General features: G+C 42.6%; 2 long non-coding RNA genes across 2 annotated transcripts; both read left to right on the top strand.

Moving 5' to 3' along the window:
* Nucleotides 1–32,053: 32,053 nt before the first annotated feature.
* On the top strand, nucleotides 32,054–35,911 carry LOC138756065 (uncharacterized). The gene is made up of 2 exons (XR_011352713.1): nucleotides 32,054–32,168; nucleotides 35,462–35,911. It is a non-coding gene; the product is annotated as an uncharacterized lncRNA (long non-coding RNA).
* Nucleotides 35,912–40,339: 4,428 nt separating this feature from the next.
* LOC138756064 (uncharacterized) lies at nucleotides 40,340–66,547 on the top strand. Its single transcript, XR_011352712.1, has 3 exons — nucleotides 40,340–40,709; nucleotides 63,887–64,056; nucleotides 66,252–66,547. It is a non-coding gene; the product is annotated as an uncharacterized lncRNA (long non-coding RNA).
* The last annotated feature ends 5,542 nt before the right edge of the window (nucleotides 66,548–72,089 follow it).

Below are 72,089 nucleotides of genomic sequence, written 5' to 3'. Positions count from 1 at the left end.
AGGAGCATAAGGTGGAGGAAGGGAATGTAACACATCCCATCCTTGTGTTTCAGGGACAAAATGTTCCTCATCCTTCTTGTCCTTACATTCCTTTTCATTCAAAACCAGTTGATCAACCGATCCACTGAGCCAGCAGGCTGCATATTCTCTGCTCTCAATATTATCTCTTTGATTTTGATAGAGCCAGATGTTCAATGCCTGACACATCCAGTCCTCATCAGATCCGAACTTTGGCCAATATACCAAATTCCCTTTTATCTGGTTTTTTAACCCATTCCAGACAGCAATACCTGACCATGGTCTGTTTGTCTTTCCCACGGGTTTTCCCCGCACCCCAATCAGATAGCATTAATCCTAATGGACTTTGCTTAGTTATATGATTGTCCCATCCTTCCTTAGGACTATTTCCCTTGCTACTCACACCTCCCATACTAACAGGTAAGTAAAATTCCTCTTACCGGGATCCAGTAGCTATTCCTAGTGCGCTTCCTTAACGTCCTCCCGTCGTTTGTTCTCAATGCCTCTTCTCGAATATCACCTGCTTCATCCACTGACAAGTCATCCGCTGTCCGTGAGTCCAGCTGAATCAGCCGGGATGCACCTACCCTCGTCGTCGGGCACTCTGTCAGTGGAGGGAGTGGGATCCCGGACGAGCCCCCATTTGTGAGAAACAGAAGTGCCTTCACAGAATTTGCTCGAGACAAAAATTGAGAACAAAGAACATTTATTATACAACAATGCAAAGTTGGGTGCTTCCCCTTACCCTGGGAATACACACACACACTGGGGCTCACCCAACTTTTATACAGTTTATTTCAGTATAGAAGTACCCTCCCCCTTACATTCTTCTGCCTCCTGGATGAGTTTGGCATTAGGCAATCCTGTCTGCCTACGTGCTGTTTCTGTGAACTTGGAGGACCAGGGGGTATCCTGTCGGTGTCCCATCATGTCATTGTCCTTATTCACACCTTCCCGACTCTCAGGGCTTACTAACTTCTTATATGCAGAACTTGCTAATTCTGTCTAAGGCTAGAAGACCCTTATCTTATTCAGACTAACTTTACTTCCTACATTCTATTATCTATCCTTATCCTATTCATACTGGCTTTATTCATTACACATATATCCATACTATTTTTCTTCATCTTTCATATTTTCATATTAGTTTTACTCATCTCTCACACTTAAATATAGATAAGGAACTAACTTCAACTACTTCCTGTGGCAAAGAATTCCACAGATTAACCCCCCCCAAATCTTCTAAATTCCAGCGAGTATAAGTCTAGTCGATCCATCCTTTTAGTCCGGCCATCCCTTCTTTTCACTCTCTCCATGGCAAGGATGTCTTCCCTCAGATAAGGAGACCAAAACTGTACACAGTACTCCAGCTGCAGTAGAACCTCTCTGCTCATGTTCTCGAATCCTCTTGCTATGAATGCCAATATACCATTCACTTTCCTCACTGCCTGCTCTACCTGCATGCCCACTTTCAATGACTGATGCACAGTGGCACCCAAGTTTCATTGCATCTCTCCTTTTCCTAAACGGATACCATTTGGGTAATAATCTTCTCTCTTGTTCTTGCCTCCAAATTGGATAACCTCACATTTATCCACATTATACTGCACCTGCCATGCCTTGGCCCGCTCACCTAACTTTTTAAAATCACCCTGCATCCTCCTAGCATCCTCTACACAGCTAACCCTGTCACCCAGCTTCATGTTGTCTGCAAATATGGAGATTCTGCTTTCTATTCCCACACTGATATATATTGTAAATAACTGTGGTCCCAGCACTGAGGCTTGCACTAATCACTGCCTTTCCATTCTGAAAAGAACCCATTTATTCCTACACTTTGCTTCCTGTCTCTCAAACAATTCTCTATCCACCTCAATATCATCCCTCCTATACAGTGTGCCTTAGGTTTGTACGCTAATCTCCTATGCGGGACCTTATCAAAAGCCTTCTGAAGATCCAGATATACCACACCCACTGGTTCTCCCTTATCCACTCTACTAGTTACATCCTCAAAAAATTCTATTCGATTCATCAGACGTGATTTTCCCTTCATAAAACCATGCTGAATCTGTCCAATGAGATCGCTACTTTCCAAAGGTGCTGCAATTGCATCTTTAATAACTGACTCTAGCATTTACCCCACTACCAATGTCAGGCTAACTGGTCTATAGCTTGCCATATTCTCTCTCCCTCCCTTCTTTAAAATGTGGGGTTACATTAGCCACTCTCCAATCCTCAGGAACTAATCAAGAATATAAAGAATTTTGAAAAAATATTGTTTATGCATCCACTATTTCTTAGTCTACTTCCTTAAGCACTCTGGGATGCAGACTATCCGGCCCTGGGGATTTAGCTGACTTTAATCTCTTCTATTTCCCTAACATAACCGCTCGACTTACATTTATTTCCTTCAGACCATCCCTCTCATTAGATCCTCGGTCCCCTACTATTTCCTCAAGATTAGTTATGTTTTCCTTAGTGAAGACAGAACTAAAGTAGCTATTCAATTGGTTTGCCATGTCCTTGTTCCCCATGACCAATTCACCTGTTTCTGTCTGTAATGGACCCACATTTGTCTTAACTAATCTTTCTCTTTATATATCCATAAAAGCTTTGACATTCTTTTTTTATGTTCCCTGCCTGGGTTTATTCTCATAGTGGATCCCCAACTATATGGATAAAGCCTACTCCCTGGTGAAAACAACTGGTAAAGTTGTGAACTCGGCCTGCAACATCACTGGCATCAGTCTCCCATCCATCAAGGACATCTACAAGAGACTGTATCTGAAGAAAGCTTCCTTTATTCTCAAAGAGCCTCACCAATGAGGCCATGTCCACTTCACACTGCTCATGTCATGAATGAGGTAGAGGAGATTGAAGGCTAACTCTCAGCGACACAGGGACAGCTTCTTCCCCTCTGCCATCAGATTTATGAATGGACAATGAACCACAGATACTACCTCACTTTCTTTTCTTTTGCACTAATTTATTTTTCTAAATCAAAGCAATATTTTCACCTGTGATGCTGCCACAAAACAACAAATTTTGTGACATCTTCATGACAATAAATTCTGATTCTGAATCTGATTCTGATTCTCTTACTGCACAGATTAGGACATGGAAGAAATGTTATGGTTTTTCATTCCCTGACACTCTGTGTCTTTATTGATGTTCACTGCACCTTTGAGAAGGATTCACACTTTGCTGTTTCAAGTTCGGCTTGTGATTTATTTTCAGTTTTCTTTCCGTCAGCCTTGGCTTAGGGAAAGATTCTCAGTGGTGTCTGAGGAGATTCAGTATGCCACTGGAAACTCTGAAACTCCTACAGGTGTACCCTGGAGAGAATTCTGACTGGTTACATCACTGCTTGGTAAGGAGTCGCCAACTCGCAGGACGAGAATGAACTTCAGAGGGTTGTTAACCCATCCTGCGACATCACAGGCACCAGACTTCACTCCATCGAGGATACCTTTGTAAAGCAGTGTCTTATAAAAGCAGCCTCCATCCTCAAAGACCCCCCCACCACCCAGGCCACGCCCTCTTCACTCTGCTATCATTGGGAAAAAGGTACAGGAGCCTGAAGACGAGCACCCAGCGGCACAAGGACAGCTTCTTCCCCGCTGCCATCAGATTCCTGAATGAACAATGAACCAAAGACACTGTCGTATTTTTGTGGATTGTTATTATTATTATTTTTTTATTTATAGTAATGTTGTAAGATGGTTATGATATGAATGTTGACAATATGATGCTGCCACCAAAGCCTGAATTTCAAAGCTTTTACAGGACAATAAACTGTGACTCAGGAGCTGTATGAAATTGCCCAATAAATAACACAACCACAATCTTATTCTGTTGCCTGGTTACCTTTTGGATAATTAAAATAGACACACATAGATCTGAAAGAGATGGATTATTTTTTGTTATCCTAAATCTATCATAGCATAATGGATTTATTATCCCCCAAGGGTGTTTCCACTCCTGTATATTTGGTGAAAAAACAGTTCCATCTCAGAGTGAAATCAGTTCCACATTTGTCATCGAAAATGTTACATTTGGAACAAGACCTTTTTTAAAAACCTGCATATTTTTATTCTTGTCCAAGTATGAGTGTCAGTGTTGAAATAAAGCACGTCTCCATTTCCTTTATTTTCAGTGTTTAGTATTTTAGTTTTGTGGTGACACTAGGTTTCTCTTACCAATGAATCAGAGCCAATTCCATCTGGCCCATGGATGAAGGGTCACCTCATTATAGGAAGGATGTAGAAGCTTTGAAAAGGGTGCAGAGGAGATTTAACAGGAGGCTGCCTGGATTGGAAAACAAGTCTTATGAGGAAAGAGGAGAAGACCTGAGAATTTTTGGTGAGAAGGATGAAAGGAAATGTAATAAATGTTTACAAGATTCTTAGGGGCATACACAAGGTAAGGCAGACAGCCAGTGTCTTTTTTTTCCAGGGTGAGAACAGCAAACACCAGGGAACATCTCTACAGGGTGAAGAGAGGAAAGTTTAGGGGAGATATCAGGGGTACATTTTTATACATTGAGAGTTGTGGGTGCTTGGAATGCCTTGCCAGGGAGTGTGGTGGAAGCTGAAACATTAGGGGCATTTATGAGAATCTAAGACAGGCACATGGATGAAAGAAAACTGGAGGGTTATAAGGAAGGAAGTGTTTATATTTATTTTGGTATGTCAGCACAGCATTGAGGGCCAAAGGGCCTCTATTGTGCTTTAATATTCTATGTTCTTTGAATAATCTTAATGTAAAGAAACTGATTAAGCTCGGGCTCTGTTTCTTTGGGAAAGACAATTGAGTTGTGAAAAAAGATGGTTGAAAACTGGTAGAACAACACGGAAATGTTTAAGTTACTCATTGTGAGACCACATTGTTTTCTCAATGTGTGATGATAAATGTTTGGGGTGTCTATCTGCTGCAGTACTGAGGAATATCTGGTATACCAAAGTCAACTTTTGGATAAAATGTTCTTCATTTGCCATGTTTGCTAATTCTTGCAGAAAAGAACAATTTTTCTCAATCTGTAGACCATGGATAAATTGTGGAGTACAAGTTTGATTCACAAGATCACAAGATCACAAGACAAAGGAACAGAAGTAAGCCATTTGGCCCATTGAGTCTGCTCCATGAAACCTCCCTGAGCTAAACTTTTGTCTCATCTAGTTCCAAGTTCCAGCCTTGTCCTCTTATCCCATGATACCCTGACCAATTAGATACCTATCAATTTCTCCTTTAAATTCCCCCAATGATCTTGCCTCCACAGCTGCATGTGTCAACAAATTCCACAAATCCAGTACCCTATGGCTAAAGATATTTCTCCTCATCTCTTTTGTAAATTGGTACTTTTTAATTCTAAGACTGTTCTGGAATAACCCAAGAGGTGAAACATCTTATTTACATATACTCTGTCCAATCAATTCAATATTCAATGAGATCCGCTCTCATTCTTCTATATTCTAATGAATAGAGTCCAAGAGCCGCTAAGTATTCTTCATATGTTATTATTCTCATTCCTGGAATAATTCTGGTAAACCTCCTCCGTACCCTCTCCAACCTTGCTATATCCTTTATAAGATATGGGGCCCAAAACTGCACACAGTCCTGTTACTGTTGTTCAATATTCCATGGCCAACTTCCGGCTGTCCTGATCTCAGTAGCTTCTCTTTTTTTTGGCTTTGTCTATATGCAGGTAGAACAAGCATAGCCAAGTGATCTAGATTGCCAAAAAGCCATCTCTGGTAAGAATGATAGGCTTTCCTTATGTTAGTCTCACAGTGATCGAGAGTGCCTGGACCTCTGGTGCATCAGGTTATGTGCTTGAGATTGTTGGGTATTATTTTCTTGAGATAGGCCTGATTAACATCTCTGATTATGATTTGCAGTGTGTCAGATGAGCCATCTCTTGCTTACTGACCACATAGTGTAGCTCCACAAGTTTATAATTGGCATTGGGAGGGACATAAACTCCAGTGAAAATCTTTGATAGGGGAACCTGAAGTAGATAGAAGGGCCTGCAATGAACATATATTTGCTCTAAAGCAGTGGGGCTGGAGGTTGACATCACTCCAACATCTGTGCACCAGCTGGTATTAAATAAACACCACATACCACCCCCTCTCTCTTTGCCAGAACCCAAATTCATATAGAATTTGAGCAAGTGTTGACCCAGACTATCCAGTCTATCCTCGTAGGCTAACCCCCACATCTCAGAAATCCACCCATTTATGGAAGTATTAAATCAAGCATTGGAAACACATTCTCTCCTGGATTATTGTTTTAACAGCAATTATTACAGTAATACCTAAGATAGACAGAGATTTATTGAAACCAGCTTCATATAGACTGATTTCATTATTAAATGCTGATTATAAGATATTAACTAAAGTATTGGCAAATAGATTGATAAAATATCTGCTGAAGTTAAAATATATGGATCAAACTGCATTTGTTAAAAATAGGAAATCTGCAGATAATGTGGCAAAGTTGATTAGTTTAATACATTTAGTTCACAAAAGAAGTGATTTAAGTGTTGCAGTGGTTTTAGATGCAGAAAAAGCATTTGATAGATTAGAATGGGATTTTCCTTTTAAATTTTGGAAAAATTTGGGATGAAGTCAATATTTATTGATAGGATTAAAATAATATATAAAAACCATACGGCGAAAGTAGTGACTTATCGTCAAATTTCAACAACTATTCAATTGACTAGCTCAAGTAGACAAGGTTGTCCGCTGTCACTGATTTTGTTTTAGCAATTGAACCCTTTGCTGAATTAATAAGAAATGATTTAAAAATAAAGGGTTTTAAAGTGAATCAGGGAGAATGTAAAATAAGTTTGTTTGTGGATGTTAAATTTGTTGTGCCAATTTAAATTTAGCTGAAAAGAAAATGGAGAAATATCTGGTCATAAGATTAATTGGGAACAAAGTGAAATATGCCTTTAATAAAAGGGGATTATACAAATTGTAAGGAGATAATTGATTTTTAAATGGCCAGATGTGGGAATTAAATATTTAGGTGTTTGGGTGAAAGCTGAATAAGAAAATTTATTAAAAACAATAAAGGTAGATTTTTAAAGATGGAATATGTTATCTATTACGTTAATAGGTTGAGTAAATTGTGTTAAGATTAATGTTTTTTCTAGAATACATGCACACTGAAGTTCAGAGTTGTATACGACTTGAGAGAATTACTTATAATTTAAGAAAAATATATTATATATTTTGGAAGATATTGAGCCCTTATCTACAAATATGGGTGTTAATATTTAAATGAGGCTCTGACATTCCCTTCCCCTTAAGGTCTCACGATATTATAAAAGGCTTTAAAGTAATAGGCATCCCTGCTGAGGGTCTCATCCTGTTCTTTCTCTTTTTAATTTTTTAAATTTCTTATAGGGGGACAGAGGGGATATTATTCTTTCATTTTTATTGTTTTGATTTAACTTTAATTATGTGATTTATTGTGTGGTTTTAAGCTCATAAATAAGCTTTTTTTTTAAAATGCATCCCATGTTTCAGCCTCCACCACCAGGCATTCCAGGCACCTACAACTGTCTATGGAAAAAAAACTTATCACTTATTATCTCCCCTAAACTGTCCTCCCTTCACTTTGAACATATGTCCTCTGGTGTTTGCTCATCCTGACTGGGAAACAGGCGCTGGTTGTTCACCCTTTCTATGCCTCTCATAATCTTGTAGACGTCTATCAAGACTCCTCTCAGCCTTCTATGATCCAAAGAGAAAAGTCCCAGCTCTGCTAACCTTGCCTCATAATATTTGTTTTCCAATCCAGGAAACATCCTGGTAAATCTCCTCTGCACCCTCTCCATAGCTTCTACATCCTTCCTATAATGAGGTGATCAAAACTGAACACAATCTCTGGTCTTACCAGAGATTTGTAGAGTTGCAACTTGACCTCTGTACTCCTGAATGCAATCCCCTTATTAATGAAGTCCAGCATCCCATAGGCCTTCTTAACTGTCCTATCAACCTGTGCAGCAACCTTGAGGGAAATATGGATTTGCACAGAACACTCTTAAGTAACCAACCATTAACCCTGGTTTGTCGTTTCAAAATGCATCACCTCACACTTAACTGGATTGAAAACCATCTGCCACTTTTCTACCCAATTCTGCATCTTTCCTATATCCTTTTGTAACCTTCGACAACCTTCAGCTCCATTCACAACTCTTCCGACCTTCGTGCCATCCGCAAAGTTACTGACTTGTCCTTGCAGCACTCCATTAGTCACTGACCTCCAGACAGAATACTTTCCTTCCACTACTACTCTCTGGCTGTTGCAGGTACTGGGATTTAGGGGTTTTGAAAACAATAGGATGGGAGGTAAAAAGTGAGAGGGGAGAGTAGCAATACTGGTCATGGCTATGTCCACTGATTCGGTGTGGGTGTAAAGAGGAAATAGGAAATAGGAAATATTCCATTGTACTTGGAATAGCTTATAGGCCCCCAAATAGCCCTCAGGATACTAAGGAGCAGATAAGTTGGCAAATTTTAGAATGATGCAAGAAATACAGGGTAATAATTATGGGTGATTTCACCTTCCATAATATTGAATGGCAGCTCCTGTCTGCAAGAGGAATAGATGGGGCTGAATTTTCAAGAAGGATTCCTGACACAGTATGTGGACTGGCCAACAAGAGATGAGGCCATACTAGATCTGGTTCTGAATGGACCTAGTCAGGATAAGGACCTCTCGGTAGGGGAGAATTTTGGTGAGAATGACCACAACTCCCTTAGCTTCAACATAGCTATGGAAAAAGATTTAAAAAACTGTCAAAATAGGAAAGTACTTAACTAGAGAAGGGATAATTATGAAGGGATGAGGAAGTAACTAGCAAAAGTAAATTGGAAACAGATGTTTAATGGTAAAAGCATAGAAGTCATGTGGACAAAGTTTAGGAACCACTTGTTCAGGGTTCAAGATAAGTTTGTCCCACTGGGGCAAGAAAAAGATGTTAGGAAGAGGGAGCCGCGATGATGAAACAAGTCAGGGAACTAGTCCAGAGGAAGATATAGGAAGCAGGAGAGGCTCATGATAAGTTTGTGGCAGTGTGGAAGGAGCTTAAGAAAGGACTTAGGAGAGCTAAAAGGGTGCATGAGAAAGCATTGGCATGTAGAATTAAGGAAAACCCCAAGTTCTATGAATATGTGAAGTACAGAAGGATGAGAAAAATGATAAAGGGTAAACTAGGCAACATTTGCCTAGAGGCAGAGAAAGTTGAGGAGGTCCTAAATGAATGCTTTGTGTGGGTATTCACAAGAAAAAAAGATCTTGATCATGGTGAGGTCAAAGTTGAACAGGCCTGTGTGTGGATTATGTGGAGATTAAGATTGTGGAAGTGCTGGATTTTCTTAAAAACATCAAGATAATTAAGTCTGTGGGGCCAAACACAATATTCCCCAGGTTACTATGGGAAGTGAGAGAAGAGATAGCTGGGGCAGCAGTTATGATCTTTGAATCCTCTTTGGCTGCAGGGGAGGTGCCGAAGGATTGAAGAATGGCAAATGTAGTACCCTTGTTTCAAAAAAAATAATAGGGAGAATCTGGGAATTATTAACCAAATAACTCTTATGTCAGTCGAGCGTAAACAAATGAAGAGGATGCTTAAGGATAGGATTTATGGGCATTTGGAGAAGTACAGTCGACTCAAGGATAGTCAGCATGGTTTTGTGAAGGGAAGGTCGTGCCTCATGAGTCTAACTGAGTTTTTTGAGGAGGTAACAAAAGAAATTGATGCGGGTAGGGTGGTTGATGTGGTCTACATGGATTTTAGCAGGGCATTTGACAAGGATTCCACCAGAGACCCATCCAGAAAGTCATGAGACACAGGATCAATGGAACCTTGGCTGTGTGGATAAAAAAATTAGCTTGCAGGAAGAAAGCAGAGAGTAGTAGTGGAAGGAAAGTGTCCTGCCTGGAAGTCGGTGACTAGTGGAGTGCTGTTTTGGGACCCCTGCTCTTTCTGATTTTTATAAATGACCTGGATGAAGGGGTAGAAGGATGGTACGGAGGTTGGAGGAGTTGTGGATGGAGCTGAAGGTTACAAGAGGATATAGTTAGAATGCAGAGTTGGCCAGAACAATGGCAAATGGATTTCAATCTGGATATGACTGAGGTGATGCATTTTGGAAGGATAAACCAGAAGGCTGAGTGCATGTTAATGTTCAGTTACTTAAGAGTGTGGATGAACAGAGGGACCTTGGGGTTCAAATCCGCATATCCCTCAAGTTCGCTGCACAGGTTAATAAGATAATTAAGAAGGCCTTTGGGATGCTGGGCATCATTTTAGGAGTAGAGAAGTCATGTTGCAAATCTACAAATCTCTGGTGAGGCCACATTTAGAGCATTGTGTTCAGTTCTGATCAACTCGTTATAGGAGGGATGTGGAAGGTATGGAGAGGGTGCAGAGGAGATTTACCAGGATGTTGCCTGGATTCGAAAACAAATCTTATGAGGCAAGGTAGCAGAGCTGGTCTTTTTCTCTTTGGAGTGTAGTAGGATAGGTGGAGACTTGATAAATATCTACAAGATTATGAGAGGCATAGGTAGGGTGGACATCCAGCACCTGTTTCCCAGCGCAGGATCAGCAAGCATCAGAGGACATATGTACAAAGTTTCGGGGAGATAAATTTAGGGGAGATATCAGCGGTAAGTATTTTTATACAGAGATTTGTGGGTACCTGGAATGCCTTGTTGGGGATGGTGGTGGAGGCTAAAACATTGGGGACATTTAAGAGACCATTAGACTAGTACATGGATAAAAGAAAAATAGAGAGTTATGGGATAGGGAGGGTTTAGTACACTACATCACTGATTATCTGAAATGGTCAGGACCGGGCCTATTTCAGATAAATGTTTTTTTTTCAGAGAACCGGTCATTTTTTAAAAACAGAACAGTAGAAACAGCAAATCACTCGTAACAAAGTTTAAACAACAAGAAAGAACAAGGTAAGGCTTTTTAAGCATTAAAATTCTCATCAAAAAATTGCTGGTCATTGCCAATGACCGAGGCCCTGCTTGTGCCAGGAGCACGAGGATCCCACTCCTGCCTGGTGGCCCAAGGTTACACTGCTACCGATGCCCGGTCAGTTCGACTCTGAAAAAAATTTGGATAAATAAGGATTTGAGATATCCTTGTTTATCCAAAATTTTTAAAAAAAATTAGGGTAACTGAGGATTTTGGAGAATCAGATTTCGGATAATTGGAGTTGTACTGTACTTATTTTATGAAGGAATATATGGTTAGCACAGCATCGAGGGCTGAAGGGTCTGTACTCTTCTGTAGAGTTCTATGTTCTATAGTTCACATAGCAGATAGCATAATGCTAGTACAGTGGCTGGAATATTAAGCAGCTTTGAGGGGGGAAATTAAGATGGTGATATCTGCATGGCTTGCTGCTTTTATCAACGTGGATAAGATGAAGAAGGTGATCATCGACTTCAGGAGGACCAGGAATGACCACTCTTCACTACACATCAACAAACCCTGTAGTACAGAGAATGGAGAGCATCAGGTTCCTTGGAGTTCATTAACCAGTGACCTTTCATGGACACACATCTCCTCACTTGTCAGGAAGGTGCAACAGGGACTGGACTTCCTGAGAAGACTGAAGTGGGCAAGGCTACCAATCACCATTATGTTAACCTTCTATAGGTGTTCTATCAGGAGTATCACAGCCGGCTGCATCTCTGTGTGGTATGGTTGCTGCAGTGAAATGGATCAGGGGTCAATCCACGGGACCACAAGAGTGGCAGAGAGCCTCCTTCTTCTCCATCAGTGTAATTTATTGGGATCATTGTCTGAAGAAGGCATGCTAAATCTTCCCTCCACCCCTGACCTGCACACAGTATCTTTCAAGAGAGAGATACAGGAGTATTAGAGCCAGCACCACCAGGCTAAGGAACACTTTCTTCCTACAGGCAATGAAAAAGCTGAACGACCAAAGGAACTACTCTGAATTTCTCATATTTATTTATTTGTATATATGAATACTTAAACATAAAAACATAGAAGATAGGTACAGGAGTAGGTCATTCGACCCTTCGAGCCTGCTCCGCCATTCAACGAGATCATGGCTGATCTTAAAGTTCAGTACCCCGTCCCCGCCTTCTCTCCTGCATGTGAATTGTTTGTATGTGTGTTATGTCTGGTTGTGTGTCTGTGGGTTTTGTATCAAGGACCAAAGAACACTGTTTCATCAGCTTGTACTTATGCATAAGATGAAAATAAACTTAACTTGACTTTTTCCCATCTTGGTGATGAAGGTATGTATTAAAAACACCAAAATGCTGGAGGAACTCATGCAGACTTTCAGCATCTTTTGGAGAGAGAGATATATCGCTGACATTTCGGGCCTGAGTCCTTCTTCAAGTAGAAATCAGAAAAGGTGGAAGCAGGATATGTCAGAAATCTTAAAATTCAAACAAGAGAGGAGGAATCCAGACCAACAAAAGGTATTAATTGGGTATTTTAAGGGTCTAGGTAGAATTTATCACACCTGTGGAAAAGGAGACCAAAGGAGAGATGATGCAGGAAGCAGGGGGTGGGGTTAACAAAAGCCAGAGGAGTCAATATTAATGCCATCTGGTTGGAGGGTGCCCAGTTGGATGTTGACGTGTTGCTCCTCCAATTTACGGGTGGTCTCAATCTGCCAGTAATTGAGACCGTGGAAGACATGTTGGCAAGTGAATGGGATGGAAAATTGAAATGGTGGCCACTGGGAGATCCAAGCTATTGTAGTGGACAAAGCTGAGATGCTCAACAAAGGAAACTCCCAGTTTGCATCTAATCTCTCTGATGTAGAGGAGATCACAGTGGTAGCATTGGATGCAGTAGATGACCCCTGAAGATTCACTTGCAAAGGACTGTTTGGGGAGGTGTGGCCTGAATATGGCTGGGATTGTCTGATTACAGAAGCTAAGCAGGCACAGGAATGGTCAGTACTTGGAGGGGAGACTGCCCAGGAACACCAGGTGCTGTAGGTTTCTGTGAGGGGCTCTGGACAAAGTGGAAACTCTCTGTCTGTCTTACAGTAGACAAAAGTTAAAGAATTTCATGCATGTTACATTCTAAATGTAGTATTATATGACGATAATGGAACATACCTTAACCTTAGCATCTCCTGCAGTCCAGGGGTAGGTCCCAAGGGGACAATTGGTGGAGAGGGAGGAATGGGCAACAGAGTCATGGGGAGTAGGTGGTGGAAATGGTGGAGGACAATGTGTTGGGTGCAGAGACTGGTGGGGTGGTAGATGAAGACAAGAGTAATCCTGTCCTTGTTGTGCATGGGGGCAGAGGGGGACAGGGTAGATGTGCGAGTAACAAAGGATATGTGGTGAGGATATGATGGTAGAAGGAAAGCACTTTGTTTGAAGAAGGATAGCATCTCTGATGATCTGGCATGGAAGTCCTCACCCTGGGTGGAGATGCGACGGAGACAGAGGAATTGTGAGAATGGAATCGTTGTAGGGAGCAGGGTGAGAAGAGGTGTAGACGAGGTAGCTATGGGAGTTGGTGGGTTTATAGAAGAGGTCTGTTGAGACTTTGTCTCCTGAGATGGAGACAGAGAGATCAAATAAATGGAGAGTGTTGTTAAAGATGGAACAAGTGAATTTGAGGTCAGGATGGAAGTTGGTAGTAAAGTGAATTGTCAACAAGCTCATCATAGGGACATGAGGCAGAACCAAAGCAGTCATCGATGTAGTGGAAGAAGTGTTGAGGGGCCTTGCCTATGTCAGCTTGTAGCATAGATTGCTCCATGTAGCCAAGAAAAAGGCAGGCATAGCTGGGCCCCATGCAGGTACCCATGGCTACCCCCTTAACCTGGAGAAGGTGGGATGTCAAAGGAAAAATTATTGAAGGTGAGGATAAGTTCTCCAAGCTGGAGAAGGGCAGTGGTGGAGGGGGACTGGTTGGTTCTATTGGCCAGAAAGAAATGAAGGGCTTTGAGACCTTCAGTCTGGGGAATTGAGGCATCCATGGTAAATATGAGATGATTGAGTTCAGGGAACTGGAAGCTGTTGAAGTGATGGAGTTCATGTGAAGTGTCATGGATGTAGGTTGGGAGGGACTGGACCAGATTCGAAGGAAGGGAATACTAATTTGGTGGGGCAGGAGTACGTGGACATGATGGGTCTGCAGGGAGAATTCAGTTTGTGGATCTTGCATAGGAGATAGAAAAGAGTGGTAAAGGGTTGGGAAACAATAAGATTGGAGGCCATGCCAGCGAGGTGACTAGAAGTGATGAGTTTAGAGATGGTGCATGATATTGTGGTTTGATTAATTTTGGTGGGGTTGGAGGGGTAAGTAAGAGGAGGTGACTGAGAGTTATCACCTGGATTCAGACAGATAGAGGTCAGTATGCCAGATCATAACAGCACCACTCTTATCTGCAGATTTGATGGTGAGTTTTGGATTGGTGCAGAGGGAATGCTGGACCAGGCATTCAAAGCGGGTGAGATTGGAATGAGTGAGGGGAGTAGTGGCATCAGTATGGTTGATATCATGGTGGCAGTTGGAAATATAAAGGTCCAGAGCAGGTAGAAGACCAAAACAAGGTGTCTCGGAGGAGGAACACATTTTAAAGTGGAGAAGGGATCTGTAGTAAGGGGTGGAGAATTGTATTTGTGGAAGCAAACATGAAGATGGAGCCGATGGAAGAAGAGTTCAACATCATGGCGTGCGCAAAAGTTGTTAAGGTGTAGGCAAAGCGGAACGAAGGTGAAGCTGCTACTGAGCCAAAAACATGCAATTTCTGAGTTGATGGTGAAGACCAAGCAGAGGTTACTGGGAGGTTCAATGGGGTGGATAGTGTCGTGGAGGGGAGGAGGATGGGGTGGATCAGGAGGTGGAGTGTAGGAAAGGTCCCACAGAGGATGGGGAGGGTTTGGAAAGTCAGAGGGTGGAGAGAAAGAGAGGCCCAGCTCTCCCAGAGCCAAGGTGCAAAGCCACGACTGAAGCTCAGATCTGTCGGTCGCCGAGTTCAGGGTGAAAGTTCATGTCGGAGGCTCGATCCTGTAGGTCACTGAAATATGGAGATATGTGTTCGGGAAATGCACAGCAGACCTACAGTCACTGGAATCTAGAGGTTCTGGAGGAATAGGAAGGCCATCGTTCCAAGCATCAACTGGAATGCAGAGTCTAGATGAAGGGTTACAGTCTGAAACATTGACCATTCTTTTTTGTTTCCTCCGCTGATGCTGCTTGACCTCCAGCAGGACGAGTTTGGGGAGAGGGTTGCTGCTCAAGTAGCCCAGATGGGAAACGGTTATGCAAACCAGTCATGATGTGCCCAATGATGGAGGAATTGACCGTTTAAGGGCAGTGCCCATTCAAGTGGTTTTACATTTCTTGTGTACTATTGAAGGTCATTAGGTTCAGCAGGTTCATGACCTGCATGTTGCAGATGGAGGAAAGACACTGGGGAACCAGGAACTCTGTCACTTGCTGGAGGATATCCAACCACTGACCTGTCACCATAGTATTTAGGTGATTGGCCCATTTCTAATCAATGGGACTTCCCCCCCTCCCTCCCCTTATTTGCTGGTGTGCCCTCCCTCCCTTTTACCTCCTGCCTGTGGGTCTTCCCCTCCCCCCACCATTTTATTCAGATGCCTGCCCTTATTTTGCTCATTCTTTGATGAAGTGCTCAAGCCCGAAACATCTGTATCTTTGCTTCATTAAGTGCGCTGTTTGACCTGCTGAGTTTCTCCAGAATTGGGTTTTTCCTCCCAAGATGACACTGCTGGGGGACTTGTCAAGGGTTAGTAGTTAGAATCTCTATCACTGTACACAATCGATGGCTGGAACCTCTGTGACACAATTGTACTTAATCACTTCTTAATCCAAACCTGGATGACGTTTGTGTCTCGGGGAGGGACTGCTTCAATTTCGGTCAACTACACAGGACAAGTTCATAAACGTGACCTTACTTCACAGAAGTGCCTCTGCAAACTATTCAATATTTAGTTCTGAGCAGTGTAATTAATCAGTAATAAATATGCAAAGACATCTGTGTTGTACTTCATTATTCTCTCGTACTGAAATTGGATGGTTGACTTTGAAATCCTGTTCATATTTTCATATTTACAATCCCAACGAGTCATAGAGATTGAAGTACCTTTAATGCAGAATGAGTGATTAAAACGGGAGATTTGCCGATTCATGAGAAAAGTAATTGGAATGAATGAGTGATGGGGAAGTCGTCTCAATTCCTGGCCTGAATAAATTATGCTGATTAGAAACTGGTTGATTCCCAGCAGTGTTTACCTGTAGCATGCACTTTAATCCCATTGAAGTGCAATTATATGCTTCAAGGGGAGAGCTAATGTAGTTGGGGGCTAAGTTTTGATCAGCTGACACTCTCAAATGCTTGGACATGCACAAAACTGCAAACAATAAATAGTCACTAATAACAGAGGACAACAAAGATTTTGCTTCCTGAACACTTTTAGGTATATTTTATGGATTTTGGGCTGATGATCCCAAATAAAATCACTTTAAAATGATCCTATCATGTACTGTTTGTTGGATATAATCTATTTTTTTGTGATTCCTTGTGCTATTTTTAACTTGCTTCAAGCAAACGAAACCAAAAGTGCAACATTGAAAATTCATTTTCTTCATCTGCACTTGGACTTCTTCCCTGCTGATCTTGAAGCAATCAGTGAACAACACAGTGAAAGAATATTACGACAATGGAGAACCGGTATCAGGGCATCGGGAATCCATCAATGCTGGCCGATTACTGTTGGTCCCTGACATGAGAGGCATCAGATGCTGAGTACAAATGAAAATCAGCGTCAAAACCTTTTTAGGTCAGTTGAACTAACACAATGTGTCAGGCTCATTTTGCGATTAAATTTAATAAAAGTTAATTGAGTATTTCTCCAACTTCCTAGATTATACAGCAAATCCGGAACTATTTTTGTGTTAAGCTTGAAGTTGTCTATCAAAATTCCTAATTTATTTTCAGGAAGCAAACCTTTTGAAAATAATTGTTGTCCAGTGTAATTTGTGAGAAAGTTTTACATTTAACTTAGAGTGATTTTTCTGTTTGTGGAAGAAAAGTACATTTTGTCTGTGCAGCGTCGCATTTTGTTTAAGAAAAGCAAAACTAAGCTATCAGTGCTTGATATCTGTACTGAAAGCTGGTAAATTTCAGAAGGTCAGAGAGCATCTATCTAAAAGGATAGGAAAATGAGTTGATGCATCTGGTTGATGATCCTTTCTTGGAACTGACACAGAATACTGGAGAGATATAGCAACAGGCGCTTCAGCCCACCAAATACTGACTATAAAGCCCCATTTTCACATTAGACCAACCCTAGCTCATTTTATTTTCCACAGATTCTCATCATCTTCCCCCCCCCCCCCCCCCTCAGATGCCACCACACATCGACAAATTCAGAGATGGCCCAAGTCGTGAACCAACCTGCACATTTTCGGGATGCAGGAGGAAACCAGAGCAGCCAGGAAAAATGGAGGGAGCTTGCAAACTCCACACAGGCAGGAAGTTAGGACTGAAGCCACATCGATGCCGTTCTGAGGAAGTTACTCTTTGATGTAGCCTGTCAGGTGTTTATAGCATTTTCTGTGTTAGTTTTGTCAAAGTTTGAAATTGGTGCTTTAACACCGATTGTCATTTTTAATTGCATGAAAGGAAAGCTCGGAATCAAGATCAAAACTGTGGGAATCCCATCTCCGCATCATTCCACCTCTCCTGTCACCAGCTCATCAGGCTTAACATGTTGCTATATCATAGAAATTCCAAGGTGCTATGATAGAGCAGAATTTAGTTTGATTAAAATTAATTTTGATTAAAATTAAATATTTTAAGTACAGTGACTAATTAGTCATTATTATGAGACCACCCATGTTGTCATTTATCGAGGCTCATCCTATATTTGGATTTAAAACGTTTCTCAATCTCTTATTTCCATCTGTATCCCACTGGATATTTTAATATTAGGATAACCAGGCAGCTGAAGCACTAGGAACCCTGCAGTAAGAACCCGTTAGATTGTAGCGACTGTAAAATACTTGCTGCATAAACAATAAAGTGGACACACCCAATAGTCTTTAGCAAAGAACTTGTGCGAATGTTTTATTTCTACCAACCAACTCTTTCTTCTTCCCTGCAAGCTTCACTCGACGTGCCCTGCACTTTCTGATACACTCTTGCCCAGCATGTGACAACGACAATCTTCCTGCTCCCAATTCCGGCTCATGCATGTGCATTAACATTTCCCAAGCATCACCACTGATGCATCACCAGAAGTGACTGGGCCTAGGCAAGGCCCTTGCAAGTGGGGGGACATGACTAGATCATCCAGACCACAGGAACACTTACATTAGGCTGTTGTTCTTTAACTATAGCTCCACGTTGAACACTACCATGCCAGCAAAACATATGACCAAGTTGAAGGATCTGAGACTCTGCCCACCACTCTGCAACTGGATCCTTATCAGGTGACCCCCATCACTGTGGATCAGCAACATCACCTCCTCCTTGCTAACCATCAACACAGGGGCACCCCAAGTCTGTGTGCTTAGTCTTCCTGCTCCAACTCAGTATATAAATTTGCTGATGACACCACAGTTATTGGCCGAATAGCTGGAAATGAGGAAACAGAATCCAGGATGGAGATGGAGAATCTGGTTGGGAGGTACCAGAACAACTCAGTTGCTCTCAGTGTCATTAATACCAAGGAGCTAGTTGTTGATTTTAGGAAGGTGAGGCTGAGAGACCAACCACCTGCCTGCATTGGTGGGACAGAAGTGGAAAGAGTCAGAACCTTCAAGTTTCTGGGAGGCCACATTTCAGAAGACCTCTCCTAGAGCTATGACATCAAGGCAACTGTGAAGAAGGCACAGCAGTGTCCCTTCTTTCTAAGGAGATTGACTTGGCATGTTGTTGAATACTCAATCAGGTGCACTCTGGAAAGTATATTGGCTGGTTGCATCACAATCTAATTTGGCAATTCAAGTAGCCTTGAATGCAGAAGCATAAAGAAAGAAGTACAGGTAGTCCTCGACTTCCAACCTACACGAGTTATGTCCACCTGCACATACATGGAAAATGGTTTATTAAAATAATCTTTATTAGAATACTGTACATATCCATATTTTGCATTAAAAGCACTGTATACTGTGGTCTGCCCTCCCAGCAGCAGCCCAAAGTCCCCACTCCCCGTTGGCAGCCCAAGGTCCCCGTTCCCCATGGCAGCCCGAGGTCCCCATCCCCCGCAGCAGCCCAAGGTCCCTGTTAAAGCTTCATTTATTGAATGTTGCATGACCTCGGGCACACGTGGTGGAGGAAATCCGACTTACCAACCAACCCGAGTTTCGATCAATCCTTTAGTCCCAATTACGGTCGTAAGTCAGGGATGACCTGTAAACATAGCGAGGCTCTTCACAGATGCTGATCTCCCATCTATTGAAGGCACCTACAGTATATGAGGCAGTGCCTCAAGGAGGCAGCCCACATCGTAAAGGACCTCAACCATGCTGGTCACGACCTCTTCTCATTGCTCTCTACAGGAAGAAGGTACAGACACCTAAAAACCTGCACTTCTAGGTTCCCTTGAAGCATTGTTCATCAGCTTCTCTGACAGCACAAAAAGAATGTTTTACAATATATTGCAAGTCGCAATTTTTGCAAATGAATGACAGTGAATTTTTATTGTCTATCTTATACATTTATCATCTCCTTCAATTTAAATGAATAAATTTACACGTACCTGATTTGCAGCATAAAGAAGAATTTTGTCCACATATCATCGTTGTAATCTTCTTCTTCTCACCATCACCATCACCATCACTGCTCTCACCATCACCATCACTGCCCTCACCACCACCATCACCGCCCTCACCATCACCATCTCCGCCCTCACCACCACCATCAATGCCCTTACCACCACCACCACTACCTCCTGAGACCCAAAGCAATCTACAAGGCAAAACACAGCAGCATGGTATCATACTCTTCGCATGAGTGCAGATCCAACAGAAATCAAGAAGGTAATCTATCAGGAAGAATTTCAGTGCCTATGGGCATCCTACAATATATATAACAACAAAATCAAATTAACCATGACCTTTTTGAATAACAGATCAAGCACATCAAACTGAGTAACCAACTTCTACTCTGAATTTGTATCTAATTAATCCTTTAATGAGAATGTCCTCCACCTGTTTAACAAATTGTGGTAAACCACTGTATATATGTTTGGAGGTATTAGGACACGAACCTTGCTGACTGGGCCTGAGGATCCTTCCATTGACTCCTGAATAAAGGCAACAATGCCACAGCCCCTACTCAGTCCCAGACAGTCAACCAGCGTAGACGGACCTCTATTCTGTTCTGAATAAAGGCCTATCAGTTTCTCTACAACTTCCAGTCTTTGAAGTTATTGATGATGCATCACAAGTGAAATACATTCTTCATTTTAAATAGTTTAATAGTTTGGCTAAACTGCAACAGCAACTGTGTTTTTTTTTTAGCTTACTTAATTTAATGAATGTGTCAGCTCATTCACTGTGATATCTGAGGATCCGTAGCTCATGATTATAGAGATTAGTTTTGATTGATTAAATGTATTCAAGATTGGAATCAAAAGATATTTGGAGTTTAGTGGAATCAAGGGCTGTGGGGATCAGGCGGGGAAATTGGAATGCAGGCCAATAATCTAAATGGCCATCATCTTACAGATTTATGGAATAACTTTAACAGTACATGTGACTCTTCCTCCAGCTCCCTGTCATGTCCATGACTGAAGTTGGCAGTGAGAATATTTTAGATTTCAGATTTATTGGTCATACTGCATACATCTCCATCAGCCCACACCTCAGGAAGGGTACCACCCTCCCCGCATTACCATCAGCAAGACTGATCTGAAGACAGTTCACCAGTTCAGCTACCTGGGGTGCACCATCTCATCAGACACCAAGATTGATAAGGAGGTTGACAACAGACGAGCAAAGGCAAACAACGCATTCGGCAGGCTGGACAAAAGATTCTGGAACAACAAGCATCTGAAGAATGGCACAAAGATCACTGTGTACAGAACCGTTGTACTGACCACCACTATCCTGTATGGCTCCGAGTTGTGGGTCATCTACCATCACCACCTACAAATCCTTGATTGCTTTCACTAGCGCTGCCTCAGCACCATCCTCAACATCCACTGGAGTGACTTCGTCACCAATATTGAAGTCCTCGAACAGGCAGAGATTACAAGCATTGAGACCGTGCTATTGAAGATGCAGCTACAATGGGCAGAGCATGTCTTTTGGATGGAGGATCATCGACTGTCCAAGATTGTGCTGTATGGCAAACTCTCCATTGGCCACCGTGACAGAGGGGTTCCGAAAAAGAGGCACTAGAACTCTCTGAAGAAATCCTTTGGTGCCTGTCACATTGATTATTGTCAGTGGTCTGCTCTAGCCTCCGATCGCATGGCCTGGAGACACACCATTCACCAGTCTGTCTCCTCCATCGAGAACACACAGAGGACTGGTCTTGAGGACAAAAGGAGATGGAGGACGAACCATGATAGAGCAGCACTAAACCTAGAACAGAATTTCCCTTGCAGCCGCTGCAGCTGGGCATGCCTGTCCCACATTGGCCTTGTTAGTCACCAGCAAGCCTGCAGCAGATATGAACATCCCCCTTTCTAAAGGTTCCTCCAGACCGGTGTAAAACATTGTATGGCCCCTCGTACGGTTGCTGTAGCGGTATACCTTGTGGTCCCCTCCTCACGAAAATGAACTGGGCCGAGTCGAGCTGTTTGGGAAGATGAAACGGCCGGGTGCCGTGGCGTGCCATGGGTGTGGGAGCTAGGGAGGCCAGTCGCCTGCGTAGGTCCGCCAGCAGGCTTTTGTCAGTGGCCGTGGTGTCAGGGTCTAGGCCAAAAAACTTACCTAGCAGGGAAAGCAGTACACCATTGACCATCTCCGCTGCTGAAGCCTGCAGGTCCTCCTTGGGTGCCGTCCTAATACCGAGGAGGACCCAGGGTAGTTTGTCCACCCAGTCTAGTCCAGAGTGACTGGCCATAAGTGATGCCTTCAGTTGCCTGTGGAACCTCTCCACCAACCTGTTGGACTGCGAGTAGTATGCTGTGGTGTGGTGGGGCTTGACCCCCCAGGAGCTTCACCATCTGAGACCACAGGGCAGACGTGAACTGCACCCCTCTGTCGCTACTGATGTGTGCCGGGGCTCCAAAACGGGCAATCCATTGGCTGACCAGAGTCCTGGCGCACATCTCTGCGGAGGCCTCCTTAATCAGGATGGCCTCCAGCCACCTTGTGGCCCAATCCACCACAGTGAGGAGGTAATGAGCTTCCTTGGACACTGGCAAGGGCCCAACGACATCAATGTAGATGTGTTGGAATCTGTGAACCGACGGGTCGAACTTCTGGATGGGGGCTCATGTATGTCACTGGACCATGGAGGTCTGGCACCTGGTACAGTTCCTGGCCAGTTCCGCCACCTCCTTCTTCAGCTCATGCCACACAAACTGCTCCGCAAGCATCTGCACAGTTGACTTTACAGCTGGGTGAGAGAGGTCATGGATCAGACTGAAGACCTTCGCCCTCCAGGGCGGTGGCAACACCGGGCGTGGCATGCCTGTTGAGACATCACAGAACAATGTGTCCGGGCTGCTGGGCACCTGGACATCCTTGAGTTTGAGGCCCAAGATGGTGATCCGCAAGGCTTGGATCTCTGCATCGTTCCTCTGTGCCTGAGCCAGTTGCTCGTAATCCAAGCCAGGCACGAGAGTGTTGATGGCTGGACAGGAGAGTGCATCTGCCACCTCATTGTCCTTGCCAGCCCTGTGTCAGATATTGGTCATGAAGGCTGTGAATGGCCTGCCCTTGAGGAAGTAGCAGAAATGGCAGCACCAGGAGCTCCCAGTCGAAGCCGCTGTATTTGAGCTCCGGCGGGTGCAGCTGCTTGCAGAAAAAGGCCAGTGGGCACCATTGTCCATCAAGCCACTGTTCCAGAACCCCCCCCCCCCCCACTGCCTTAGCTGAGGCGTCCACAGAGAGTGCCATGTGCACCTCCGGCCATAGGTGCACCAGCATCGTGGCACTGGCTAGAGCCTCCTTTGTGAAAGCCCTGTCCGCCTCCACTGACCATGATAATGTCTTTTCTTTGGAGGCCATGAGCACGAACCATGGGCGTATGGTGCGCGTGGCTCTGGGGATGAAACGATGGTAAAAGTTCACCATCCTCGCGAACTCTTGGAGGCCTTTCAAGGTGGAGTGTTTGGAGAATCGTTGAACAGCCGCTACTTTCTCTGGCGCTGGTGCAGCCCAAGCCGCCGATATGATGTACCCCAGGAACTGGAGGGACTCCTTGCCGAACTGGCTTATGGCCGCATTTTTTAAAAATATTTTTTTATTTTTCACACTGTGAACCATATCAACCAAAATATGTACAAAAGTATCTCAGTAAATTTACACAGTGATCTTTTCTCCCCTTTCCCCCCCCCCACCTTTCCCTCACTCCCTCCCCTCTACCCACCGCTTCCAAAACCCATAAATATTCAACATCTACAATACAATAAAACCATGAAACAATATTTTCACACAAAGAAAATGAACAAGAAAAATGCATCATCTATTTATTACACACTGAATCTAGTCGTTTTGTCTTCTTATCATTTTCATTCTCATTTTAGGGGATGGAGGTCGTAGGCAAGTTCTCTCTGTTATGTTCCATGTATGGTTCCCAAATTTGTTCAAACATTGTGACTTTATTTTTTAAATTATATGTTATTTTTTTCCAATGGAATACATTTATTCATTTCCATGCACCATTGCTGTATTCTCAGGCTCTCTTCCATTTTCCAAGTTGACATTATACATTTTTTTTACTACCGCTAAGGCTATCATAATGATTTTTTTTTTGTACTTTATCCAAGTTGAGGCCCAATTCTCTACTTCTTGTGTTACTTAAAAGAAATATCTCTTTTATGGTATGTTATTTTTTGTAATTTTATTTAGTATCTGATTTAATTCTTTCCAAAACATATTTACTTTCGGACGTGCCCAAGTTGCATGTAATGTTGTTCCCATTTCCTCCTTACAGCGAAAACATCCATCTGATAATGTTGAATCCCATTCTTTTAATTTTTGAGGAGTAACATATACCGTGTGTAACCAATTATACTGTATCATACATAACCTTGTGTTTATTGTATTCTTCATAGTTCCAGAACATAACTTTTCCCATACTTCATTTTTTTATCTTTATGTTTAGATCCTTTTCCCACTTCTGTTTAGGTTTATAGTTTATTTCATTTTCCTTATCTTACAGCTTAATGTACATGTTCGTTATAAATCTTTTAATTATCATTGTGTCTGTAATCACGTATTCAAAGCTGCTTCCTTCAGGTAATCTCAAGCTGTTTCCCAATTTATCCTTTAAATAAGCTTTCAATTGATAATATACAAACATTGTACCATTACTTATTCCATATTTGTACTTCAACTGTTCAAATGTTAATAAATTATTTCCCAAAAAAGAGTTTTCTATTCTTTTGATTCCTTTTCTCTCCCATTCTCTAAAGGAAAGGTTATCTATTGTAAAAGGGATTAGTGGATTTTCCGTCAATAGTAATTTTGGTATTTGATAATTCATTTTTTCCTTTCTAAGTGGACCTTCTTCCATGTAAATGATGCAGTACTGGTGAGTTTTTATATTGCACCAGTTTTTCATCCCACTTATAAAGTATATGTTCCCTTTTCCTCTATTTTATCTAGTTCTATCTTAGTCTAGTCTGGTTTTCCCTTTGTCTGGTAAAAATCTGATAAATACCTTAATTGTGTAGCTCTATAATAATTTCTAAAATTTTGTATCTGCAAACCACCTTGATTATACCTCTCTGCTAATTTATCGAACACTACCCTTGGATTCCTCCCTTTCCACAAGAATCTCCTTATTATTCTCTTTAGTTCCTTAAAGAATTTTTCTGTTAAGGGAATTAGTAATGTTTGAAATAAGTATTGTATCCTTGGGAACATGTTCATTTTAATGCAGTTTACCCTCCCTATTAACGTTTGCGGTAATTCTTTCCAATGTTCTAAATCTTCCTGCAATTTCTTTATTAGTGGCTGATAATTTAGTTTGTAAAAGTGGCTTAAGTTATTACCTAACCTGATCCCTAGGTATTGGATTGCTTGTGTTTGCCATTTAAATGGTGATTCTTTTTTTAAATTTCTGTATAGTCTGCGTTACTCATTGGCATCACTTCACTTTTATTTGTGTTGATCTTGTACCCCGATATTTCTCTATATTCCTTCAATTTCTTATGTAATTCTTTTACGATACCTCTGGTTCTGTTAGGTATACTGTGATGTCATCTGCAAATAAGCTGATTTTATACTCCTTCTTTATTTTTATCCCTTTATTTTATTTTCTATTCATATCAGTTCTGCCAAAGGGTCTATTGCTAAGGCAAACAATGAGGGGGATAGTGGACTCCCTGTCTAGTTGACCTACTTAATTTAAAGTGATTTAATTTAACGGTCCATTATATAAAACTTTAAATCCAATTTATATATCTTTCTGGTAGATTGAACTTCTTTTTTCTTTTCAAACTTTATTTATTGAAAAATTACTGTTAAACATATAAAATACACTTCACAACAAAATTTATATATATATATGAAAAAAAATTTAAAAAATAAACACCCCTCCCCCCACACCCCTTCAGTCAGCTCTCTTAAGGAGAGCCAAAGAAATATATATAAAAAAACTAAAAAAAAATAAAATAAATCAAAGTACCTCAAAATGCATATATTCCAAATATAATGAGACATTAACAAAAAAAGAATAATTATCAAGCAAAACATAAGTAATTTTATCCATAACCATACAAGCTTTCATTTCATTATGCCATCACATTATACTAATCACTGTCTTATCCTACCATGTACTCGCTATACATTTTTGAGCTATGGACAATGCTAAATATATAAATGCGATTTGAAATTTATCCAACCCCAATCCCTTTAAAGGAATCTCATTACCCAGTTAAAAAAAAAACAGATGGATCTAATGGTAACTTAATCTTATACAATTTTTCAAAAATTGACTTAATTTCTTCCTAAAATGGTTGTACATGCATACAAGACCAAACAGCATGTAAAAAAGTTCAAACACACGTACCACATCTAAAACAGGAATCTGAATTACTAAAGCCATATTTTTACAATTTTTCAGGAGTTAAATATAACTGATGCAAAAAAATTATAATTAACCATTCCACATCGTGCATTTTTCAATCTAGTAACGCTATCATAACACATATCCATCGAGTAATCTTCAGGAAAAAACAAAAGTTAAATCATTTTCCCATTTAAACTTAGGTTTCTCCCATTCCGACTTGTCCATATTATCTTGTAATACTTGATACATAACAGAAATATAACCCTTTTTAGGCACTGAAGAAATCAAAGACTCAAACTCTGACAATACAGGTAAAACCATCTCTCTACCATACATTTTTTTTAACCGGTGACCGAAGTTGATAATAAACAAATAAAGAAGCTTCAGCAATATCAAAACACTCTTTCAATTGAATGAAAGAAAGAAATTGACCTTCTACAAAACAATCCTGGAATATTTTTATACCCTTAAAATCCCAATTATTTAAATGACTATTAAACAATGAAAAAGGAATAAGCTGATTATTATATAATGGCATTAAAATAGATAATTTAGTCTTATTCTTTTTTGTCCATAACATCAATAAATGTTTTAATATCGGCACATTATATTGCACCGAAATATAAATTGATGTACTGCAGTTTCAGAAATACATGCGATTTCAACTTTAGCCAAACTTGGAGATTGATCCAGATCCATCAAACCACTAATAAATTTAAGTTGGGCTGCCTCATAATAATTCTGAAAATGAGGTAATTGCAATCCACCTAATGCATACTTCCAAGTAAGCTTATTTAATGCTGCCCTTGGTAATTTACCTTTCCATAAAAAATCCCTAGTAGCTTTATTTAAATCCTGAAAAAAGTTCCTTGTAAGAAAACATGGTATTAATTGAAACAAATATTAAATACGTGGAAAAATATTAATTTGAATACAATTAACCCGGCCAATTAAAGTTAATGGAAGGTCTTTCCACTTAATTAAGTCTGCTTTTATCTTTTTCATCAATGGAACATAATTTAATTTATATAAAGATTGATACTCAGTATTCACAATTATTCCTAAATATTTAATTTTTTCTTCTGTCCATTTCAAATTAATAATATTTTTATAAACTGAATAAGCTCCTTCAACAACTGGTAAAATTTCACTTTTATCACAATTAACTTTATACCCAGATAATGATCCATACTGCAATAAACATTCCCGTAAATGCAGCAAAGATTGTTCCGGATTTGTTAAGTGTATTAAAACATCATCTGCAAATAAATTAATCTTATACTCTTCATCCAAAACTCTCATCCCTTGCATCTGCTCATTTTGCCATATTAATTGAGCTAATGGTTCAATGACCAATGCAAATAGGGCTGGTGACAATGGACAACCCTGTCGAGTAGAATGCATTAATTTAAATAATGACAAAATCTGTTCATTTGTCAGCACCCTAGCAGTCGGGTTTGTATATAAAGCTTTAACCCAGCCAATAAAAAAAGGGCCAAATTTAAACTTTTCCAAGACCTTAATTAAAAAATTCCATTCGACCCTATCAAAAGCTTTTTCCCCATCAAGTGCAACCACCATTGGATGGTTGGGCTGCCGTCAGTATGCATTGGTCAAACTAATTAGTCCAAGAATATTATCTGAAGCATGGATAATAAAACCTGTTTGAACTACATGTATTCATTTAGGTAAAATAATTAGCAAGCCATTTTATAGTCCACATTCAATAAAGAAATAGGTCTATATGAAGACACCTTTAATGGATCTCTATCTTTCTTTGGAATTGCAGTAATTAAAGCACTAGAAGAAGATTCTGGTAACTCATACTGTTCAGTCACTTGTTGTCATACCTCCGCAAACATCGAAGATAAATCGTCATAAAAAACTTAATAAAATTCCACCGAAAACCTGTCATCTCCTGGTGACTTTTGTATTTCAATGGTTTATTATCTTCTCTAACTTTATTCCTTGCCTGTTCCAGTATATTTTCTCTTGTCGTGTGTCTCAAAAATTTTACTAAGATGGATCTTAGCTTTTGATGTGTCTCTGGTTTTGGAGCTAATGCTCTGTGTGCCCTTTCTATTTCCATTTCTTCTTGCATTTGTGTCGTTCCCGGGACCTTCAGGATCCATCCTTTTATAAATTACTTCATGTCTGTACCTTCTTCACCCTCCTTCAGGCCCATTATTATTGATTTGCCTACTTCTTCTTCTTTGGCTTGGCTTCGCGGACGAAGATTTATGGAGGGGGTAAAAGTCCACGTCAGCTGCAGGCTCGTTTGTGGCTGACAAGTCCGATGCGGGACAGGCAGACACGGTTGCAGCGGCTGCAGGGGAAAAATGGTTGGTTGGGGTTGGGTGTTGGGTTTTTCCTCCTTTGCCTTTTGTCAGTGAGGTGGGCTCTGCGGTCTTCTTCAAAGGAGGTTGCTGCCCGCCAAACTGTGAGGCGCCAAGATGCACGGTTGGAGGCGATATCAGCCCACTGGTGGTGGTCAATGTGGCAGGCACCAAGAGATTTCTTTAGGCAGTCCTTGTACCTCTTCTTTGGTGCACCTCTGTCTCGGTGGCCAGTGGAGAGCTCGCCATATAACACGATCTTGGGAAGGCGATGGTCCTCCATTCTGGAGACGTGACCCATCCAGCGCAGCTGGATCTTCAGCAGCGTGGACTCGATGCTGTCGACCTCTGCCATCTCGAGTACTTCGACGTTAGGGATGAAAGCGCTCCAATGGATGTTGAGGATGGAGCGGAGACAACGCTGGTGGAAGCGTTCTAGTATAATTTTACAACATATCAATTTTCTGAGATAACAACACTTGTCTCTTTAATTGTTTTGTCATTTTCTTCCAACTTTTCTCTTAAGTCATTTACTTCCACTTCTACAGCCGTTTCCTGCTCTTCCACATTCTCTACTTTTTCCCCTATTTCTGTCATTACCAGTTCTAACCTTTGCATTTTATCTTCTGTTCTTTTCATTTTCCTTTTAATTGCATTAAACTCTAATGATAACCATTCTTTTAGTGATCTAATTTGTTCTTCAAAAAAGACTTTATCTATATTCTGTTCATCAGTTTTACCTTTTATTTCTCTTTGTCCATCAATTTTACCTTCTATTTCTCTGTGAAGATATTGGTCTTCTTCCTCTTCTTCTGTGTCTATATCTATGTTTGAGTCTTCTTCTCTTCTTTGTGTTTGTGTCTCTTCTGTTTTCCCTGATGAGCTGCTTGTATCTCTTTGTCAGGTCTCTTGTTGCTGGTCCTCCCCTCCTGGGCTGCTCATCTGTTGTGCTTCCTGACGTTGGTCTTCTTATCGGTCTTCCCTCCATTTGTCTTCCTCACTTGTTTCATCATACCTTCTTCTGCTGTCTTCCTTATCCTCCAGCTGAGAGCCCTGGTGTCAGGTATCCCTCAGCTGCTCACTCTGTGACAGCCCGCTCCTCTGCTAAGCCCCCCTCCCGCCATTGTCCTCTTTCTCCTCTGATTGCACACTGTGCATGCGCGAGGAGTCATGCATGTGCAGTTGCTCACTTTTGTTTGGCTCCGAGAGCCATTTTTGTAGTGCACTGGCTGGTGGGTCGCCACTCTGTTGAGCAGGCACTGGCCTCGAGGGTCGGGCGCTCCTCGTCACCACAGCGTCCTGTTCCTTCCTGCAGGCAAGGCCTTCTTCTTTCTTCTCCAGTTACTTTTTTTACTTCTTTTTTCCAGTTGTTCTTACTTTCTCCTTCTTGGAAGCCATCTTCTTTCTCTTCTCTGTATCTTTATCTTCTATTTCTTAGACTCTATTTTTGTTATGCTTTGATTTTTCCTAACTTTTTTCCTATTTTCCTGGAGAGGACTGGTTTTGCAGACCGGCCACCACTCCATCATGTGACTCCTCGCATTCGCACTCGTTGACCATGAGGCTGAAATCTGCCAGCTGGGCAAAGAGTGTGTGGAGGTGGGCTTTGTGTTCGTCGTGGTTGCGAATGGCATTGAGAATATCATCCAGGTAAATGAACATAAAGTCCAGGTCTTTTCCAACTGTGTCCATGAGACGCTGGAACATTTGGGCCACGTTCTTTAGACCGAAGGGCATACACAGGAACTCGAAGAGGCCAAAAGGGGTGATAATGGCTGTCTTACCCATATCGTCTGGATGCACCGGGATCTGATGGGATCCCCTCATGAGGTCTACTTTGGAGAAGACCCATGCACCGTGGAGGTTGGTGGAGAAGTCCAGTATGTGGGGCACAGGGTACCTTTTGGGGTGGTTGCTTCATTCAACTGACAGTAGTCCCCGCACAGTCTGGAGATTGAAGGAGGCCCCTGGACGATTTTGGGACCATATGGAGCAGCGATGCCCAGGCGCTGTCCAAGCGCCGGACTATTCCCTGATCCTGGAGCCTGGAGAACTCCTCCTTTGCTGCTGGAGCTTCTCGGGCGGCTGTCATCTGGGTCTAATGTGCAGTTGGGGGGCCTGTGTGGCGATGTGGTGGAAGACCCCATGCTGGGGCAGGGTGGCTCTAAGATGGTTGGGAATTCATGAAGGATCACGTTGAATTCATCCCTGGTGGTGGCTACGGTGGTGATTTCGAGCTGCGGGCTTCTTCTGTATCCAGTCGGGTGGAGTGGAATGTTCGGGCATTGACCAGCTTTTTGCTCTTCATGTCAACCAGAAGGCCATGAACTCTGAGGAAGTTGGCCCCTAAAGGCACAGTGCCCATGGAGGCTATGATGAACCTCCAGTGGATCTTTTCCTTCCCGATCTGGATCTGTGCCCTGCGGGTGACATAGGTCCTGATGGTGGAGCCACATTATAGTCTAATGTTAAAAAGACAAGGGCAGGGCTGAACCTCGTGATCGGGTGCGAGTCTCTAATGCTGTGGGGGGAAGGACGCTGAGCTCAGCCCCTGTGTCCACCAGGAATCAGTGGCCAGTGGATCTGGTTGTCACATGAAGGAGGCTGCTTGTGTGGCCAGCTGTCGCAGCCATCAATGGCAGCTGGCCTGGTTGTTTCCCTGAAACTAAGAGGGCTAACAGGACTTACGGGTTTGCTCACCCCAGTGCTGGTGGAAGAAACACCAGGTCAACTGGCCCTCCTCTGGCTTAGTCTTGAGAGCGGCTTGAGGTCAGCTGGCTCCTGGTCATTCTACCTGGTTGAGGGCTGCCTCATTCTCCCTCTTCGTGCACCAGAGGGCATCTGCACAGACTGCTACTCTTCTTGGGTTCGAGAAGTCTTCATCTGTGAGGAGCAGTTGGATGACCTCCAATATCTCTTCCAGGAATATTTGGCGGAATAGAAAACAAGGCTTGTGGTCTTCCGCCAGGGCCAGCATTTCATCCATCAGTGCTGACGGAGTACAGGTCCCCATGCCCATCTAGGTGAAGGAGCCTGGAAGCCCGTTGCTGGGGAGTTAGCCCGAAAGTTCCAAGCAGCAAGTCTTTGAGGGTGATGTAATTGCCCGTAGCTGGGGGGAGGTGGATGATGTCGTCTCCCCTCACTGCCATATCTTGGTACAGAGCGCTCAAGACATAATAGAACATCGTGGCATCTGAGGAGATGTGGCTTCCGCCTGCCCGAACCACGTTCTCGGTCAGTGGGTCCAAAGAGGGGAAGCTTGATGGAGACAGCGTTAACCTCTGTTTTGAGTCCAGAAAAATGACTGGGCTGGTCGGGGTCACCACTGTGGTGGTGTGAGCAGTGGAAGAAACACAACCACCACGTTGAGGGTCATTAACAACTGTTTTTATTCAAATTCAGCATGTCCCTATAAGGGCAGCATGAGCTCAGTCACCTGGTGCATTGCGACATCATAATTGCTGCCCAGGGTGGGCACTGGAAGGGATGCTGGAGTCAGAGAGAAACCTCTGATGACGCATTTCCCCATGGCTGCCCCGCCATGCGGCAATACAAGCGGGGCCGGTTCACCATGTGGATATGCGCCGCCACACTCAACGTGAGCATGTAGACATATTTTTTTAAATGTAAACAAATCGACTATGAAAAACAAAGAGAAAAATAATCAATAAAGTGCAAATGTAAGAGTCCTTAAAGGAGTCCTGAAGGAGTTTGTTATAGCAGACTCTGAATGTGGAGGGGTAGCAGCTGTTCCTGAATTTGGTGCACCTACACCTCTTTCTCGTTGGCAGCAACAAAAACAGAGCATGTGGTGAGTGATGTGACTCCTAGATGATGTTTGCTGGTTTCTGACAGCAGCTTTCCCTGCAGATGTTCTTAGTGGTGGGGGGTTTTGTCTGTGATTGTCCTGGGCTGTGTCTTCTACAATATGTTGGGCTTTCTGCTCAGGGTATTAGTATCCCCATACCAGACTATGGTGCAGAAGGTCAGCACCCTTACCACCACAGAAATTTACCAGGGCTTTCGATGACATACCAAACCCATACAACTTCCTGAGGACGAAGAGAATCTGACCTGTTTTCTTCACTATGTCATTAGTGTATTGGGTCCAGGATGTCCATGGTTGAGGTCCTTCATGATATTGGCTGCCAACTTGAGGCACCGTCTCATATAGATGTCTTCAGTGGATGGGAACTCAGAACCTGTGATATATCCGGCTATGTTTACGACCTTCTTCAGTCTTCTGGATTCAAATTTAAATCTTTACATTTGGGCACTCGAATTGCCAAACTAGACCATAGAGCAACCACCCAATATACTTTCCACAATGCATCGGGAGAAGTTCGATCGAGTACTCGATAGCATGCCAAATCTCCTCAGTGTGCCTTCTTCACAGTTGCCTCGATGTCCCAGCTCCAGGGGAGATCTTAATTTAATTTAGACATGCAGAATGGTAACAGGCCATTCCAGTCCAAGAGTCTGTGCCACTCAAATATCCCAATTAACCCACAAGCTCATTACGTTAAAACTAAATCACAAATATCTGTAGACACCATGGCTGAAGTGAAAACACATAATGCTGGAGAAACTCACCGTCCTTTATATTTCTTCTTTGGCTTGGCTTCGCGGACGAAGATTTATGAAGGGTTATGTCCACGTCTGCTGCAGGCTCGTTGGTGACTGACAAGTCCAATGCGGGACAGGCAGGCACGGTTGCAGCGGTTGCAAGGGAAAATTGGTTGGTTGGGGTTGGGTGTTGGGTTTTTTCTCCTTTGCCTTTTGTCAGTGAGGTGGGCTCTGCGGTCTTCTTCAAAGGAGGTTGCAGCCCGCCAAACTGTGAGGCACCAAGATGCACGGTTGGAGGTGATATCAGCCCACTGGCGGTGGTCAATGTGGCAGGCACCAAGAGATTTCTTTAAGCATTCCTTGTACCTCTTCTTTGGTGCACCTCTGTCTCGGTGGCCAGTGGAGAGCTAGCCATATAACACGATCTTGGGAAGGCGATGGTCCTCCATTCTGGAGATGTGACCCACCCAGCGTAGTTGGGTCTTCAGCAGCGTGGATTCGATGCTTGCGGATTCTGCCATCTCGAATACTTCGATGTTGGTGATGAAGTCATTCCAATGAATGTTGAGGATGGAGCGGAGACAGCGCTGATGGAAGCGTTCTAGGAGCCATAGGTGATGCCGGTAGAGGACCCATGATTCAGAGCCGAACAGGAGCGTGGGTATGACAACGGCTCTGTACACACTGATCATTGTGTGTTTCTTCAGGTGATTGTTTTAACAAACTCTTTTGTGTAGTCTTCCAAAGGCGCTATTTGCCTTGGCGAGTCTGTTGTCTATCTCTTTGTCGATCCTTACATCAGATGAAATGGTGCAGCCGAGGTAGGTAAACTGGTTGACTGTTTTGAGTTCTGTGTACCCGATTAAGATGTGGGGGGGGCTGGTAGTCATGGTGGGGAGCTGGCTAATGGAGGACCTCAGTTTTCTTCAGGCTGACTTCCAAGCCAAACATTTTGTCAGTTTCCGCAAAACAGGATGTCATGCGCTGGAGAGCTGGCTCTGAATGGGCAACTAAAGCGGCATCGTCTGCAAAGAGTAGTTCACGGACAAGTTGCTCTTGTGTCTTGGTGTGAGCTTGCAGGCGCCTCAGAGTGAAGAGACTGCCATCCGTGCGGTACCGCATGTAAACAGCGTCTTCATTGTTGAGGTCTTCCATGGCTTGTTTCAGTATCATGCTGAAGAAGATAGTAAAGAGAGTTGGTGCGAAGACGCAGCCTTGCTTCATGCCGTTGTCAATGGAGAAGGGTTCGGAGAGCTCATTTCTGTATCTGACCCAACCTTGTTGGTTTTCATGCAGTTGGATAACCACGCTGAGGAACTTGGGGGGGCATCCGAGGCGCTCTAGTATTTGCCAAAGCCCTTTCCTGCTCATGGTGCCAAAGGCTTTGGTCAGGTCAACAAAAGTGATGTAGAGTCCTTTGTTTTGTTCTCTGCACTTTTCTTGGAGCTGTCTGAGGGCAAAGACTATGTCAGTAGTTCCTCTGTTTGCGTGAAAGCCACACTGTAATTCTGGGAGGACATTTTCGGCGACACTAGGTACTAGTCTATTCAGGAGAATCCTAGCGAAGATTTTGCCTGCAATGGAGAGCAGTGTGTTCTTTATATAGCAAAGGTCAAAATACATCACTGATGTTTCGGGCTTGATCCCTTCATCAAGGTATGGAAGAATGTCGGCAGGCATCTGAACAACAGTGTTGGGGGGGGCAAAGGCAAGTGATGATAGGTGGAAAAGGGAAGGAGGGGACAGCAGCGATCAAGGGAGGAGGGATGGCTGATTGAGTGGAGGATGAGGGAGAGAGGAGAAATGGAAAAACTGGGAAGGGAGAGGGGAGGGGGGTGGAAGAGGAGATCAGATTAGCAAAAACCTGAAAAGTCGACATTAATGCCATCTGGCTGGAGGGTGACCAGACAGAAAATCAGATGTTTTTCCTCCAATTTGCAGTTGGTCTGGGTGGGATGGTACATAAGGCCATTGACATCTATGTGAGGATGGGAGTATGACACAGAACTGAAATGGTTGGCTACTGGGGGCGTCTCTTTTACTGTAGCGGATGGGTCTGTACACTGTTCATCTTGATTTCCATCCTGTATTCTAATTCATTATTTCCAGTTATTCAGTATTATCAGCAAATTTATAGACTGAGTTGGAGATAAACTCGGCTATACCGTTATGGGCTACAAGGAATAGAGGAGGGAACTAAGCACACATCCTTGGGTGCCCCTGTGTTGATGTCAGCGATGAGCCTGATTGAGGCCTGCCTGTCATGTCAGCTCCCTGTCGTGTTTATGGAGAGTTTGCTGATAACAATATTTTTTTGGATTTCAGATGAATCAAGGGGAGTCGATGGGGAACAGGCGTGAAAGCAAAGCCATGGTCAAGATTACAATATCCCACCACCATATTAAATGGTTGCGCAGCTCAACAATCTATATTGCCAACTCTTTCTTTCAAGGATGAGGGAAAGTTGGAGGAGGCAAGGAAAGCCAATCAACAACTGAAGAGACATGGTGCAAGTCGAGGCACTGAGAAAAAGATCCTGTTATTCCCTCTGTCCGTAACTTCTAGGGCTTAATGTACCTTTCACAAAGCAGAAGCCTAAGTGCTTAATTAATAGCTGGAGGCACAATGAAGAAATATGACCCCTTGTCTTTTTAACATTAGACTATAATGTAGTCATGGAAATGTGCAAAGGCAGTCTTGAAAATCTCTTCATTTTATAATGACATTTGTGTTCCTGTCATTAAAATTATGATTAAAACTGTAACAAACTGACAACTTATGTGTTATTATTAATGTAATTCCACTTAAAATATAACAAATACCAGAACTGCAAGTGATATATTCCATTTATTAATATCAGTTATAGTTAGCAAATGTATTCAAATGATTGAGATGGAGAGCTATTGTAATCCTAAATGCCAAGGGGCAGCTAATAATTTTTGGCATTTGCGGGGGGGGGAAGGCAAATTTGGCAAGAGTCCTTCTGCCAAAGACTAGTGGAGCTGTTGGATAAAAGAGGGACGAGGAAATCTTGCAGAATGAGGAAGGGTGTTCTGCCCATTATCGCCCAGATGGTTTTTTTTAATTGTCATCCAATTATACCCACTCCTACGTGCCTATCTTGGATCCCCACTGTGTCCTTAACCTTCCCAACTAAAGATATTTGTAATTACAAAGTCATGGAGCCACACAGCATGGAAGCAGGACAATCAGCCCACTATGCTCATCCTAACCAGTGGGGAGACCATCTTCATTAATCCGATTTTCAGTAGCTGGCTCACAGCTTTCTCTGGGCATATGACTCGAGTGTTCACCCCGATGCTTCTTCAATGAAGTCAGTGAATCTGAATTCTCCACTCTGAGTCAGGATATTATTGGAGTAGATCTTACACTTCTTTGTGTAAAATTTGTACCATTTTCCAGACGGCGCCTCTTGATTTTGTGCATTTGTGATTGTTTCACTACCTTTTTTTTTTACAGTCATTTTTCAGGATTGGGGCATTGCAGACAAGGCTAGAATTTATTGGCAATCCTTCATTGCCTTTGGCAAGGTGGCATAGTTGACCTTCGTGAACCACTTATGCATCTTTCTGCTGAAGTTGCTCCTGGTACGAATGAGATAAGCAAGGAGGAACACATTCTTAGGCTGGTTTTGCAATGCAGCCCAGTGGATTAGGGTGGAAGAATGGTACAACCAGTCGACTCATTTGCCTCACAGTGCCAGAGTCCTTGACAGTTGTTTGGAAGAAGGCTGTGACCGTGCAAGATTTTTTCTTCCCAGGCACATGGGTTAGTTAGTTAATTGCCCACTGTAACTTGCCCTGAGTGCTAAAATCTGGGGGGAGAATACGGGGAGAATAAAATGGAATGAATGTAGGATTGGTATAAGTGTCTGGTTGAGAGTAAAACATGAAAGTTTTACTTCAGTCACGGTGATTGAAGTAAAAGCAGGTCAAATAGTGTACTTTATATAGCAAAAAATAACAATACATAACCAAGGTTTCAGACTTGAGCCCTTCATCAAGATAAGTTACAAGGTACTCAAATTCAAGGTAAGTGGTTGGTTGATGGTCTTTGCAGACTTGGTTGGTTGAAAGGTCTGTTTCTAAGCTCTCTCTCCTAATAATTCTTTGACTCTGTTTTTCCACATTCTACAAAGTACATTCAAGACCACACTGGAGATAAACAAGAAAATCTACAGATGATGGGGTTGAGGGCGTTAAACCAATGTATTAGAGACACTCAGCAGGTCACACACTTCCAGAGGACATGAAGGGTAACCAGATTTTTTGAGCCTGGGCCCTTGGGTTGCTGCACAGATATACAGAAGTCTCCATGAAGGATCCAAAGAAAAGTGTCAAAGTCTGATTATACTACCCGGGGAACTTAAAACACAATGCATTCTATGTCAAAGCTCAGCATTCGAAAAGTGATTCTGTGAAAAACTATAATGCCTTGACGAAGGCCTCAGGCCCAAAGTATCCTTTGCTTCGTATGGATGCTACATGACCTACTGGGTTCCTCCAGCAATTGTGTGGGCTGTACGAGATCCAGCATTTGATGACTTTCTTGCTGAACGCCTTCATGAGTTTCAAGGCCCTTAAAAAAGTATGGCAGTTGATGCAAGGAGTTTGATGCAGATATGAGGTTAAAGCGGCTGTATAGAGAGTTATCCTCAATCATATAAAAATGATGCACCAATAACTAATGCGGTGTCTTGGCTTAAAGCATCAACAATCCCTTTCCATCCACTGATGCTCCCTGAATCACTGCTCCTCCAGCAGTTTGATCTTTTTTACACATAGATCACTGATGGATTTGGGAAATCATCCTTCAATAGATGGTTTTGCTCAAATGTTTCGATCCTCCTGATTGGATTGAGCCACATACTCTGAGGGACTGCAGACAAAAGCTATCTGCTACACACAAGGTCTGTATGCTTGTTGGCAGCTGCTGCCCGCTCTGTTACAGAGGTAACTAGGACAATCTGCTGCTTAACTATATCGATGAGTTTGTGGATATCAGAGGTCAACGCACAGCTGAATCCAGTAGATCAAGAGTGATTGAATGTCAGACCAACACAACCAAGCGCTGAGGTTAACCCGTTCCCTCAAGTTGTGGCCGGGTTGGTTTTGAAGTGGTTTCCTTTCCTTATTTTTAGATATTGTGCCAATGTCTCTCTTACCTAACATTAAGAGAGTTACTGATGCAAGAGTAAAACATCATTCTGTCTTCACTTGGGGAGAAAGGAGTGTACAAGTCACAAGAGGTTTAAATAGGTGAGGTGTGGTTCAAAACAAGTAGTAATTGGGGACTAGGCAGAATAATCATTCCACATGGACATGATGGGCCTGATTCCGTGCTGCAGTGTTCAGTGCTTCTAACCCGACTCTAACCAATTGGGACACAACTATGCTCATTGAATTTAAAGGAATGAGAGGGGCTCTCATTAAAACGTATGAAATTCTGATGAGTCTTGATGCAAGAGGAATGTCATCTAACTACAGGAAGGACATTGATAAGATTGAAAGAGTGCAGAGGAGAGATTTACTCGGATGTTGCCAAAATTTCAGGAACAAAATTATAGGGAAACGTTAAACAGGTGGAGCATTTTATTCCCTGGTGTGTAGAAGAATGAGGTGGGTGGCGGGGGGGGGGGGGGGGGTGATTTAATAGAAGTATTTAAAATTAGCAGGGGTTTAGAGAGAGTAGATAGGCTTTTTCCACTGAGGGTAGGAGAGGTACAAACTAGAGGACATGGGTTAAGGGGGAAAGGGTAAAAGTTTAGGGGGGGAACATTTGGGAGGAACTTCTTCACACACAGAGTAGTGGGAGTGTGGAACAAGCTGCCACCTGAAGTAGTGAATGTGGGCTTAGTTTTTACTTATTTTCAGAGGAAGTTAGAGAGTCATGTGGATTGGAGGGGTGGGGAGAGCTATGGTCGGGGTGCAGATCGGTAGGACAGGGGAGTATAATCATTCGGCATGGACTAGAAGGGTCAAACAGGTCTATTTTTGTGCTGTGTGGAAAAACCCAACACCCAACTCCAACCAACCAATTTTCTCCTGCAACCGTGTCTGCCTGTCCCGCATCGGACTTGTCAGCCACAAACGAGCCTGCAGCTGACCCCTCCATAAATCTTCATCCACAAAGCCAAGCCAAAGATGGTTCAAATGTTCCCAATATTGGGAAATTGCAGAATAAGGGTCCCAGCCGCATGGTAAGGCATAAGCCACGTGGGACTGAAATGAAGAGGAACATTTTCACTCAGTTATTTGTTAGATATGTTCTAAAGGCATGTGGCCCTTGGCTAAAGGGATCAAGGGGAATGGAGAGAAAGAAGGAAGAGGGTACTGAACATATATGATTAGCCATGACCACGTTGGATAGTGGACCAGGCTCAGAAGCCAGAATACCCATCTCCCATCTCTATTTTGTATTCTTCTATGATATAGATCTTATATCTTATATCATCTGGGGTGTACCAACACTTCTTCATCATATGATGTCTCCTCCTGCTCTAGACTAGCCACATACCTCTTCCTGAGCTCATTACCTTCTGTGTCCTTTTCCACAGAGAATACAGATGAGAAATGTTCTTTTAGGACCTTCACCCTCATCACCTGGTTCCTTACATAGGCTTCCTGTATGGACCCTGGGCAATCCAATCTTTCCCTGGCAACGCCCTTGCTCTTCATATACTGAGAGAATAGCCAAGAATTCTCTTTAAATGTATTTGGTAAGGATAATGCAACAACCGTTCAGGATGTTGTGAGAACACATTTGGAGCACTGAGCACACTTCTGAGCACCCAACCACAGATAAAGATATTGTCAGGCTTGAAAGAATGAAAAAAATACTCACAAAAATATTGACATGACCGTTAAAGGTAGAATTTAAGGAGACGCTGGACTAGCTGATGCTATTCTCCCTGGACCATAGGAGATGAAGGGGAGAGCTTATAAAATCATGAGAACACAGGTAAGATGAATAGTGATGTTTTATCCCAAGGTAAAGGAATCTTAGAAGTTCAGGGCATGGAGGGAAGAATGTTAAAAGAGCCTTGAGGAGCAGAAAGTGGTGGTATACAGGCAGCCATAGCAAGTGGCTGAATCGAGGGCAATTATAATGTCATTGCCCATGAACAATCAGATGAGATGTCTTTATGAGGCTATGATATTTCATGAATAATGAGGACTCATTTAAAAAGTGTTATAGACAAATAAGTCGACGATGGACATTTTGCTCTCACTCACAGCTTCTGTCCTCATTCCAACTGTTCCTCTGTGCTCTGTTCCCTCTCTACTAAGGTAACCCACCTTTTGTCATTCACTTAATAGATCGAGATCTCAATTCTGCATCCAAGGGGTTTGTCTGCAATGTCTGATGATCCAAGAGATCTTACATAAATCATCTTCCCTCGAAGGATCATTTAACTCTACTCATCATCAAGATATCAATGACAGTTCCACTCAACCTTCGTTAATGCAAGCCAGAAGGACAAGGTCGTGCAAGCTAAATGTACTGTTCTATTTCTATGCATTGATCTTAACTCAATACCGCCGAAGTCCAGGTAAGCAATTAAAAGGCCCAAAGACATTTTTACCACTGATATAAACTTTAACCTGAGTATTAACACAGCAGATTCCTTTATTACATGCATAACCAATAATAGCTTAATTTAAATGTCTCTTCAGGGATAAGTATTTATTGCCTTTATTACCCTAGAACCAACATACCATTTAAGACCAGAAAAAAAATGCAATTAAAGGTCTTTAATTTTATCTTCTGAATACCTCTGTATATTGTTGTGGCAGAGTGTAGCAGAGCAGGGAATACATAGGAAGGGAAGTATTATACTTCCCCAATGTTGTATAATTTATAAATGCTGTTGATGACCCCTTCAGGGAATGCAATCTCTTTCAATTCCAGTTTTCTATGGTTTTATTTTTTTGGCAATACATCATCTAATTGCACAGTGTTTTTCACAGCTCAGTTCACCGTCATGTGTATCTGCAAAGACTGAATCGACAGGCCCAGGAGCACAAATTTAAATCTGTCTTGTAGCACAAAATAGAGCCGTTGCTTCATGACTCCCAGGTTCCATTCTGACCTCCAGCTCTGATGTTTCTCTTGTGACTATGTGGGCTCTTTCCTACTGTTCTGGATTCCTTCCACATCCCTAAATCATGTTGGTCGACAGCTTAATTGGCTGTGTAACTTACCCCTGGTGTAGAGATGACTAGCAAAATCCAGGAGAGTGTGGGGAGAATGGAATGGGTAGATTAATGTCAGTGAGAGTTTGGTGGTCAGTGCGGACTTGCTGGGCTAATGTTCCTTTTTTTATAGACACACAGGAGACAGCAGATGCTGGCATCTGAAGCAAGGCCACACTCTGCAGGAGGAACTCAGTGGCATGAGTCGAAAGTAACTAGGGATATGGAGAAGAGGAGCCATTGTAAAGTGGTCAGAGTGTGAGGGTGGTACAGGGACCCCGTGTGGGATTGGTGAACCAGGCCGAGGTGAAACATAATGGGATGGAGAGTTGAAATATCACACAACCAAGAGGTCAGGATGGTCATGGCGGAAAGAACATAGGTGCTCTACAAAGCAGATTCATTTTATCCCCCCCCACCTTCCTCTTTGCTTCCATCCCCTTCACTCCCATCTCCCTTCTACATTCTTTCCATCCCATTCCAACATCCTGGGCCTCCTCCACTGCCAGAAAGAAGCTCAAAATAAACTGAAGGAACAACAACCCCCCATTTTCCTGGAGGAACAACAACACCTTATATTCTGCCTGGGGAAAATACAACCCAGTGATATGAACCTAGAATGTTCTAATTTCTGGTCATAAGCCCCCTCTCTCTTCTTTTGAACCCCTTCTTCTCTATTCCTTCCCTCCTTTATTTTTGTTTGTTTTGCCACCCACTACATCCCACCTTCCACCAATTGCCCCTCCCCCCCCCACGGGATTCAATTTCAAGTTTATTTTCATCTGATTGTACATGTATATCTACAACCCAATGAAACAGCGCATCTCCGGACCACAGTGCCCACGTACAGCCTTCACACAGACGACATGTATACTTAGCATTCCAAAATAAATGAATACTAAGAGAATTTACGGGTCTCTCGGGTGTTTTCAATTATCTCTCTGCTCTCCCCTCAGTTCCATCTGCTCTCTCTTTATTCTCACCAGCTTTCTCACCTTCTCTTCCTGTTCCAGTTTCAGCCCTGGCAGACCTTTTGTCTTCAAATCGCCCACTCCACCTTGTACGTCTCATCTTCCTCAACTCTCTGTCTGGCATCTGTCATTCCTCTCCCTCTGTTCCACCTCCATCTGGTTCAACAATCCCACGTGGGGCTTTTGTCCCATCCCACTCATCCTGTCCTCTTTAGATTTGTTTCTCATGATCCCCTGTCTCTATAAAGATTTTTGTCTCAAAATTGCTATATTTAAGGCAGGACATCAAAGATTATGGGAGAAGGCCAAAGATTGGGCCTGAGTGGGGAACCTGGATCAGCTTGTAATTGAATGGTGGGGCAGAATCAATGAGCTGAATACCTATTTTTGCTCTTATGGCTTATGGTCTTATGGAAATGTCACCTCTTTTTCATGTTCTTGAGTTCTGTGCCTTTATATTTATATTTCTTTTTCACGTGATATTACATTCATTGGAATTTAATTGAATTGTTGTTAAATGAACCAAGATAAATCGTCATGGCTTGACAAGTTATTCTCTTAAACCTTCAAGGAAGCTAGTGCAGATATTGTAGAGGGCCTAGAAGAGGTATTTAAAATCCAATAGCCATGGGTGAGGTGGTGGAGAATTGGAAGATAATAAATGTTCTTCTATTATTAAAGAAAGCCTATGAAAAATCTGGGAAATTTTAAGTCAGTGAGTCTGAAATTAGTAGTGAGTCAATTGTTGGATGGTGTGGAAAAAGACTGGATATACAAGTATTTGGACTGACAGAAAATGGTACGGTATAGCCAACATTACTTTGTGTGCAGTAGGTCATGTCTAATCAATCGTGTAGAATTTTTCAAGCAATTTATAAGGAAGATTAATGAAGGAAAAGCAGTGAATTGACTTCAGCAAGATCATTGACCGAGTCCCACATGGAAGATGGGTCAAGATGGTTCAGCTGTTTTGTATTCAGGATGAGTTAGTAAATTGAATCAGACATTGACCTTGTGGGAGAGACCAGGGAGGGGTAGTAGAGGACTAGTGGCGTGTCTCAGGTATTATTGAGATTTCAGAGTTATTGCGTAGTCTGAATTCATACATGACATCACATCCAACCTTGAGATTTCTTTTCCTGTGGGTAAAAATAATCGATAGAGTGCAAAAGTAAGAGACCTTAAATTGAGTCCTGATTGAGTTTGTTGTTGTGTTGGGTTAAAGCTGGGTCCATTGTTGTTCGTCATCTATAGCAACAATCTGGATGATAATGAGGTAAATTAGAACCATCCTTAAGATTGTTGTGCAAGTTGATAGGGTGATTAAGAAGGCATGTGAAGTATAGACCTTCACTGATTGGGGGTTTGTCTTCATGAGCTATGAGATAATGTTCAGTTCTGCTCACCTCATTACAGGAAGGATGTCACTGCTTTGGAGGGAGTGGATTGGTGAACGTGTCTTATGAAGCAAAATTGACAGAGTAGGGTGGAGGTTGAGAGGTGATTTAATGGAGATTATGATGGGCTTAGATAGGGCAGACAGTCAGCATCTTGTTGCTGGGGCAACAATAGCAAACACCAAAGAAATCTGTTTTAAGGTGAGTGGAGGAAAGTGTATGGGAGATGTCAGGGGTAAGTATTTTTCCCAAAGTGGTGGGTCCCTGGAATGCATTGGGTTGGTGTGTGGATGAAAGAAACATAGGAGTTTATGGGTGTGAGGTATGGAAAAGTTAGATTCTTGTGGTCTAGGTTTACATAGGTCATCACAAAATCATGGGCTGTAATGTAAAGTTCTCTGTCCAATAGAATACTCCATCAACCATAAATGTGTTCCCTCACTGCCAGCATAAAATGGTACTATCTACAAAGGCATTGGAGTTACTTGCCCAGGCAACAACATCTCTCAAAACTGCACCTTCTACCATCAAGAAGTATAAGAGCAAGAGGTGCCAAGAGTTCTCCTCCATCTGCAGGTTCCCCTCCATTTGCACACCTCTCTGACTTGATAATACATCACTGATACTTTATCTTCACTGGATCCAAATCTTGTGCATGGATCGCAAAACGTTGGTTTGCAGATGCAGCAAGCTATCAATAAGGCAAATGGAATGCTGGCCTTCATTGCTAGAGGGAGTGAGCTTAAGAGCAGGGTGGTCATGCTGCACCTGAACAAGATACCGGTGAGGTCACATATGGAGTATTGCGTGCAGTTCTGGTCTCTCTACTTGAGGAAGGATGCACTGACTTTGGTTGATTCCAGAGATGAAGGGGGAGAGATTAAGTTGTGTGTACTCACTGGAATTCAGAAGAATGAGAGGGAATCATAGAAATATTTAAAATTATAAAAGGCATTGATAAGATAAAGATAGGTAGGTTGTTTCCCCAGGTGGGGTCGACCAGAGTTGGGGACATAGCCTCAAGATTCAGGGTAGTAGATTTAGGATGGAGATGAGGAGGAACTGCTTTTCCCAAAGGAAGTGAATCTATGTAATTTGCTGCCTATTAAAGCAGTGGTGGCTATCTCATTAAATATATTTGAGGTTGGATAGATTTTTACATAGTAGGGGAATTAAGGGATATGGGAAAAATGCAGGTCGTTCGAAATGAGCCTATCATCAAATCAGCCATGATCTGATTAAATGGAAGATCAGACTTGATGGGCCAGATGGCCTGCTCCTGCTCCTATTTCTTGTGTTCTTATGTTCGTATGTTCATGGAAAACTCTACCCGCAGGACTGTGGACGTACCTTTTCTAGAAGGAATGAAGTGGTTCAAGGTGGCTCACTACTGTGACAGAGTAGTTAGAGGTGGGTTGGGAGGAATTGTTAGAGCAGGTTGCACACACACAAACATTTTAAAAAACAGAATTTTTGCAGGACTTTTGCAGAGTGCTATTTTGCAGAAAGCAACAAAGTACCAACATTCAGCAGTAGACCTGAGAGATTATTTGATCTTTGCAGGCAGAGGAGAACAGCTTTGCTCTCAGAGAGGGAGGGAGCTGAGAGAGAAGGAGAGACAGAGAAATTGGTTCCAGAGGGACAAGCTGGCAAACTTTGGAAGACTGCTTGGTCAGAGGAGAAGAGTAGCTGTCTGAAAGGTGACCTGAAAGAAAAAGGATAATCTGGAGAACCCTGAAGGGGGCAAGTTTCGTCAGCAAGACTGATTGGAAAGGAATCAGGTGTGGATGTCCTGGAACAAAAGGAATCTCTCTCAGAAAACCAACCAGAACCCTCCTGAATGGTAACCATTTGCCCGTTAAGCACCAAAGCCTGGTGATCTTTATTAATGCTAACGTCTGTGCACAGTACAAGAATTGCCTGCAACCAGTGAGATTGGACTGTGATCCAAAAGACTTTTATAAGCCTATATACACATTACACACACCTGCACTTAGTATTAGAGGTGGGGGATTAAGTAGGTTAAGTAAGTTGATAGTAATAAGTTCAAGTTTAATTTGGTTTTCTTGTTCAAATATAATGAAAATCTTCTTCTTCTTTTTTTCTATCTTTGGCTTGGCTTCGCGGACGAAGATTTATGGAGGGGGTAAAAAGTCCACGTCAGCTGCAGGCTCGTTTGTGGCTGACCAGTCCGATGCGGGACAGGCAGACACGATTGCAGCGGTTGCAAGGGAAAATTGGTTGGTTGGGGTTGGGTGTTGGGTTTTTCCTCCTTTGCCTTTTGTCAGTGAGGTGGGCTCTGCGGTCTTCTTCAAAGGAGGCTGCTGCCCGCCAAACTGTGAGGCGCCAAGATGCACGGTTTGAGGCGTTATCAGCCCACTGGCGGTGGTCAATGTGGCAGGCACCAAGAGATTTCTTTAGGCAGTCCTTGTACCTTTTCTTTGGTGCACCTCTGTCACGGTGGCCAGTGGAGAGCTCGCCATATAATACGATCTTGGGAAGGCGATGGTCCTCCATTCTGGAGACGTGACCCATCCAGCGCAGCTGGATCTTCAGCAGCGTGGACTCGATGCTGTCGACCTCTGCCATCTCGAGTACCTCGACGTTAGGGGTGTGAGCGCTCCAATGGATGTTGAGGATGGAGCGGAGACAACGCTGGTGGAAGCGTTCTAGGAGCCGTAGGTGGTGCCGGTAGAGGACCCATGATTCGGAGCCGAACAGGAGTGTGGGTATGACAACGGCTCTGTATACGCTTATCTTTGTGAGGTTTTTCAGTTGGTTGTTTTTCCAGACTCTTTTGTGTAGTCTTCCAAAGGCGCTATTTGCCTTGGCGAGTCTGTTGTCTATCTCATTGTCGATCCTTGCATCTGATGAAATGGTGCAGCCGAGATAGGTAAACTGGTTGACCGTTTTGAGTTTTGTGTGCCCGATGGAGATGTGGGGGGGCTGGTAGTCATGGTGGGGAGCTGGCTGATGAAAATACTACTTTTATATAAGTACCCCCTTGCTGCTGGATTTTGGGGTCCTCTGCACTCCGTAACACTACCATCTTCTGAAAATAAATTAGGAATCAGAAGTAAATCCGAACTTTGCCATCAATATCCAGGTCCCAAAAATGGATAAATAAAATATTAATACAATGGAATTCAAGCACCCAGAACTCTCAGAATAGGGTAAAGACAATATATAATTTAATGCAAATTTTCTACTAGAAAATTTCCATTTCTCACAAAGACAGGGGAGCTACTGAATCAGCACATGTCAAATATTGAAATCAACAGTGTGTTTCCTGTTGGATCTGCCCGAGGTCTCAATTAGCTCAGATGTTCTTACTGATCTGACAGTTTCAATCGTTAATGAATGGAATAATAAATGGACAGAATTCATTTTATTGAAACTGCCAATTCAATATTAATGGCATATAAATTGCTACTTTGTTACCATTTTTTGTCAAAGTAATTCAGAGGGCAGATACTTCCTGACAAAGATGCCAAGAGCTCCGATTGCATTAAAAGCACAAAGGCCCTTAAAATATGAAGCATTTGATGTGTTAATCCAGGGTGTGCTATTAATTTTTATTTGGCAAGGCTTACCCTCAATTTGCCCACTTTTATCCCTTTTTACCACATTTGCTGTAATTTTAATTTCATTGATGAAAACCCTTCAATGACAATACAATGGCTCCTGTACCAATTTTAAACACATGGGCCACTGTCTTCCACATTGTCCCTGAACTCACAGGATGTCTGGCATTCTACTGTCCCCAAAACCCATTCTGCACCTTGGCAAAATCACTTCCTTTTGCACTTGGGTAAATGTGAAAATCTTTATCTAAACCTGTTATATCAATTGTCTGCTTTTAATTCAAATAATATTTATTATTGCAGTCTTTGTTTTACAAAGTACACGTTTGGCTCCAGCAAATTAGAATTTCCGTGCATATGTACATTGAGAATAGGCTCACTGGACACAATGACAGACGAGAATATGAGATTAGCCTCCGACTCTTTGCCCTCTCGAAAGCTTGAGGACAGATCACTTTTCATGGCCTGAATCCTCAAACTCCACATCTGTGTCCACTCTTGTCTGGCTAGAATGGGAGGATGTCATGAGACCATGAGACATAAGAGCAGAAATAGACTATTCAGCCCATCGAGTCTGCCCCGGCATTCAATCATGAGCTGATCCATTTTCCCACTCAGCCCCATTGTCTGGCCTTCTTCCCATAACCTTTTGTGAGAAGTGCCTTCGCGTTCACAAAATATGCTCGAGACAAAAGTTGAGAACAAAGAACATTTATTTATATTTGCAACATTGCAAGGTTGGGTACTCTCCCCTTACCTTGGGAAAGTACCCCGAGGGCGGGAAGCCTCTTTGTTTTTATACAATTTTTACTTCACCTCCCTTTACATTTGTCTTACGTTTGTCCTTCTTGGATTGGTTTGGCTCTTTTCCCTATTCATCTGACTCTTGACTGACTCCAACTTTCTCTTATCCCGTGCTCACACCTCCTTTCCCCACCCCCTATTAAACAAGCTCTTTGTGTGTCCGTGCATATTTCTATGTCTGCTTAAATTCCTCTGTTATCTTGTTTACTCTGTTCTGCTTTTTTTCATGCGCCATTTTACACAAAGAACATCTTAGCTTTTTCCTTGCTTTTTCTTTCTACCTTCTATAACTGTTTCAGAACTCCTACAATTAAAATAATAACTATTTCTAAACTCCTACACTTTGATCCCCTGGCTAATCATAACATGCACTGAATGAATCTCCTACCCCTCCAACCATTATATGAAGATAACTAACATGTCTTATCCTTAAGAGTTGTCCTACTCCATGTCACCTCTTGTTGGGCCTAATAAATGGAGTGGAATAAAGAGACTGATGTTCCCATGAAGGACTGGAAATATGTTTTTTGAAGTCAGAAAGATGTGTGACTGTGCAAGTGGTGGTTTTTCTATTCTACTTGTATTCTCTCTGATAGATAAAGATAAGAGGATAGTATTGTGGAGGAGGTGTGGCCTTCCTGCTTGTGGTCACGTGACCTCCCCATCTGAAACTCATTCAGAAGTCCCATCAGCTGACAGTGCATGGTGTACTTTTTGTTGCATTCAAAGTTACAAATAGCTTGCAAGTCAGTTAAGGTTAGGCTTGGACAACTGGTCAGTGCATATCTTGCCATTGGCTGGTTCAAATCACCTTGCATCCTTATTGACTAGAGCCCTATATTTAGCTCAGTGGTTCTCAACCTTTTTCTTTCCACTCACATACCACTTTAAGTATTCCCTATGCCATAAGTGCTCTGTGATTGGTAAGGGATTACTTAAGGTGGTATGTGGGTAGAAGGAAAAAGTCTGAAAACCACTGTTTTAATCGTGCTTAATTAACTCGTTATGTGCACGGTTTCATAACTCCAAGGGAAATAGCCCAATGACAATTTTTATCAAGCAAAATATTTCAGCAACAATTGGGTCTAGAGCAGTGATTCTCAACCTTCCCTCCCCACTCACATCCCACCGTAAGCAATCCCTTACTAATCACAGAGAGTACAGAGAATAGGACAGTTGAGAGACAGGGAATTACAACAGGGAGATAAATAAATAGTGAAGAGTTACTCAATAACAACAGAAAGAAAAGGCAAGCGAGCAGGCAGGAAAAGGTGCTGTTCAAAAAGAATACGGAACAAACAATATCGGTATCGGGTTTAAGGGCACTACATTTAAATGCATGTAGCGTTAAAAATAAAGTAGTGAGCTGGATGCTCAGATTCAACTGAGAAAGTATGACATTGTAGCCATTACTGAAACGCGGCTCAGTGAGGGGTGTGATTGGGAGCTCAACATCCAAGGTTACACAGTCTACAGGAAAGAGGCAGGTGGGTAGAGGAGGAGGGGTGGCACTGATTATAAGAAATGAGATTAAATCAATAGAAAGAGGGACATAGGGTCAAAAGAAATAGAATCATTATGGGTTGAATTAAGAAATGTCAAGGGTTAAAAGACCATATTAGCTGTTATATACAGGCCCCCAAGTAGTAGTCGGGAAGTGGATAATGAGATACAGCAGGAAATACAGAGGGCCTGCCACAAGGATAATATCAAAATAATTATAGGGGATTTTAACATGGCAGGGGACTGGGAAAGGCAGGAAAATATTGGAAGCCAGGAGAGAGAGTTTGTAGAAAACCTAAGAGATAGGTTTTTGGAACAGCTTGTTGAGAAGCCCACCAGGGGATCTGCAGTTCTGGATTGGGTCATGGGAAATGAACCCGAGGTCGTTAGGGATTTAAAGGTCTAAGAAGTATGGTTGAATTTAATTTAAAATTTGAAAAGGAAACAAAATTATCGGATGTATCAATTTTTTAGTGGAATAAAGGAAATGACCGTGGTATGAGAAAGGAACTGGCTCAAGTAAACTGGGAAAGCAAACTAACCGGAGGATCAGAGCAGGAGTGGAAGATATTTTTTGCAGCAATAAAAGACATGCAGGATAGATATATTCCAAGGAAAAAGAAATTTGTCCAAGGAAAGATGGTACCATTGTGGCTAACAAAACAGGTGAAGGCTAAGATAAAAGCAAAGGAGAGGGGGCACAAGGAAGCTAAAATTAGTGGACTGGGATTCCTTTCGACACTTACAAAGTCAGAGAAAGTCATTCGGAAAGAAAAGATGAGCTATGAAAGGAGATTAACTAACAATATTAAAAACTATACTGAGTTTTTTCAAATATATAAGGAATAAAAGAGAGGCATGTGTTGACACAGGACCAATAGAAAACAATGAAAGGGAAATTGTAATGGGTTATAAAGAGATGGCAAAGGAACTTAATCAATATTTTACATCTGTCTTCACTGTGGAAGATATTAGTAATATCCCAGACAGTCAGAGGCTTCAAGGAGTAGAGTTGGATTCAGTTAGGGTTACTAGAGAAATTGTGCTAGGCAAACTAAATGGATTAAAGATTGATAAATCTCCCAGTCTGGATGAGGTGAATCTGCGGATTATGAAAGAGATGGCTTTGGAGATTGTAGATCCATTGGTGATGATCTTCCAGAAATCAATAAGCTCTGGAGAGATTCCAGAGGATTGGAAGGTCGCAAATGTGGTTCTGCTGTTTAAGAAAGGTGGGAGACAGAAAAAAAGGAAACTATAGGCCAATTAGTTTGATATTGATGATTGGGAAGATATTGGGGTTGATCCTCAAGGATGAGGTGATGAAATACCTAGAGATGCATGATAGGTCCAAGTCAGCATGGTTTTTTTAAAGGGTAGATCCTGCCTGACCAATCTATTAGAGTTTTTTGAAGAAATCTCAAGTAGGACAGACAAACGAGAGGCTGTGAAAGTTATCTATTTAGATTTTCAAAAGGCTTTTGATAAGGTGCCGCATATTAGGCTGCTTAATAAGATGAGGCCCCATGGAATTACAGAGAAGTTATTAAACTGGATAGAAAAGTGGCTGATAGGCAGGAAGCAAAGGGTTGAAATTAAGGGCTCCCATTCTGAATGGCTACCTATAACTAGTGGTGTTCTGCAGGGGTCGGTATTGGGGCCCCTGCTGTTTACAATTTATATTAATGAATTAGATTGTGGTATGAATGGTTTTGTGGCCATATTTGTGGATTACATCGAGATAGGTGGCGGAATAGGATATGTAGTAGAAACAGTAAAGTTCAAGAAGGATATAGACAGATTAGGTGACTGGGCAAAATTATGGCAGATGAGATTTAACATAGAGAAATGTACAGTTGTACATTTTGGCAGTAGAAATAAACAGGCAGAATATTATTTGGATGGGGTGAAAATTCAGACTTCGGATGTGCAAAGGGACCTGGGTGTTCTCGTGCAGGGAAACCTAAAAGTTAATGACCAGGTGGGATTGGTAGTGAAGAAAGCGAATGCTATGTTGGCCTTCATTTCAAGAGGAATAGTGTATAAGAGTAAAGAGGTGTTGATGAGGCTCTATGGGGCACTGGCCAGATCTCATTTGGAGTTCTGTGTGCAGTTTTGGGCCTCCTATCTTAGAAAGAATGCGACGTTGTTGGAGAGGGTGCAGAGGAGATTTCTAAGGATGATTCCCGGAATGCAAGGGCTAACTTACGAGGAGTGTTTGGCAGCTTTTAGCTTGTATTCATAGAGGCATTTCGTATTTTGAAAGGTTTAGATTGGGTGGATGTGGGTAAATTTCCCTTGGTGGGTGAATCGAGGACAAGGGGTCATCGTCTGAAAATTAAAGGTTATCCATATAAAACAGAGATTAGGAAGAACTTCTTTAGCCAGAGGGTCATGGATCTGTGCATACAGCAGTGGAAGACAGATCACTAGGAGTATTTAAACAAGAAATAGACAGGTATCTCATGAGTGAGGGCATCAAGGGATATGGGGAAAAGGCCGGAAATTGGAACAGTGCAGATTTACAGAACAAACTCGATGGGCCTGATGGCCTGCTTCTGTTCCTTTGTCTTGAGATCTTGTGATTACTTACAGTGGTATGTGAGTGGAAAGAAAAAAGGTTGAGAACCATTGGTTTAGCCAAAGACAAAGGACCTTCATTTTCTCTGTATTGTGGTGATAGCCCCGGAAACCGCTCCATGCCAGGTTGCTACTGTAGGCGTCACTTGGAAGGGTCGCCATTAAGGTGCACGTTGAATTGAAGCTGAGCCATGGTATTGCTACTGCTCAAATTGATATTGATTAATACTGGCAGTAGAGCCACTACTCTCAACTGATCAGAGGTCTGAGAGCATGCGTATATCCCTGAGGATACAACGGTACCAGATCCGCCTCCTCTCAATCAGGGGTCCCACAGGGTATGTATAACCCCTGATTATAGCGTGCAATTGTCTTCAATGCCTATGTGAATTAATAATTGTATACTGTTTGTTTCCCATTATGATCTTCCCACACTCCTTTATAAATCGTGTGTGTGTAGCGTTTGCGCTACACGAGCTGGAGAAGAACAAAATGCATACCAAAGCCTTGGAAAATGAGACTGGTTTATTGCTATGGCTGTCGCGCTTATATGGGCCCCAGGCACTGAAGTCAGGATCCCACATCATCAAAGCACCAACCTGGGATTGGCCAGCATTCCTGTCAGAATTCTCCATCTTCCCGCCATGCGGACTCACCCGTGACAGCAGCCAGGGTCACTCCCAGGTCCGCGTGGTGGCTGTGTTCATTGGCTATTTTGTGGGTCAGTCTGTGTCTCCGTGTTCGGGCTGCTATAAGAACACCATTGTCTGTAGCTTTGAGCGTTCTGCCCCTGCATCACAGGGGAGGAGTGGAGATTGGCTCATTAAAGTCCAGATATGCTGGTTTCAGGCAGTCAATGGTAAAAGTCTCCTCCTTACCGCCGATGTTGAGGACGAAGGTTGAACCGCTGTCCCTGATGACCCTGTAGGGCCCTTCATAGAGTTGTTGTAAGAGCAGCCGGTGTACGGCCCTTCTCACAAATATGTACTGACAAGTCTTTAAGACCCTGTGGATGTTATGTTTGGGCTGGCCATGTGGTGGGGGGAATTATTGTGGGACCAGGTACTCCAGTTATCACCGCAAGTTCTCAAGGATGGCTGTGGGAACTTTTGGGCATTTGTTGGGGGCCAAGAACTCCCTGAGGATGATCAAAGGTGTGCCATAGACCATCTCTGCTGCAGTATGAATTCCCAATAGGAACCAAGGTAGTTCGTCCACCAAGGTTGAACCCTTGAGCTGGGTCATTAAGGCTGCTTTGAGATGCCTATGAAACTGCTCCACCAATCCATTGGCCTGAAGGTGGTATGCTGTGGTGTGGTGTAGCTGTGTCCCCAGGAAGTTAGACAGTGCTGCCGAGAGCCCAAAGGTGAATTGTGCCCCCCTGTCTGAGGTTAGGTGCTCTGGGACCCTGAATATGGGCACCCCTGTGTCAACGAGTGCCTCGACACAGATTTCTGTGGTGATATCAACCAGCGGGACCACCTCCGGCCACCTCATACCTCATGGAGAGGTCAACATGGTCAAGCTGTATCTTGCCCCACAGGAAACTGGTAACAACCCCACTACGTCGATGTTTACATGGCTGAACCTGCGCCACGCTTTTTCAAAAGTCTGTGTGGGTTCTCTCGTGTGAACCTGCAATTTGGAGGACTGACAGTTCGTGCAGGTCTTGGCCCACTCCCTGACCTGTTTATGGAGGCCATGCCAGACAAACCTGTTGGCCACGATTTTGACTGTGGCTCAGATCGTGGGATGTGCCAGGTTACAGATGGCATTGAAGACCTGGCACCTCCATGCAGCTGGAACGACGGGGCAGGTGCTGCCGGTAGAGAGGTCGCACAGCAGTATCAGGTGACCTGAGCTGACTGGGATGTCCTCCAGCTTGAGGCCAGAGACAGCTGTCCTATATGAAGGGATATCATGCTGCACTTTGATGAGAGCCACGTAGTCGACCCCTTGGGACAGGCAGTGCACCGACTCGACCGTGGGGCGTGGCAGAGCACCAGCTACCTCATTGTTTTTCCCCGCGATGGTAAATTCAGACACATAGGACAAGTGTCTCTGTTGTCAAGCTAACCACAGGTCAAATATCTTCTGGAAGGTGAAGGTCAGTGGCTTGTGATTGGTGAAGATCTTGAATTACTGACCTTCCAAAAAGTAACAAAAATGTTTTACCGGCAGGTACAGCACTAATAGCTCTTAGTCGAAAGCACTGTATTTGAGCTCTGGGGGAAGAAGTGCCTGCTAAAAAAGGCCTGGGATTGCCATTGTGCTGGATGCATCGACTGTCAGGGTGGTAGGTCCCTCTGGTCTGGTGTGAACCAGGAGGGTGGCATTGGGCAGAATATCTTTGTCATTCTGAAATGCCCTGGAAGACCCGTCATCCCAAGTAATGTCTTTTGACTTGCCAGCCATCAGCACAAAGATGGAGTGCATGATCTGTGCTGCTACTGGTGTGAACCTATGGTAAAAGTTTATCATACTGGAAAATTTCTGTAGCCCTTTTACCATGCCTGGCTTAGAGAAATGCTGGACCGCCTCAACCTTCTCAGGGGGGGTATAGCCCTGTGTCTGTTTATTGTGCCCCAGGAAGTTGATAGTGTCCAGACCCGATTGCCACTTCACGGGATTGATCTTCAGCCCAAACTCATAAACTTTGTGGCTGCAGCTAGCGATGAAGATATCATCCAAATAGATGAACATAATTTGGGGGTCCCAGCCCAATGCGTCCATCAGCCTCTGAAAAGTTTGTGCAGTGTTCTTTAGACCGAAGGGCATGTGAAGAAATTCAAACAAGCCAAAAGAGGTTATGATTGAAGTCTTCAGGACATTTTGAGGGTAAACTAGGATTTGTTGGTTCCCCCGGATGTGGTCCACCTTGGAGAGCATCTTTACCCCATGCAGGTTGATGCCAAAGTCTTGGATGTGGGGCATAGGATATCTGTTGGGTGTGGTGGCCTCATTGAGGCGGCGGTAGTCGCCGTGTGGTCTCCAATTGCTGTATGGAAACAGGACACCTCGGTCCGCACCGATTTAAGAGATCGGAGTGCCAACCTGGCTTTGGCTGGAGTTGCCCATCTTCCCACCATGCAGAAGTCACCTGGGACAATGGTGCTTAACACACCTGCGCAAGCGAGATATTACCCCCACACGTCGCTTCGGCCTTTTCTCTATATATCTGTACAAATTTTTTTTAATGTTTTTTTTTCTGTAGTTCTCTGGCAGCTCATTCCAGGGATGGACCATCCTCTGAGCTTAAAAACATTCCTCTAAGGTCACTCCTCAATTTTCCCCTCTCACCTTAATCACGTGTCACTCCACCCCCTCAGGCCCGCGTGGTTCATCAGCTATTTTGTGAGCCAGTCCATGTTTCCACACATGGGCCACTACACATGTAGGTTTTATTAAATTGTGCGCCTATTTTCCAACACTCTTTTCCACTATCTTTTCCTCACTTTTTAAATTTATTCATGTGTTTTATTATCACTTCTATTTCCCCATGCTCTTTTATTAATTGTTGTGTTCATAAAGTTATGTTTAATTGCAAACTCCTGTGTCCAGACTCGTCTCTCTGCGAACCCAGTGAACCTAACACTTTCTCAACAAAACAGATGCTCAATTCCAGGTTGAGATGTTCCCATGCTCTTGTTGTCCTTCTCGCTGGTTCGTCATGGGTTTGGAGAGTGCTGCTGAGATTCTTGCTGGAATGCTGCAGACCCTCCAGCAGAGGTGGTTTTGTGGGATAATGGTGGTAGTTGGGTTGGTTATCAAGGGTGTTGCCTTATTGTATGGTGATGGGTGCTCTTGAAGCTGCAGTCATTCAGGCGAGAGGAGAGCATCCATCACACTCTTAACCACCCTTGGAGATGCTAGACAGGCTTTGAGGTGTCAGATGTTTGATAGAATCAGTCCTGGTCTAGATCTGTGACTGATTAATATCGAGGGGATGAGAGCGGGGACAGAGGGGCAGGGGGAAAAAGTAGAAATGCTATATTAAGATTTCAAAAGTTTGAAAAGTTACACAATAAATGTAATGGAATAATAACCTGCTATCAGTAGGAAGGAGGACCTGGAGCTTAAAAACCATCACTGCCAGAAAGGGAATTCCTTCTCCCCATAGGCTATGAGATTGATGAATGGAATCCTGTAACAAAGTAAACTGTGTATAGTGTGTGCGTGAGTATGCACCATGGTCCGAAGAAACATTGTTTCATTTAGTTGTGCATATACAGTCAGATGATAATGAACTTGAAGATAAAAGCTTGTGATGTTAGACGTATCACTTTAGCACAGATAGAAGACTGGGTGGCTAACTGGGAAAGGTGATGGGTAAAAATTAGTCCATCATGGCAGGCAAGTTGGAATAGCTGATATGACGTGGCAACTCTACATTTTACAATGCACGTAATTAGATGGAGACATGGAAAATCTGAAACGCAACGGTCCGCCAGGATCTGGAGCAAGATTAAATGCTCAGCAGGTCGAGCAGCATCAGTGGGATTAAAAAGGAACATCAATACTTAGATTCAAAGTTGTTCATCAAGACTGACCGTCGATCAGCGGTCAATGTGCCAACGATGCAGAGGTGAGGAGGGCACAGAAGGGCTGCAAGAGGGTAAATGATTCTGGAACTGGGTGGCACGTGATTAAGGTGAGAGGGGCAAATTGAGGAGTGACCTGAGAGGAATGTTTTTAAGCTCAGAGGATGGTCCATCCCTGGAATGAGCTGCCAGAGAACTACAGAAAAAAATATCATTAAAAAAAAAAATTTGTACAGATATATAGAGAAAAGGCCGAAGCGACGTGTGGGGGTAATATCTCGCTTGCGCAGGTGTGTTAAGCATCAGCTGACGAGTAATGGATCTCAGACACAGGAGGAGGAGAGTGAGAGCGCCAGGATCACCTGTGTGGTGCTGATCCATTGAAAACTTCAGAGGGGTTTGGTTGGGAGGGTGTTTGGGGAGTTGAAGAGTGCAATGTTGTGTCTGAAGAAAATAAAGTAAGTTGACTCCATTGTGTGCTGAAAGAAATGAGTGAGTGTATTTTTTATTTGTTTGTAAACTGGGGTAAATCAGTGCCGTTACAAATTCATACACTGCATTTTGATCAAATAATGCATTGAGAGCACGTAGATTTTTTTGCTACAAAATTGTACATCAGAAGTGAAAGACCAGATCAATAAAGAGTTTGGAGAATATCACATCATTTTGAATATAGTTCAGCTGCGATTGCAGTTGAGGATTATATTATGAATGTGATGTCTTTGTTCAATTTTGCCTCAGTTAATTTTAAATTGAAACAGTGAACATTCATAGGGACAAAATACACAGACCTTAGAGTTAATGAGAAAGATTCTCATTTCTGGTTGTGGTAAAACGACACAACATGCTGCACACATACCAGCTTTATGTAGAAAAACATCGGCTGAAAAATGTCATTCAATGCATTTTCATACATCGAGTCACATTTGCATAAATCTTTGCACCTTGTTCCTTCATAATTCACTTTCACACATATGAATAAAAATGCACTCATTTCCTCTTAGATTCGTAGAAATAGAAGGTAGAAATATTCCCTTCTGATGACCAAAATATCCCACCCGCATTAGTTCCATCTGGCTGTGTTTCCTATCTCTCTAAACCTGTAATATCCACGATTCTGTCCAAATGTTTCTTAAACATTGCAATAGTACCTGGCTTAACTATCTTTACTGACAGCTTGTTCAGTACTCCCACCACCATTTGCATTAAAATAGTTACCACTCAGGTCCTGTTAAATCACACCCCACCCCCCTCATCTTAAATCTATATCCACTGGCTCTTGATTTCTCAATCTGGCAAAAGGTTCTGTGCATTCTCCTGCAGTATTTCTCTCATGATCACCTTTCATCCTCCTGCACTCCAAAGAAAAAAGCTCTACCCTGCTCAACCTCTCCCAATAGCTCACCACACCCCCCACCCCACCTAGTCCTGGCAACACCTCATAAAACTCTGCACCCGCTCCAGCCTGACAGCATCTGTCCTGTCTCACAGTAACCAAAAACTAAACTCCAAATTAAATCTTGTCTAACGGCAACCTGACTTCCCAACTTCTCAAACCCGATGGTGTTCCAAAAGTCTTTTGGCAGCTGGTGCATGTTCTTGACAATCATATCACTGGGGATGGACCAGGAGAGGTTGTTGGAGATATTAACTTTGAAGAACATAAAGCAATCCACAATTTCACCCCTCAGCGCCGTTATTGTAGGCTGGGAAATGAGTTCCATCCTTCCTCCAGAAGTTTGTAACCAGCTCCTTAGTCTTGGTGATAATGAAGGAGAGGTTGTTGCGCTAGCACCAAGCCATTTGTCCCTCTGTCTCCTTTTTTATAATTTGACTCATAATTTTTTTGAGATTGTGTACTTGACAGTGATGTCATCCACAAATTTATTATGGAATTGGAGCGATATTTGGCCACACAATCATGGGTACAGAGGGAGTAGAGAGAGGACTGAGTACATGCTCTTGCAGAGCCAAGTAAGTGAGGATGACCATGGAGGAAATGATGTTACCAATCCTCACTGACTATAGTCTGCAGGACAGGAAGTTGTGGGTCCAATTGCAGAGAGGGGCATGGAGGCCAAGGACTTGGAATTTGGGGAAATGTTTACTTGGTACAAATATATTAAAGTTATCAATGGTCTGACGTAGATGATCTTGTTCAGGACTGAGTGTGGGGCCAGGGAAATGGTGTTTACCATGGACCTTTTGGCAGTACCTGGTAGTTCAAGTCTAGCTGGGAGGATGGGGTTAATGTGACCAGTCTGTGAAAGCACTTCATAATGTTGGATGTCAGAGTGACTGGCCAGCAATTACTCAGGCCTGCACTAACTCAACTGTCAACCTTTTGGCTGTACTAGATATAAACTGCATGATAGTCATGTTATTGACTGTCTGTTGCACCATTGCCATCAGCCATGTCAAGAATGACTGGGTACTATCTTGGCACTCTGTTTAAGACTGCAAGAAACTGCAGAGTTGTGAACGCTGTTCAGTCCACCACACAAGCCTGCCTCCCTTCCATCGATTCTGTCCAGATGCCCCACTATCCCATGAAAGCTGATGACCAACTAATGAACCCACGCTGGTCACATTATTTTCTCCTCTTTCTAATGAGCAGAAAATACATGAGGTTGAAAATATGAACTTCCAAAATAAGGAAAAACACTCACAGGCTGCAGTTGCTGGTAATTGTGGTCAAGGAACTCACTCCAGATTGCAGATACTGGATTGAGACTGGTCGAACGAGTATCAAGTATCGGAACCAGATGCCAAGGGTGCTGAGGGCTTCATGGTTATGTCAGAGGTTTGGGTCTGGAACTTGGCTTTCTGATATTTTGGACTGAAATATGTGAGGTTGTGGAGGAAGTGAGGAGGTAAATCTACGGACACTCAGTGACCCTGGGTGGACTCTCTTTTGCTTCTCTTTCTCGTACTGTAAGGGGCACTGAGTAATTTCATCTAATGATGTGAAAATTCCATACGCTCTTAGAAGTCAACAGATGGTGTGTGTTGGAAATTTTCTAAAGTGCATCTATTTCAATGCATGGAGTATTATAGGAAAAACAGTTGAGCTTAGAGCGTGGATTGGCATGTGGAATTATGACATTGTGCCCATTAGTGAAACTTGGTTAGAGGAGGGACAGGACTGGCAGCTTAATGTTCCAGGCTTCTATTACTTTAGATATTAGAAAGGGGGAAGGGGGGTGGGTGGGGGATTTGTGAAAGGGAGAGGAGTGACATTACTTGATTGTTCATCAGGGAAAATATCACAGATGTGCTCAGGCAGGTCAGATCAGTGGGCTCGTCAACTGAGCTTATATGGATGGAGCTGAGGAATGGGAAACATATGACCACTCTCATGGGGTTGCATTGGAGGCAGCCCAATAGCCAACGAGATTTGGAGGAGCTAATCTGTAGAGAGATAGCAGACAGCTGCAGGAAACATTTGACATTGTCCCCCATGAGACACTCATTCAGAAATTAATGAGGCATGGGATCCATGAAACTTTAGCTGTGTGGATTTTTAAAAAATTCTTGCAGGTTGAAAGCAGAGAGTAGTAGTGGAAGGATCATATTCTTCCTGGAGGTCAGTGACTAGTGGAGTACCACACAGATCTATTCTGGGACCCCCGCACTTTGTGATTTTTTAACTAAATCACCTGGATAAAGAGGTAAAAAGATGGGTCAGTAAGTTTGCAGATGATATGAATATTGGAGGAGTTGTGGAAGGAGTTGAAAGTTAAAGAGGATATAGCCAGGATTCAGATTTGGGTGGAGAAGTGGCAGATGGAGTTCAATCCAAATAAGTGTGAGGTGATGCATTTTGGAAGGACAAACCAGAAGGCAGAGTAAAATATAATGGCAAGTTACTTAAGAGTATGGATAACAGCAGGACCTTGGGGTTCAAATCCATGCATCCTACAAGGTCACTGTATAGGTTGATCAGATAGTTAAAGAAGGCCTATGGGATACTGGGCTTCATTAATAGGGGAGATTGAGGTCATGTTGAAAATCTACAAATCTCTGGTGAGACCACACAAAGTGTTGTGTTCAATTCTGGTCACCTCAATATAGGAAGAATGTGGAAGCTGTGGAGAGGAGGGAAGATTTACCAGGATACTGCCTAAATTGGAAAATAAATCTTATGAGGCAAGGTTAGCAGAAGGATGAGAGGACACTTACTAGAGAGGCCTACAAGATTATGAAAGATATAGTTAGGGTGGACAGCCCATTCCTGTTCCAAGGGCAGGAATAGCAAACACCAAAGGATGTGTACAAAATGAAGGGAGGTAAGTTTAGGGGAAATATGAGGGGTAAATTTTTTAATATAAACACAGAAAATTGTGGGTCCCTGGAGTTCCTTGCCAGGGAAGGTGGTGGAAGATGAAAAATTAAGGATCTTTAAGAGACTCTTAGACAGGCACATGGATGGAAGAAAAATAGAGGGTTTCAGGGTAGGGAGGTTTAGTGCTTTTATTTTAAGGAATATATGGGTCAGCGCAACATCGAGGGCTGAAGGGCCTGTTCTGTGCAGCAGTGTTTCCATGTTCTCTGTGAAAAATGGTTGAAAGTGATTTAACTCGCACCATTCTGTGAAAAGTAATGGAATGCAAAGTATGTAGATAAAAGCTTGAGAGTAGACAGTACTGGTTAATGGGCCCCTTCTTATCAGGATCACCGATTGGTGAGGGAGCCCATTGGAAGGGTAGAGGCCAGTGCCCCTGATCCGGAGGAGGCAAGACAGAGGGGTATGGAAAAACCTGAGATAAAGAGAAGGGGTGAGGTGGAAATATTACAGGAGGATATAAAATCCTTTCCGTTGGTGAGAAAGGAACAGAAAGATCAAGCCGATTGGCAAATGTTCCCTTTTAAGGAGGTTTCGATAGGAGAAGGGGCGTTGGGATTCATCAACGTTCCTCTTACCAGTACAGAAGTGAGTAACTTTAAAAAGTAGATGAAAAGTCTCTTAGAAGACCCCCTAGGCTTGGCTGAACAGTTTGATCAATTCTTGGGACCTAACATTTATACCTGGGGCGAAATGCAATTGATATTAGGAACTTTATTCACTGCAGAAGAAAGACAAATGGTCCGGCAGGCAGGAATGAGAATTTGGGAGAGAGAGCACCCCCCCACCCCTCTGGGGACCACCAGGGAGCTGCCACAGAAGCTAAATTTCCAATTGTTCAGCCAGATTGGGACAAGCAGCAGGAGGAGGGAAGGAGGAATATGCGGGAGTTAAGAGATCTAATAACAAAAGGAATTAGAGAACACTGGCCGTTGGGGGGGGGGTGGGGTTACTTGGGATGATGAATTCATTAAAGAGCTCATTGCAAAGTGGTGCCTGTTAGCACAAGAAAGAAAAGAGATAGGCTTGCAGGTTGCCAAACTGATGCTGTAAAACTGTCAGAAGGCGGGCCAGTAAACCTATGGATGTCCTCCAGAAAGAATGTGCACATAGAAAGGAGCAGGACAGGAAAAATCAGGAAAGGGAAAAAGCAAAGGGTAGGCAGGAGAAGCCTCCTGCACAGGAGGATAAACAAAAACTACATAGTCAAATGGAAGTCCTAAGGCTGATGGAGGAGGGAGAGACGAGTGACCCCGAGTACTCATCGAGGACCCTGTAAGGACCACCATTAGCATATCATCTGCCTGAATCTAGACCCCTAGCCAGCAATATCCAAACTATTTTCAGATCCTGTTAATGCTCGAACCCAGAGGCATGATAAATCACTGTAACAAAGAAGTGAAGATTTAAAGAAAGTCTGTGTTAAATTCTAGAAGCTTTTGTTAAAACACGTTTGTCTGCATTTGCACAATTTAAAAATTAAGCTGTTCTCAGTGAGGACAGAGAGATCTCAGCATAAAAAAAACATGAGATACCAGCCAGGCAAATTGGCAGGAAGCCCAGAAGAAGAGATAACACAGCCAGTTTGTGCAGAATACTACAGAGCAGAGAATGAAGACAGCCAGGAATACTTTTAAAGGGACCACGCAAGATACCAATTTGTTTGCAGTTTAATGTTGAGCACATACCCATGATAAAGATATGATTTATTAACTTAATGAGGCAGAAGATAAAGTAGCTAAAGTATCTAAAGGGTTATCAGGATTGGGACCCCAAAGATTTAGTTCAACATGAGTCCTCCTCAACGAGCCCTATACCTTCCATCCAGGAGATTAGACTCCACCAGAGGGATGCCTCTGATAGAGAAATTGAGCGATGGAAATGGTCCGGTTGTTATTATGTTGATGTACTTGAGTTTTGGGTAACCCCAGCAGGCAGGGTTTTACTATTGTGGGAAAGTGGGACATTTCAAACAGGAATGTCCCGAATTAATGAGGAAAAGGGATGCTCTCCCTCTGATGACTTTTGGGGAGGATTAGTGGGATCAGGGGTTTCTTCCAGAAGGGACTCAACAAAAAGGATGCCGTTTTTCTGGTGGACACAAAGGCCACTAGATCATGGTTAAACATTATATCGGAAGGAGTTAGATTCACTAGTCAACTATTAAAGGTAAAAGGGGAAGAGTTTTCTGTACCTATTTTGGAGCCCATTATGACCGGAACGGATCATGAGGAAGTGATGTGGCAATTATTATACATTCTGGATATTGGGAGTAACCTCCTGGGTTACAACTGGGGTTAGAAAAGAGGGTAAAATATTTGGGATACTTAACAAGTAAGGGAAAGAGGAAAATGAGTCCAGAAAGGATCAAGGGGGTATTGAAACTGGTTCTCCCAAAAACAAAGAAGGGACTGATGGGTTGTTGTTGACTGCGGATAGATTCATATGCACGAAAGACTAGAAACTTATACTTCACCTCTAGGATACTTCAAGAAACAATGCAAAAGTTAGAAATAACATGGGATTTTCATACCCCATGGCATCCCCTTTCCTCATGATGGGTAGAACAAATGAGTCAGACATTGTCCAAATTGGTGCTAGAAACAAAGTTACCCTGGACTAAATGCCTGCCTATAGCATGACTGTGAATCCGAACAGCACCTCGAAGGAATGTCTGATTTTCCCCTTATGAGATGCTATTCAGACTGCCATTTTTGGGAAGAGAAGGGGAATTGCCAACTGTTGAAGTCACTTACAAATTTCTAAGGAACTATGTATTAGCACTCGTTTCTTCTTTATTTGTTCTTAGGAAAGAGGGTCTGTTGGCCCAGGCACCTCGCTCGCTCGAAATTTCTGTTCACAAAAGATGTGGAAGCTTCATCCAAGTTGGGAGGGGTCATTTCTAACCCTCTTGACAACTGAGACAGTGATTAGAACTGCAGAAAAAGATGGACACATCACACCAGAGTGAAAGGACCGGTGAGGACCCCTGCTGAGCCGTCAACTTTGCACATACATCCCACCGAAAACCCGCTCAAGATCCAGTTGAAAATACATTGATGGTCATTAGAACAGGACTTTGAATATTTTGTGAAACACAAGTTAAATATCTATGTACAACCCTCCTCCTACGGTAGAAAGAAACATGAGATGGTGATGGACATGCTGAATAGAGTTGGTAAATGGGAACCAGGGTTGGGCTGCTGGGATTCATACCCCAGTGCTCCTGATAAGAAGGGGTCCACTAGCGAGTACTGTCTGCTCTCAAGCTTTTATCTACATATTTTGCATTCCATGACTTTTCACAGAATGGTGTGAGTTAAATCACTTTCAACAATTTTCACAATTCTTCCTTTTTTCTCTTTACCATGTATTTCTGATTAAACTGCATCATACCCTGCTGCTATTTGATTGCGTGCCTAAAATTCATTAGGTACTCCCCTTGATACCCCAAATGAATCAAAATAAATTTGGTTATTGAAAAACTTCCCAAGGAACTCCTTCTTACTTTTCTTTATCCCTATTACCTTCTCCCATTCAAAAGCCAAGGTGAAGGGTATGGCCAACTAATGTACCTCGAGCAGATCTATGGTGCTTCTGTGGAGGCAGGATTCTTAGACCGATTCTTCCTCCCATCTGAAGGGCAATCATTCAATTGGCCATACCCTTCACCTTGGCATTTGAATGGGAGATGGTAATAGGGATAAAGAAAAGTAAGAAGGAGTTCCTTGGGAAGTTTTTCAATAACCAAATTTATTTTGATTCAATTGGGGTATCAAGGGGAGTACCTAATGAATTTTAGGCATGCAATCAGATAGCAGCAGGGTTTGATGCAGTTTAATCAGAAATACATGGTAAAGAGAAAAAAGGAGGAATCGTGAAAATGGTTGAAAGTGATTTAACTCACACCATTCTGTGAAAAATAATGGAATTCAAAGTATGTAGATAAAAGCTTGAGAGTAGACAGTACTGGCTAGTGGGCCCCTTCTTATCAGGAGCTCCAAGGATGCAAGGATCTGGTTCAGGCTGGTACAGTGACCTAAGGTAGTTTATAGCTAGTACTGCACTTGCTTAAAAGAGATATGAATATTAACTTAGACGCCCCCAAGGATGGAATAATCTAATTAACATAACATGTGATGTATGAAGAAGGAGGAAGTGAGTGATTCTTGGATTGATGGAAGGGAGAAGGAGAATATTGTAATGTAGTAAGATTCTGATTGGAAGAAGGTAAATGAAGGTGGGGTGATATTGAGCCCAGGATTGTACAAAAGAGTAATGATTCTGAACCTCCGGTGTGTCTCCAGACCAGGGGCACCCAACTCTGCAGATTCGAAATAAAGCTGAACCTGTTCTCCAAGACTTTGTCTCCAGAGAAATAATTGTGAACACTTTATATTTCACATTCTCTGAAATACAAGTTTGTGATAGTAGGGGATTTTAATTTTCCACAGTTCTCTGGGACTCCCATACTGTAAATAGGCTGGATGGCTTGGAGTTTCTCAAATGTGTTCAGGAAATTTTCTAAATCAATATATAAAGGTACTAACTAGCAGAATGCGATAGTGGATTTCCTATTTGGGAACGAGGCAGGACAGGTGACAGAAGTACATGCAGGGGAACATTTTATACCCAGTGATCAAAATGCCATTCATTAGCTTCAAGTTAATTATGGTGAAGGTTAGGTCTGGGCCTCAGTTTGAGATTCTAATTTGGAGAAAGGTTAATTTTGAAGATATGAAAAATGATCTACAATGCATGGATTGAGATAAGCTAAGGTTGATGTCGCAGGCATTCACTCAGGAAACAGCGCCAGTGATCGAGACTGGGGTTCAAATGCTGTGCTGTCTGCAAGGAGTTGGCAAGTTCTCCCTGTGTCTGCATGAATTTTCCCCAGGGGCTCCAGTTTCCTCCCACCATTTGAAATGAGCTGGGGGAGGGGGTGTGGTGTATCTTAATTAGGTGCAAGTTAAATGGCACAGACTCATGGGCCAAAATGGCATGAGGTTGCTTTGCCAGACAATGTGAAGGAAACCCCTAAGGGTTTCTACAAGTATATAAAGAGAAAAATGATATTAAGGGATAAAATTGGTCCGCTTGAAGATCAGAGTGGTTGACATTGTTTGGATCTAAGAGAGATTGGGGAGATCTTACATTTTTTTTTTCTCCATCAGTGTTCACTCAGAAAATGGGCACAGTCATGGGAAGTAAGGAAAACAAGCAGTGAGGTCATGGAACCTATACAGATTAAAGTGAAGGACATGTTTGCTGTCTTCAAGCAAATCGGATTGGATAAATTCCATCAGATCTTGAAAGAGGCTATTGTAAAAAATTGCAGGGGCTCTGGCAGAAATATTTTAAATGTCATGCGTGTGGTGTCGAAGGATTGGAGAGTACCTCGCGTGGTTCTGTTGTTTAAAAAGCTACAAAAATAACCCTGGAAATTATAGGCTGGACAGCCTGACATCAGAAGCAGGTAAATAATTGAAAGGTATTCTAAGAGATTGGCTATACATACAATTATTTGAATAGCCAGAAACTGATAGTCAATATCACTTTGTGCATGGTAGGTTGAGTTTAACCAATTTTATAGAGAATTTTTGAGGAGTTTATCAGGAACATAGATGAAGGAAGTGTTGTGGATGTTGTCTATATGGATTTTAGTAAGGCCTTCGACAATGCCCCACATGGGAGGTTCGTCAAGAATGTTTAGACGCTAGGATTTCATGGTGACATAATGAACTGGATTTGATGATGGCAAGACAGGAGAAGCCAGAGAGTAGTGGTAGTGATATCTTCTCAGAATGGAGGCCTGTAACTAATGGTGTGCCTCGGGGATCAGTGCTAGGACAATTGTTGTTTTTTCATCTACAAACAATAATCTGGATGATAATGTTCTAAATTAGATCTGCAAGTTTGCAGATGACATTAAAATTGAAGGTGTTGTGGACAAAAAAGAAGGTTTCAAAGCTTGGAGAGGGATCGGAACCATCTAGAAAAATGGGCTGAAAAATGGCAGATGGAATTTAATGCAGACAAGTGTTGCATTTTGGAAGGACAAACCAAGAAAAGACAGTGCATAGTGAATGGTAGGGCACTGAGGAGTACAGTAGAATGGAGGGATCTGGGAACACAGGTTCATAATTCCCTTAAAGTGGCATCACAGGTGGATTACATTGTAGCGAGAGCTTTTGGGAATTTGGCCTTCATATATCAAATATGGGATGTTATGGTAAAACTGTACAAGACATTGGTGAGGTAAAATTTGATGTATTATGTGTGCAGTTTTTCATATAACTACAGGAAAGATATCAATCAGATAGAAAGAGGGCAGAGAGGTTTTACTCGGATGTTGCCTGGACTTCAGAAAATGAGTTACGGGGAAAGGTTCAACAGATTAGGACTTTACTCCCTGGAGCATAGAAGAACCGGGGGAGATTTGATGGAGGCATTTAAAATTGAGGGGGAAGAGACAAAGTAAATGTAGATGGGCTTTTTCCACTGAGGGTAGGGGAGATAGAAACCAGAAGACATGGGTTAAGGGTGAAAGGGGAAAAGTTTTGGGGTAACATGAGGGAGAACCTCTTCACACACGGTGGTGGGAATGTGGAATGAGCTGCCAGCTGGGGTGGTGAATGCAGGCTTAAAACATTTAAGATGATTTTGGGTATGAATGGGAGAGGTATAGAGGGCTATGGACTGGGTGCAGGTCAGTGGGACTAGGTAAAAAAAATGGGTTGGCACAGACTAGAGGCTGAAGGGGCCTTTTTTCTGTGCTGTAATGTTTAATGGTTCTATGGATCTTTAGATGCTTTATGGTAGACTAAATGAAACTTTATGTAATATTACATTTTCTGTTTTATTTCATGACAACAAAGGAACATTGAATCTTAAAATTATCAGTCTTCTGTATGGATCTCTCATTGTTGAAACATTATGCCCTTGCACTCTTTTAACTGTACTTTTCTCATTCTTTACCATTCCACATTGTAATACTATACCCTGTACCTCTTTGACCTTGTGTATCACCACACCCTGCACTTTTATAATTCTTGTGCTACCTGCTGTACTCAAGTAGGAGTTGACTTGCTTGGATACTGTGCTTTTCCCTACATCTCAATACACCTGACAAACAAGTCAATTCAAGCGTTAACATATTTCTCTGCTCATGTCTAACAATGGAACTCAATTCTGAGAAAGCTGGGTGTTTGGAAAATGATGTGGACAATTTTGTTGAGAGAGCAAGAAGGTAGCAGGTGGTAAATAATGCAAGATATGTGAAATTATCAACGTTGATTGGTGTTTCAAAAATTATTCTCCAAAAATGTTAGCACACTTAAGTTATCTGGGCTTATGACACAGAAAGATAATACATACTATTGCAACATGCAAATATTGAATTTTATTACAGGAGCTTGAAGCACTAGGTTAAGGGATTTTGGTGCAGTTGAACAAAGTTTTCATGGGAATGCATTGGAAGATGTATCTAAAAAATATGGACTTGCTTCACTTGAAATGAATCTGGCCAGAGTCCCAAGATCAAACGTGGTTTTGTAGCCACAGGAATCAGAGTGGATATGAGGAAATAACCACACAAGGCCTTTTTTGAGTGACTCAAATGGATTTTCTCTTCAGAACCCACGCAATCTTTTCAAAGCTCGAATCATTTGACTGACACGCGCCGATGTCGTCACGCACTGATATCACGTGGCCGGTTCAATGCCTCCTGGGAGTGGTCGCGCTACCATAGTGCCGATACAATTTCATAAAAGAAAACCTGTTACAGTGCCAGCAACCCTGGTTCGAATCCAGCGCCGTCTCCCCAGGTTACTTCCGGGTGCTCCGGGTTCCTCCCACCCTTCAAAACTTCTCAGGGGCTGTAGGTCAATTGGATGTAATTGAGCACCGTGGGCTGAAAGGTCAAAAGGGCCTGTTAGCGTGCTGAATGTCTAGATTTTAAATTTAATAAAACTGAACATATTGAGTCGGCACTCAGTGGAGAGGAGAATTCATTAAGATTTGCAAGGTTATGTTGAACACATTGCTCGCAAGCTGGAGCTTAAAAATAGAGAGATCTTGTTATATCTATGCAAAGTCTCAGTGAGGACACGTTGGAATATTGGATGCAGTTTTGGTTCCCTTATTTTAGAAATGATCTGCTTGCACTGGAACCAGTCCAGAAGAAATTATGGATCTAACTGTAGGGATGGGACAGTTGTTATATCAAAATTGGCTAAAAACATATAATTCTTTAAACTTTAGACTTTGGAAGAATGGGGGAACAGCCCTTTGGAAGTATACAAGTTCCTTGGGGTACATGATAATATAGATTTTGAGTTGTTTAGATCCTTGATTGAGTGGACATATTTACAAAATTGAGGGATGGTAATTGTTAGGTCTGCTTTGTTCATGAATGAGTGAGACAAACACCAGGCTGAGTCGAAATCAGGGTTCTTTGTTCTTTATTACCGGATTGTAACACTTGCGACTAACCATGTTAGTCGGAGAATGGTTAGTCGCAAGTGTTACAATCCGGTAATAAAGAACAAAGAACCCTGATTTCGACTCAGCCTGGTGTTTGTCTCACTCATTCATGAACAAAGCAGACCTAACATCATTTAATTCTGAAGCACAAAGGAATACCAGCAGGGGTGGTGAATTGCTTGAATTCACTTTCACATGGAGGCTGGATTATTGAAAGAATTTAAAGAGGAAGTTGAAACATTTTTTAAAGACCATTGAATTGAGGGCTCTAGGGAACTGGCACAGAAGATGTGTCATAGAATCAGAGAGGTCTACAGCATAGAATCTGCCCCTTTGGTCCAACTTGTCCATGCTGATCAATGTCATCCCATTTACCTGTTTTCAACCCATATCCTCCAAACCTTTCCTATCCACGTATCTGTCTAAATGTCTTCCGAATGTTCCAATTGTTCTGACTTCTTCCACTTCCTTTGACAGCTTGTTCCATTTACCCACCATGTGAAAAAGGTACTGCTCTCTCCTTTAATCTATACCCTATGATTCTCGTACCTCAAGAAAACACCTAAGAATATTTAACTTATGATTTTGTAAACCTCCATAAGGTTCCCTCAGTCTTTTCAGGTCAATGGAAAAAGCCCCAGCCTTGTAATTCAAGGCTACCTGTTCTACTAACATTCTTGTGAATCTTTACAGCACTCTATCCACCTTAATGACATCATTCCTATGGCTTGGTGACCAAATACTCCAAGGGCAGTTTCACCAATCTCTTGTCCAGTTGTAACATGACAATCCTGCTTCTATACTCAATGCCCGACTGATGAAGCCAAGTGCGTCAAATTCCTTTGACACCACCCTGTCTACCACTTTTGTGGACCGATGTGGCCGAGGTGGACCATCGAGCAAATCATCCACAATCATATTGAATGTTCAAGCAGATTTGAGGGGTTCAGCAACCCACAGCTGCTCCTACTACCTCATTTGTTTCTTCTCACATGATCCAATGAAGAAAAGGCTTCAGAATCTGAATGACTGTATCATGCCAAGGCTTTGTCAATACTCTCCTCAGCCCTCAATCAGAATAATTGCAGTCAGACCGCCTCACATCAATAATTACAGTCAGAGAGATTTTTAATTACAAGACCAAGCAGCTTTACATTTTTTTATTATAACCAAACCAGTATTGTTAATTACCAACAGAACAATTCACACCTTTCAATGAAAGTGAGACTTCCTTTTCTAAATACATTTGGACAGATCCATTTCTAATGCACGCCAGTCAAATATTCTGTTGAATATTAACAAAGACTTCTGCTAATTTTGCATTATTCAGGAACAACGATCCTGCAAACACTACAGTCAATGTTGTACCATTGGATTGACTAGTATTCCACTCATTGGAAGGATAGACGAGGGTTATTGGAATTTAGGAGAATGAAACAAACTAAATTCTGAAAGGACTAGACAGGATTTTTCTTGAGAGGAATATTTAGGTCAATACAACATCGAAGGCCAAAAGGCCTGTACTGTGCGGTAGTGTTCTACGTTCTGTGTTAGATTCAGCAAGAATGTCCTTGAAATTGAGGAAATTTAGTTCGAGAGGTCAAATTGTCAGAATAAGGGGAAGCCATTTCAGCCTAAGCTGAGGAGAAACCTCTTCACACAGCCAATTGTGTTCTTGTGGAACTTCCTACCATAAGAAGTTGCTGTGATCTGTTCATTGGCTACAGTGAAAAAAAAGAGCTGGATGTGGCCCTATGGAATGTGGTGTGAAATCAGGAATAGGGTTGTGAAGTTCTATTGAATGGTGGAGCAGGACCAAAGGGCAGAATAACCTTCTCCTGCTCTATTTTCAGTGACTATAAACACAGACTGGATATGTCAGTGACATTAATAATGTCTGTTGAGGGATTTAGCAGGACACGGGTAGAAAAAACAATGCTTTGAATTACTGACAAAAATTAGACAGCAATGCAATTTTTCTCTTGCCCAACTTTCATCAACCTAATATTCTCCAATACTTCAATACTTTATATGTTACTGGCTCTCTTTCTTCACCATGGACCTCTGGCCATAACTCACCAGCCCCCGCCCCTCAACCATGTCACCCTGCAGTACACAAGAGGGCTGAGAAAACTCGGCAGGTTACATAGCTTCCATAAGCAGTCCATTTTTAAGGCCTGAACATTGGAACTGTCACAATGAAAGGGTGGCTTTGGTGGGAGGGGGTAGGGGGGAGGAAGAGGAAGGAAGAGGGTCAGGCTAACAGGTAAGCAGTAACAGGTGGGAGAGTCGAAGAGAAAGTAGCTGAGGAGTGATGGGGAAAAGGACAGAGGGCTAAGAATTGGATAGGAGAAGGGAAGGGAAGGGGAGGTGAACTGTAGAAACAATATGCTTATTCAAGTATCTGTTCTATATTTAAGCTTCTTTATCCTGTACCTTTTGACCTGTATCCATCTTTTACATGTTAGCATGTGATCCTCCTCCCTCTTCCCCACCTCCTCCCACCTTTATACTCTGGCGTGTGCCAG

The sequence above is a fragment of the Narcine bancroftii genome, chromosome 3 (assembly GCF_036971445.1).
Source record: "Narcine bancroftii isolate sNarBan1 chromosome 3, sNarBan1.hap1, whole genome shotgun sequence".
NCBI classification, from domain to species: Eukaryota; Metazoa; Chordata; class Chondrichthyes; order Torpediniformes; family Narcinidae; genus Narcine; species Narcine bancroftii.
Note: the sequence above shows the minus strand (reverse complement) of the source record. Positions and strands in the feature narration are given on the sequence as shown.